We start from the raw sequence: 72,089 nt of genomic DNA on the forward strand, positions 1-72,089 counted from the left end.
AAACCCTTCAGTACTTCTGGATCACTTCCAATAGTATACATTAGACCATAATTGAGACTACCCTGTATGTATCTGATTATCTGCTTTACTGCCTTCAGATGCATAACTGTTGGCTTCTCCATAAATCTACTTGCTATTCCCACTGAAAAAGCAAGATCTGGTCTTGAGTGCAATAGGTATCTCAGGCAACCAACAACACTCCTGTACTCAGTTGCATCAACTTTCTGACCACCTTTGTCTTCATGCAACTTGACACCTGGATTCATAGGAATCTTTGTTGGATTACAATCCTCCATGCCAAACTTGGCTAGCACTTTCTTGGCATATCCCGATTGCTTGAGTGTGATGAAGTCTTCATGCTGTTCCACTTCTATTCCCAGGTAGTAGGACAGCAAGCCAAGATCACTCATCTCAAACTCATTCTTCATTTGTTCCTTAAACTTCTCAATTTCCTGTGTTTCACTCCCAGTGATCAGCAAATCATCTACATAAACTCCCAAGATAAGAGTGGCTTTCCCAGCACCTCTCTTGTACACTGCCTGCTCACTTGCACATTTCACAAACCCCAACTTCCTCAGACTTTTGTCCAGTCTGATGTTCCATGCTCTGGGTGCCTGTTTGAGCCCATACAGTGCCTTGGATAGCTTCAGTGCATACTGTTCTTTGCCCTTAACAACATACCCTTCAGGTTGAGTAACAAACACCTGTTCTTCCAACTCACCATTCAGAAAGGTTGTTTTTACATCCAGATGGTGTACTTCCATCCTCTATTTGCTGCCAGTGCAATGATCAACTTGACTGTGTCAATTTTGGCAACTGGGGCAAAGACTTCTTCATAGTCCACACCATGCTTTTGCACATAGCCTTTTGCCACTAGTATGGCTTTGTGCTTGACAATTTCCCCTTCTGCATTTCTTTTCAGTTTGAATACCCACTTGAGACCTATTGCTCTCTAACCAGCAGGCAATCTTACTAGCTTCCAGGTCTAATTCTTCTCAATAGACCTTATCTCACTATTCATTGCCTCCACCCAATCTGGTTTTTCTGCTGCTTCACAATATGATGTTGGTTCATCAGATTCTGCTAACAAAGCATCAATTTCCTCTGAATCTTCCAACTCAACTTCTTCTGTGTTCTGATAGATCTCATTCAAACTCTTGAAATACTGTGGTTCCTCATCAGACAGATCATCATAACCCACCTCAGACTCTGACTGATTTCCACTAGCATGTGTACCTGAATTCTGCAGTAGTGTGTTGTCTGCATTTTCACCAACACCTAAATGAGTGTCCTGTAGCTCATCTGGCACACTGCCATTTCTTGAGTTATTTGCAGACTGGGCTCCCCCTGGCATAGATTGTGGTACTGTGTTTTCATCATCAACTGTAACTGTCTCCCAATTACCTTGATTCACCAAACCCTCATCCTCTACTTGAAATTCCATCAAAGTTTCAGATGAGTTACCACACCACTTCCACTCTACTGCTTCTTCAAACACCACATCTCTGCTAATGACAATTTTCTTCTGAACTGGGTCATACAATCTGTGAGCTTTGCTTCCTTCTTCCACTCCAAAATAAACCATCTTGTGACTCCTATCATCAAGCTTCTTTGGATGTGGTGATGTATGTTTCACATGTGACAGACACCCAAACACCTTCAAATGACCAAGGTGAGGTTTTTTCCCATTCCATGCTTCAAAAGGGGTTTGCTCCCCCATAGGCTTAGATGGTAGTCTATTCAACAAGTAGACAGCATGCCTGACAGCTTCTCCCTAGAATCTCCCTGGAATTTTCATGCATTTCAGCATTGACCTTGACATTTCCATAACTGTTCTGTTTCTCCTTTCCACCACACCATTCTGTTGAGGTGAATAAGGTGCTGTCAACTGTCTCTTGATGCCAGCTTCTTCACATATACTTGCAAAGATGCTTGACAGAAATTCTCCACCTCTGTCAGACCTGAGAATTTTGATCTTGTGTCCTGTCTGGTTTTCAGTTTCAGACTTATATTTGACAAAAGCATCACAAGCCTGATCTTTGCTCCTCAACATAAACACATTCATCCATCTACTGTAGTCATCCACTAGAAGCATGAAATATTTGTTTCCTGCTGGTGTTGCTGGAGTGATGGGCCCACATAAATCCACATACACCAGCTCCAAAGGTTTGCTTGCTCTGAAACTTGTTGCATTTGGAAAAGGTCTTCTTGACTGCTTCCCTGCCAAACAACCATGACACAACTGCTCTGGATGTGATGTCATAGGTACACCTGCAGCCATCCCCTTCTCAACTAACAACCTCATTGCCCTGAAGTTGACATGACCCAGCCTAGCATGCCACAACCATGCTGGCTCTTCCAAGCTCCCCATCAAGCAAACAGGGTCAGCTAACTTTAGATGTATTTTGTACATTCTATTGACAGATCTCTGAACTTTCATTAACAATCTCCCTGACATCTTGTCTAAAACTTCTAGACAATCCTCATCTAGTGTCACCTTGTAGCCAATCTCAGTGAGCTGACCCAGACTCACCAAGTTACTTTTCAGTTTAGGAATGTAATAAACATCACGAAGCAGCCACTGATCATTACTGGTTTTGCACTGAAAAAGTACTGAACCCTTCCCCATGATCTCTACTGCTGATCCATCCCCAAATCTGACTCTCCCTACTACACCATGATCTAACTCCTTAAATTTGTTCAAGTCACCAGTCATATGATTACTAGCACCATTATCTAAATACCAGAGATTACCAGTGCTGGTACCACCACCAATGAGGTGTAGCTCCAGGAACACGCGATGTTCATTTAGATTCACAGCTTCCCGCTTCTCTGAAACTTGAGCCTGAACTGGCACTTGCTCGATCGGCTTCTGCAACTCTGCAACCGTGAGCATCAACGCCGGCTCCACGTCGTTCACCCTCGAGTGATGAGCTTCCTCGCCCTTCTTCTCCTTCGGACACCGATTGGCGTAGTGTCCATACTCCTTGCAATTGAAACACTGAATGTGCTCCTTGTTCTTCTTGACAGCACCGTCGCAGCCTGGCGCTTCCCCACGCCCGCCACGGCCACGGCCTCTCCCTCGGCCTCGACCTCGACCACGTGCTCCCCCTTCTAGTGATCTCCCTCTTCCCGAGACTTCACCTCCAGATCTCTTTTGTTTTGCTTCCCACTCGGCTTGGGTGAGCAGCAGTTGACCACTCCTGTCAGTTTTGGTGCCTGATCCTCCAGCTCCCCGCTGACATCTCTCCTCATACGCCTTCAACCTCCCGATCGCCTCCTCAAAAAGCAAAGTCTTCAGATCATAAAACTGTTTGATACCAGCCACCACACTGACGAACTTGTCCGGCACCGTATCGAATAGTTTCTTGACCATGGCTGAATCGTCCAAAGTTCCCCCAAAGTTGCTGTATCTCACCGACATGGATGTCAGTTTCCCAGCATACTCATCGATGGATTCATCCTCCCTCATCTTCAGTGCATCGAACTCGGCCTTCAGAGTCTGCAGACGCGCATCACGAACTCGATCCGCGCCTACAAACCTCGCCTTCAGGCAGTCCCAAATCTCCTTTCCAGTCTTCTTCTTCGCCACTTGCATGAGTAGATCATCGGGCAGAAACTGTAGGAGATGCGCCTTCGCCTTCTTGTCCTTGGCGGTTGCTTTCTCCTTCTCCGCCGCTGTCCGCGCCGTTGACGACTCCGCCTCCTCCGGCTCAACAACCTCCCATACTCCTTGATCTTCCACGATGGCCTGCACCCGGATGCTCCAACTCACATAGTTGGTCGTCGTGAGAGGCGGGTACACCACCCTCCCCCCATCTCCTGCGCCGCCGGTTCCCCCGCCGCCGCTCCGAGAGCTCTCGTTCATCTTGGATCAAACTGAGTATGTGGAACTGTGTGATCATCGACTCCGATACCAAATATTGATTCCAAGACCTCAATCACACAGGGATTACAGTGGCTAACCTAACAAATCAAGAGATCAAGCATATGATGCAAGAACAAGAACACAGTAATGACGAACGGCAGCTATCGACAGGGATGACAGTGCCCCTTTTCACTTTGAACACCACAATGTTCAGTACACGATTACAATGGACTCAGCAACTGCTATCTAGTGCTATACCCCGGCTTTATACCCAAGCCATCACACAGCACACTCACACATAGAAAAAACTGCTAAAACGTGGATACAAGACGCGCTCAATGCAACTGCTGCAGCACCGCGACGTCATGGGCGCGCTCACCGCGCACGCCAGTTTCTGCTGGATTTGAATCCTGCTTTTCCCACTCTCTGCTGACATGGCTTCACCAGCTGACTCAGCAGACATGTGCACAAGCTAGATTAAACCAACAACAGCACCCTAGTGTTTGTAAATACTGTAGCTCTCTAGTTTCTTCAGGAAGCTCGTCTAACGTAAGCTCAAGTATCTCAATGCAAATAACCTATCCAGATGTGCCATATAGTGGGGCTTGTAGTCTCGTGTGGTTTTCTAAGTCCAAAACACAGAAATGCCTGAATCTTAGTAGAGAAGGCATGATAGATAGAAGACTATGAGAGAACACGGAATGACGGAAACAACGTAACACAGGCATGATAATATATTATTTTCTCCTGTGATGGACACCCTCCTCATCCTCGGTGCTGAAGAACAGGACACTTTCAGGCTGAAACAGATCCTGGATGGGTTTGCCTTGGCCACCGACCTGAAAATAAATTTCAACAAGAGATGTCCAAGGGCTGGCTCGGCCTCGCCCGATGTCTGAGGGATGGGTCCGCCTCGCCCGACCCTCGAGGGATGGCTCCGCCTTGCCTGACGTCTGAGGGCTGGCTCCGCCTCGCCCGACGTCTGCGCGCGACTCCTTTATAACGACACGCGCAGATAAGGTAGGGCACTCAAGTCAACCGCAATACCGAGGACCGTACCCTGCACGCCTGCAGGAAAGTACCATCAGTCCATGCCAGACGGGTGCTTTGCGACCTTCCAGGCATGTCAGAGCCCAAACAATATTGTAGGCGCCGACATTTGCCTTACAGTGTTGTGGGCGCCGTCATTTGCCCTCGGGCACGGATCCTTACGGAAGCTCACGACAATCACTATGGTCCAGAAGGAAACTCGCATCATCCACAGTAACGGACGTGCGGTCACTGTGCTGCCTGCTCCCTGTATGGCCGTTGATCAACACCCTGATCCGCCGCGCCATCCGCCAGGGCGGGATGGGACGTGACAACTCACTAACAATGCTAGGATATGGCGTCATCAGCGCACAGACGCCCAACGCGGCCCTGTCAGGGTCAGCGGACATGCGCCCGGCGTGGGGCTATTCCTGTCACCGCCTACCATATCAGCGGGGGCCCCACAGAGGAAAAGGAAGACCCGGCGTCCTTGAAGGACTCTATTTGCCTCTGGTTTTCCTCTTTTCTCCCATCTGTAATCCCTGCTCTCCCTTGGCCTATAAAAGAAAAAGCAGGGCACCCCACTAAGGGGATGGACTCATCACAATATATCACAGCAGAACCACTAGCGCTGAACCTCGAACACATAGCTGAGCAGCCGACCCAGCTCTCGGCGCCTATTCGATCTTTCCATCAGAGACTTGGGATATATCCCTCTCTCGCCTGTTTGTAACCCCTGCTACGAACTTTTCAGTGCTAATAACACAAGCAGCAGCCATAAATTGGACGTAGGGACATTCTGCCCGAACCAGTATAAACCTTGTGTCTTTTCAGCACACCGTCCTGACCAGACGTGCAATAACACAAATTTACTCGTTGGTGTTTACTCGAAACACCGATAGGCAGCTAAGGGCTAACTTGTACATAGGAAAACTTAGCTAAATCCTTCTCAAACAGCTATAGCCGAAGATTTAAAACCTTAGATAGAAGATTATGAGAGACCACTGAAACAACGTAACACAGGCATGATAATATATTATTTTCTCCTGTGATGGACACCCTCCTCATCCTCGGTGCTGAAGAACAGGACACTTTCAGGCTGAAACAGATCCTGGATGGGTTTGCCTTGGCCACCGGCCTGAAAATAAATTTCAACAAGAGCACCATGTCCGACGAATGTTGGCAATAACCTGCTGGTGTCCAGCAGACTGGTTAAGACACTCCAATGCAGGCAAGAATCCTTCCCACAGGTGACAGGTGCACCTTGGCCTCCCGCTGTCCAACACTAAGCTCCTCCTATCTGCCTTCGCACCTCTAGTTCCTTGAGCGAATCGATCTCTCTCAGGATGGTGTGCAATACTTCTCAGCAGAGCTGGCCAATTGACAGTAGACATTCTCTTAGCTATGAATACCATTAAGACTGAACGACGAACAAAATGGCCCCGTTCGCTTGTCTGAAAAAAGAAGCAAAAACACTGTAGCGACTGGTTGTGTGAGAGAGAAATACTGTAGCGGCTGATTGATGAATAGTGCTGCTGTGAGGAGGAACAAGCCGGCTGGTTTGAAAACCAGCCAGCCGAACGGCACCAATGAATGATCATGGGATGAATAGTGGCATGATATACTGTATTAAGTGGGATTTATCTACACCAGTTGAAAATGGAAAAATTCAGAAGCGCTTTCGTCAAGGTTTAAGAGACCGCGTGATAAATTTACCATGCAAGGGCCCAAAGAATGAATAGTGCATATTGTATTCGTTTATTTTCAATCCTCAGTGTTATCTTGATTTGTGAACAACTAGTCCATCTGATTTGTCTCGTACTACTCCTTTAATCTACTTATCCGGCAATAAATTCCACCACAACTTGTTGGTCGGCCTTGTCGACTTGCAAGTCCGCCTCGTCGTTTAGGCATCCCATCACTGCATATCTAGGCCGCTTGTGGCATATATGGCAATTTAGCCCCTATATATGTGCTGGCCAAATGTAGAATCAACACTATCTTGCCGAGCATGCTACATGGTCCCTCCGTAACAAATTATAAGTCGCTTTGACTTTGTTGGCACATCTATTTTGCTATGCATCTAGATAATAAATAATAGAGTTAAATGCACCAGAGTTCTATTAACTTGTGAGAGGTTTCGGTTAGGTCCATCAACTTCCAAACTGGCTTTTTGGGTCCATAAACTTTGTACGCCGTATCACCTAGGTCCATACCTCTCCACGTTGGCTTCTTGTGCGGATGTGGCATGATGCCGTGGCCATGCAGGCCAGCCACAGCACCGCGGGCGCGCGCACCTCCTTGCTTGGGTGACACCCCAGGATCGAGAACTGAGCCTGAGCGCCGGCCCCGACGTCGAGCACCTCATCCACCGCCCGGAGGCGAAGCACCCGTCGCCCACGTCACCACTGCCAACTTCCTCGGCGTCCTCGTCGGAGAACCAGACACTCTTGCCTCGGCCTCCACCTCTCCCTTCTCCAGTGGCGAGCGGAACGTAGTTGGACGGTGCGTGATGAAGCAGGTCCAACATGCGCGCGTGCACAGCGAGGTCCTTGTCGTGCGTCAGCGTCCGCTCTAGCTGTCCACTGCCATCCGCCGATTCTTGCAGCGCCCACACCTTCACGCGGAACGCGTCGGCGCTCGTGTACCGCAGCAGCACCCCATCGTCGGTGCTCGCGAAGATGGAGTCCACGGGGAGGCCCGACGAGACGTGGAGTTCTGCCTCGTCGGCCGGGAGCTTGACCATGTCGTACGTGCCCTCCGAGAAGTCGAGCACCACCAGGATGCGCTTCTCGCAGTGCGCATACGACGTTGGACGCCGGCGGGGGCAGGAAACCGGGGTGAGGGTGAGGCCTCCACGGTTTGGTGAGCATGGTGCCGTTGAGGCTGTTGCCGGCGAGGTCGAGCTGCTGCAGCTTGGTGAGCATGGTGAGGGACTCCGGGATGGGCCCGTCAAGGGCGTTGTGCGCCAGGCTGAGGAACACGAGCTGGTAGCTCCCGGTGATGGCCTCCTTGCTGTCACTGCTGCTGTCGTCGTCGTCGTCGTCGAGGGTGAGCTTGGAGGTCGAAGACGGCGACTTGTCGGAGCCAGCGAAGGTGTCGGGGATGGGGCCGGAGAGGTGGCTGTATGAGACGTCAAGGAACATGAGCGACGCCGACGCGACGACCTCGACCGAGACCGCATCAGACAGCGCGTTCCGGCTGAGGTTGAGCCGGACGAGCCTGGTGGAGTTGGCGACGGCGGCGGGGATCGCAGCGGTCAGGCGCAAGCATACCCTGCTCCATGGCCGGTCGCCGGCGCGAGCTCCTCTCCAGTGGCTTCGTCCGGCGGCGTTTCGTCCCCTCCTCCATGGCCGGCCGCCGGCACAACTCCAACAGCTTCCTCCGGCGCTCCTGTGCTCTGCCGCGTGCAAGGGCTCCGCCGCGCGCGGGCACCGTAACGGGCCCGAGCTCGACCGCGTGCACGCTCCGGCGCGGGCGCGAGCACCGCCCGGGCGGCCTCCAGGCCCCTTGCTACCGCGAGCTCCTCTCTAGCGAGCGCGCAGGCCATCCTCAGCGGCGCGAGCTCCATCCCCGGCGGGCGCGCTGCACGACGAAGACAGGGAGGCCCCGCGCTGGCCGGTACGACGCCAGCAGACTGCCCGTCGTGGTCCTTCTGCGGCACGACCGTGGACTGCTCTCTCTCGCCGACCTCGCCGCCGCCACTGGGGGCTTCTCCCCAGACAACATCATCGGCGACGGCAGCCTCGGGTTCATCTACCGCGCCGTGCTCCCCGACGGCGCAGCGGTGGCCGTGAAGCGCCTCTCCTGCGACGGCGACGCGGGCGCCGGCAACCACGAGTTCCGCGCCGAGCTGGAGGTGCTGGGCAGCCTGAGCCACCCGAACCTCACGCGCCTACTGAGCTACTGCGCCACCGACCGCGACCGCATCCTCGTCTACGAGCTCCTCGAGCGCGGCAGCCACGACGCCTGGCTCCATGGTGGCGACGTCGAGGATGGTGGCGGCACCGAGACGCTGCCCTGGCCTGCGCGGCTCGCCGATCCGAAGCAGCACGGCAAACGCAGCCACAGCCACGGCCAAGGCCGAAATCGGCAGAGCCCGTGGCTGGCGACTCCGCGGCCGGCTGCCTCCTGTGCGGCCTCCCATGAGGGAGAAGAGGCGGTGGAGCTTCCGCCGGCCGGGCGCAGGGGCGGGCGCGGGCGCGTCCAGTGGCTCACAGGGACAGGGCCCGCTCGCGTCCTCGTCGTCACACTGCTTCTCCGAGGCAGCAATGAGTGATCACAGAGCCTCTGCTTCTCCATTCTGCATCCCTCTGCATCTGCAGCGGCTGCCGGTGGCCGGTGCAAATGCGTAATGGCGGGGGAGGAGTAGCACCAGAAACGCCGGCTGCAGGGTTGAGTAGCGCGTCTTGCGCAGATGGGCAAGGCGGGCCGGTGGCTCGGGAGCTTGTTCCTGCCCGGCAGGAAGGGGAGGAATGCCAAGGACAGGGCTGTTGATGCTGACTGCCAGTCGGTGCTGTCGGCGACGCTGCCCTCACAAGCGGCGACAGCAACACCGTCAGGGAGGGAGAAGAGGCGGTGGAGCTTCCGCCGGCCGGGCGCAGGGGCGGGCGCGGGCGCGTCCGGTGGCGCACAGGGACAGGGCCCGCTCGCGTCCTCGTCGTCGCACTGCTTCTCCGAGGCTGAGGTGCATGTCGTCGCACTGCTTCTCCGGTGGCGCACAGGGACACCGGCTTTTGCTCGCGCACCCGCGGGGTTGCGGCTGGCCTGCATGGCCACGGCATCATGCCACATCAGCACGAGAAGCCAACGTGGATAGGTATGGACCTAGGTGATACGGCGTACAAAGTTTATGGACCCAAAAGCCACTTTGGAAGTTGATGGACCTAACCGAAATCTCCTCACAAGTTAATGGACCTCAGGTGTATTTAACTCTAAATAATATGTCTAGATACATGGTAAAATGGATGAACTAAAAAAGTCAAAGCGGCTTATAATTTGAAACAGAGCAAATACGTTGAACTCCGCTGCACCATTGGCTTGTACACAACGCCTAGGCAATATCATGACCATGCGTGTGAACGCACATGGCAAGTCGACCCTCAACGCACACGGCTTCAATCCTTCATCTTGCTCGGCAGGGCAGGCCTTTGGTTTAGCAGATTTTTCATCATTATTATTAGTACATCTCCTTGCGCGTGCACATGTTTCATATTCTTGAACTCATCAGCTAGCAAAGTTGCCAGCTTCACGGCACGGTGACGACGGCCTTCAGTGCCCCCGTACGTCGCTGCGCTCACCAAACAACCTTCCATTTCTTTTCTCGGTGCTCCCTGTTGTTTTGAACAGCATCAGCGTGGTGGTTAGAAGTCGCACGATGCTACGAAAGAGCCATTGCACCGGCCAAATTTTGAGGTCGCACTTCCTGCTCCCCCTTGCCAGATATTTTATTCTTGTAGATTTACCGCCACACGTTCATCAAGAAAGCCCCGCACCTGTCATGCAAGGATCGTGCCCAGCATCCGTGCTCGTTCGACCCTTGTACGTCAACTCGTCAAGGCTACGAAATGTGCACGGGGCATTTTCTTGTGTTCATCAACACTACGATAAAAATCATGTCTAGCACCAGAAACTTCACAACACGCTCGCTCGTCAATGCCAGACGGACGGGGTGAATGCTTATGCAATATATATATAAATCTGCTACACACTGGGCATCATATCCGTTTCGTAACAAATACTGTAAAAAAAGAGAAAGAATAGTTCGGGTTGGTTCATAAAGCACAAATTAACAATAACATGAACCGCATATATTAACAACATTACGAATAAATTAGTTAGCAATAATATCGTGGTAGCCAGTGGGACGCCTAACGACACAGCCTGGGATGAGAGCTGACCGCTTTCTTAAGGGCACTACTAGAGAACAGACTTTAGAACGATGTCCTAATTTGGCATTAGTCTCGGCATTTTTTTGCCCCCGGGACTAGAGAGGCTTTAGTCCCGGTTGGTATCTTCAACCGAGACTAAAGGTCCCTGCTCAACGGCTAAACCGGGACAAAAAATCATCCAACCTTTAGTCCCGGTTGGTAATATCAATCCAGACTAAAGGTCCCCGGATGGGTTAGTTCAAAAGAAAAGTATCCCATCCATTGTTAGATGCGTTGTGTAGGTGGGGTGGTAAGCTACGCGCGAGACAGTGCATGAGGTCTTGGGTTCAAATCTCACAGGGCGCAGCGGTGGGAGGCATTATTTTTTTTAAAGCTGGGAGGATCTTTAGTCCCGGTTGTGGCAAACCGGGACTAAAGAACCACACATTTAGCCCCGGTTTGCTAGTCCCGGGACTAAAGAACCACACCTTTAGCCCCGGATTGCTAGTCCCGGTTGGAAAACCGGGAGTAAAGCTAGTTCCCAACCGGGACTAAATCTCATTTGTGTAGTAGTGGGGCATCCCACGCGGGTCCTCGGGCTTATACTCCTCTCTGCCACCCTTGAAGTAACCAGTGAAAAATCGTACATTTACGAGAGCAAGGCTACGGAGATGCTGGATGACAAAATCAAATTCTCCATCTGTGAGAGAACATGTTTTGTCTCCACCAAACTCGAAATGTAGCTCTTGTAACTTTGGCATGGCCCCAGCTTCAAATAGCAATCCAAACGCAGAGTCTCCCAAACCGACTTGGAACCTTCTCAAGTTTGGGAATCCATGTGTGCCGTTTAGGGATGAAAACGGATCGGATACGGACGGATATCACCGATATTATATTTGTTTTCATATTTCTGTCCGGATTCGGATTCGAATACGGATAGTGTCAACTATGTCGGATATGATACGATTGGATATCGACATCATAAATATGCGATTTGAGTATTTGGATACGGATATGGTATCGGATGTTGGATATCCGGACTCGGATACGGACAGATCTCAACCCCTCTAAACGGATTCGGTTTCGAATACGGTCTGAAAATATCCGTACCGTTTTCATCCCTAGTGCCGTTGATCTTGACCCGTTGTGTTCCTTGAGAGGAGGACCATCTGTCAGCAACTTTGATCTTTACTGAGAGACAGAGACTGGAAAGAGCGTTTAAACTCCCGAGCAAACCAACGTCTGCCACCCCGAGTTGCTCAACATAGAGATCCAAATCCTGGAGGTTATCAAGTGAACGGATCCATCTAGGGACCCTTGGGACCACAATCATCCAAATTCGAAGTATCTTGAGGCTGAGGCGCATCACCAATTTCATCTGAGCTTTGTCACCGCATATATCCAAAGATTTTAGGCATCCCATACCAAGTGTACACAGAGATGATGCTAGACCTTTGCTAACCTCACCATCAATCGTTAACTCCAGTATACGTAGATTTTTTAGCTGACGAAGCTCCTGTGCAAAGCTAGGTGACTGAATGGAGACACCGATACACCCCAACCACTGCAATGCTTGCATGTTATTCCCAAATCCATCTGGCAGCCGAACATCATAATCACATAATAGAGTGACCAACCCTACAAGGCGACCAACGCTGGACGGCAGCTCTTTTATGTCGGTACCCATTACAGTGTATGCAAATACTGCAGCTCTCCAATTTCTTCAGGAAGCTCGCCTATCCTTGTGTCATGTAGGCTCAAGTACCTCAGAGAAAATAACCCACCCAAATGTACCAGATGGTGAGCCTGTAGTCCATCACAGTCTTGTAATTGTCCAAAACACGTACATGTCTGAGCTTTAGCAGAGAAGGGAGGATATCAAGACAACCAGAGAGCACCGAAACTGCACAGGCATAATAATATTTTATTTTCTCCCTGCCCAGTAGAGAGAGCCGCCGAATCTTCCTATGTGGATCAACTGTTATGTTAGGAGCACAAAACAAAGTTACGAAATTCTCTTCCACGGCCTTGGACAGAATGAACTCGAGAATTGTGTCATGGACTCGACAGGACAGGCCACACTAAAAAAAATGAATTTGATGGTTGAAGCTTCTGTTTACGAGCTCGTTGAAACACCTCTCCCCTAACTCATATTGGGTGAACCCATGCTCTTCATGAATAAATCCCTCAGTAATCCATCTTAGTATCAATCGATCCTTTTCAATTTTGTAATCTTCTGGGAATATACTCAAATACAGAAGACAACTTCTTAGGCGAAGAGGAAGGTCAAAATAACTCAGTGACAATATTTGTATCATTCTGTTGACATCCGAGTGCCTTTTCAAGTGCATGACCAAACGAGCGTTTAACTTTGTTCCATTCATCTATATTTGGTGCTTTCCCCGCCAACAAACCAGCTATTGCTATAATTGCCAAAGGCAAACCATCACATTTTTTCAAGATGTCATAACAAACTTCAAAGAGGTCTGATGGGCTTCTCTCTTCCGAACCAAATATTCTCTTCAGGAATAGCTTTCTTGAGCTCTTGGGATTAAGAGGACGTAATTTATAGACGTGACCCCAACGTAAACAACAACAAGTTGAGCTACTTCAATTTTTCGTGTGGTTGCGATGATTCTACTGGCACAACTATTTTTTATAAGAGCATTCTGAATTGTTTCCCATGATTCTGAATCCCATAAATCATCCACAACAACTAGATACCTGCCAAATTAGTTAGTGATGTCTTTTAGTAAGGACTAAACTAAAAACAATTAATATAAATCAAATAATTAAAAATGTGATTTTTGTAAGACCTAATATTTAATTCGTGAATGTTTAGTTAAAACCTATGTTTTCTTTTATTCAGGGACAAATAAATAATAAATTTATTTTTGCATAAATTCTTTATGTTGTATAGGACACCCTAATTGTATAGGTAACGTATCTTATCTTACTACTGGTAATGCTAACTTAGGTTTCTTTTAAGGTCATCATGTTACTTCTCACAAAGCGTGCTAGAAAAAAACTTGACTGTAGGGAACAACCTCAATAAAGTATTATAATGGAGAAGTTTCAACTACTACATGGCCGAGAAAACCTCCAAACTCCAGGTTCCACACTAACCTAACTTGGACCGACCATGACCTCATGGTTAGTGACCACTGCAACTATCACCTAGCAGAAGGGCCAAAACTAGATGCACCATAGGCTGGTGCCATGCCACATGATAGAAATAGATGACATGCCAATCACTACCGGAGACTGTGTATTTACCGAGTGCCCCGAAAATTACCGAGTGTCAAAAGTCGGGGCACTCGGAAAAAAGTATTTACCGAGTGCCAACACTCGGAAAACATAAACACCCAGTAGTCAACCGCTTTACCGAGTCAGCACACTCGGTATATTCAGACACTCGGTAAAACTACAAGTTTACCGACGGGGTGCACTCGGTAAAAACGGTCACTCGGTATTAACGTGCCACGTCACCTAGGACAGCAACCGTGCCCAGACGGCGTCAAGGCATGACATGTTTACCGAGTGTTATGATCATACACTCGGCAAACATGAAAATTTTACCGAGTGTTGGGAAAATACACTCGGTAAACACTATCTTTTACCGAGTGTATTGGCCCAACACTCGGTAAAATTCAACCAAATTTCTTGTTTTTCCCTTCATTCTTTTTCCTCTATCCACATATGATATTTAGTACTCCATTCCAAAATATGGTGTTTATTTCGATTTATTTACTATATTTCACAAAATTTTCATTCTTTATGAAAATTAGGAACATATTGTGTGAATTTAATTGTAATAATTAAAATCGAACTCGATAAATCACAAGATTGGAAGAATTAACATTGAAGCATACATCTATGTTATAGAAAAAATTTCATAACGTTTTGGAAGTATTTTTACATTCGTCGCTGCCGAACCGGTACATCTCCCAAAGAGACGCTAAACATTCACAATGACGAGTAGGATTTCTATTAAGAGTGAAATTCAACATTATGATTTGAACTTGGAATTTTTTAGATAGTAAATAGATGACATGAAATAGTTCATGTGAAAGTTTGGTGAATTTTAGGATTAAATTGGCATTTTTTCTTTTTTGTTTTGCATGAAATAATGGATATTTTTACCGAGTGTGACCTCAAACACTCGGTAAAAGGTTAGCCACGGCCCACCTGTCTGCCACAGTGGGCTGCCATGCTTATGTTTACCGAGTGCCGTAGATCTGGGCACTCGGTAAACAGAAGCATTCAACAAGCCGTTTCTCCCTCAAATCGTTCACAGACACACACACACCGCACATGCCTCCCCACCGCCGCGGCCGACTCCTCCCCTCCACCACCGCCGCCACCGGGCGGTCCCCCACAGCCGCCGCCACCGGAGAGACAGAGAGAGAGAGAGACGGAGAGAGAGACAGCGGCACCGGCGCACCGGACGACGATCCCCTCCGCCGACGCCGCCCCGTGCTCCCTCCTTCGCTCCCGTTCCCGCGAGGTGGGGTGGGGTGGGCCCCAGCAGCAGCGGCGACGGCGAGCACTCTCTCCCCTCCCCTGACCGCGGCCTCCCCTTCCGTACGTGCTACCGCCGCACCGGTGGCGACAAGGGACCCCTGCCTGCTCCCGTCGACGCCAGGTACCTGCCCTGTTGCCCACCTCTCCCCTCCGTCTGGTGGCGCCGTGATGCGATGGAATGGAAATGGATGGATTAACCCTAAACCATTTTGAAGTGATGTATTGACGTAAACTGATTTAAGTTCAGTCATCTAGCAACTCCTAAAAGAAGAGATAAACCCTACCATACCTTACGAAAGCCAACTGAAATTGCACCATCACTTTCTGAAGCAGCTAGCTCCTGCTCCACCTTCTCAAGACCTTTGTTTATTGCTTGCATTTCTTCCGCAAGCAATTTCAGCTGGATCTGTGGGGATTAACAAATTCAATTGTTTCGTAACATACTTGATGAGTAGAAAGCTCATTATTCACCCAGAAGTGCAAAAGATAAGTTGATTGAAATACCTTGGAAGCTGCTTCCAAATAAATTAGGTCTTTGTCAAAATCAAGAAGTTCAGGCATTTTCTCAGCAAGAAGCTAGCGTGTATAGAAATGGAAAGAAGTTAGCTAAATTATGAATGAAAAAAATGACAGACTAACAGCCACAAAGCAGACGAATAAATCTGGCATGCAAGGAGCAAAGTGGAGTTGCCATGAAACTGGGTTAAAGGTAGATAATATTCATTGATTGGCATTATACAGTGTGGAACATTAGCATGCCAGGCCACTTTTACAAGCATGTGTGGTTATGATGTAAAACAAAAGTAGCACAGTGGCCAGTTGCCCACCTATATAGCACGTGTTTGGATAACTAGAACAAGACTAGTACCTGGACACAATCAGTTTACTGGGAAGCACCCATATTTCTGACTAAAACCATACTTTGCAGTTAACCAGGTAAAGTTAGTCAGGACCAGATAACTCGTTTGAAAGCAGGGAAAATCAATCTAGCTCACCGACAACTCGTTTGAAAGCTGGGAAAAGCAGTCTAACTCACAATATCTTAACGATAACTCTAAACATAAACCCGCCCAGCAAGCTTTAGCCAAAACCTTGGTCAGATTTTCAGACATTTGCCATTGACTTTCTGAAACCTTTGAAGTACACAAGCAAACCCTTGACCACCACCTCCCCAGGACTGTAACTTGCATGTGAGATATTCTCAAAAGAAAATGGTTCAAGGTCAACAAATACATGCCTGAATCTGGTTGGACTGCTATAACTGTAATTCTGTAAACTTAAAGCAAGCTTTGTATAGGCACACATTTAATACAAGCTGATATGGTAAGATCTTAGTATCTAACTGTTACAAAGCGAATCCATTGACCGCTTAAGGCAATTGACATATCAATATGGACATATGGTGACAATTGACCTTTGGGGTATTTGTAAGAAAAAAAATATTTGGCCTAAGGAAATGGTCATTTGGACTTTCATGAGTGCTACTGAGGGGATATATCTGGTTATTCGTGAGAGGAGATTCAGAGTTGGGGTGTTCTCTGTATTTTTGTCATTGCTTCAGATCATGTACATGAAAAAGTTGTAGGCTTGTATGTTCATGCCAAACAGTATGTTGTATACACAATGATTGCAGGTTACTGCAAGACTTGTTTTTGGTACAGTAATATTTTTTTAGTAGAAAAAACTGGATTGTAAGATGAAACTAGGAAAGGTGAAGTTGTGGTTTTCAAGCATGCTGGAGAACTGCAATGTAATAAGTTGCTGATGTCTATGCTCCGTTGGAGCTGTACTAGCTTGCCACCCTCTTCTTTTTCCGCTTTTTTTGGGTGGGAAAGACTAACAGTTCGTTATAGGTTTGATCAAGTATGGTGGGCAAACGTTGTTGGATAGTTTTCTTGATTTTCATGATTTATTACACTTCCTGATTGGAACTTGAACTGTACAGGCAATAAATAGGGAGGAAAAAAACCTTGCGTGTCCTGTTCTAATTCATAGATTTCGTTGTTTCATTAGCTGTTGTATGACACTATCAGAAGCTTTAACTTTAGCTTGTAAAGGAGGTCATGTCTGGAGAAGTGAAGTCCCAGCTGTGCATCCAAGAAAGTTTCCAAAAAAAAAAGTGCATCCAAGAGCCAGTTTAGTTCACTTCATTTTGCCAAAATTTTCAAAGATTCTCCGTCACATCGAATCTTTGGACGCATGCATGAAGCATTAAATATAAATAAAAAATAAAACTAATTACACAGTTTAGACGAAATCCACGAGACGAATCTTTTAAGCCTAATTAGACTATGATTGGACACTAATTACCAAATAACAACGAAAATACTACAGTAGCATTTCACCAAAAAATTTGCCAACCTCATAGCACAATGAAGTACATTTCGCTGTCATTTCTTCAATTTTCTCAGAAGAAAACGTGAAAATAAGTCCAACTGTGTGTATGCAAGTTGCTTTTGTGGTGGTCCGATCCATTGCTTGCATGGGTTTCTTATACGTAGCATGCATCTCCTGCGAAAAGTTGTTATCTGTTGCTTTCGCCAAAGAAATAAAGCGCTGTTGCAACTGAACCGTACGTATTGTGCATATATATGGAAAAGACTGTTTAGTCGGTGGAGTATATATGGAATATATTCCGCCAACAATGCAATGCCGTCCAAGAATAAGTTCCGTCCATTCAGTCTTATGTTAAGCTTAATAATTTATTGTATGTTTGGACCATTTCATTTGTACTTGTGATTGAATTATTACGTACGGATTCCCAGCTTATAGTTTTCTCCCTAGCAAGCTACTCTCTCTGAAGCGTGCTTAATTTGTTATAAGAGTTTGAGACTAGAAAAAATGGCTTGCCACCTTAATTTGTAGAAGGGCTAGTGGCCACTGGAGTACAATCTTGTGTGCTCTGCCATATTAGGGAAGAGAGGCTAGGGGCACACTAATGTTCATATCTAACAAAAGCTGATCATGAAGTATGTAACATGTGTTCAGTAGTAAAGACCTGTAAGGTTTAACTGATTAAGCATGTGGCAACAGTACATTTATAACAAATCTCTTGCATAAAATACCTTCCTAGGGGAACTCCCAGGGGGTGAAGCATAGAAGCACCTTCCTAAAATACCTCGTGCTGTCCCTTGATCTTATTTCCAGTTTTATTGCTCTAAACTGCAATATCGTCTATATGTTAGGATGGATGACCGTCAGTGGATGTACACGGGCTATCAGAAGAGGGGTCAATACACAAATGAATGGATTGAGAAGGCCAATGATTTCATGACGAAGGCATTTGCAAACGGACGGCGACATGTCTGGTGTCCCTGTAGGAAGTGTAAGAACAAGGCAATGAAAACATATAAGGAGATGAGTAAAGATCTTGTCAACAATGGATTTGTAGAGAACTATACCCGGTGGACCATGCATGGTGAACGCCATCGTGCGAGAGAAGAGGTCGTGAGACAACGGATCGAGGAGTTTGATTCTGAAGCCGGGGTGGCAGAAATGTTAAATGACCATGACATGGCTTTCGATGAAGGAAGTGCAGAGCAGGAGCCAGAGCAAACTGCAAAGGCGTTTTACGCCATGTTGGATGCGGCACAACAACCCCTTCATGGGCGCACCAATGTTTCTAAACTGGATGCCATTGCACGTCTAATGGCTGTGAAGTCCCAGTTTAGCTGGAGTAGAGAATCCTTCGATCAACTGTTGACAGTAGTTGGCACCCTACTTCCGGATGATCACGTTCTGCCAAAGAACACATATGAGTCAAATAAAATCCTTCGTGCACTCAAGATGTCGTACGAGCAGATACATGCTTGTCCGAACGGATGCATCTTATTCAGGGGAGAACATGCTGACGATAAGTACTGTCCGAAGTGTAAGGCATCTAGGTACATTGAGTTAGAATCTAGTGATGGTCGGAAGACGCAAACAAAAGTCGGCGCAAAGATCCTGAGGTACCTTCCTTTCATACCGAGGATCCAACGGCTTTTCATGAGCGAGGAATCCGCAAAACAGATGACGTGGCACAAAACTGGACGCCGATACACTGACAAGATGATACATCCGTCCGATGGTGAATCATGGAAAAGCTTCGATCGGAAGCATACCGACAAAGCTGATGAGGCTCGTAATGTACGCATTGCACTGGCAACTGATGGGTTCAATCCTTATGGAATGGGTTCTTCACCATACACATGTTGGCCCGTATTCGTCATCCCTCTCAACCTCCCACCTGGCGTCGCCTTTCAACGGCAAAATATTTTCTTGTCACTTATAATTCCAGGACACCCGGGGGCTAATATGAGTGTGTACATGGAGCCTTTGATAGACGATTTGGTCCGTGCATGGGACGAAGGGGTAGTGACATACGACCGATTCACAAAGACAAACTTCAGAATGCATATTTGGTACCATTATTCCATGCATGACTTCCTGGCTTATGGGTTATTTTGTGGCTGGTGTGTTCACACGAAGATGCCATGCCCGATATGCAAGTCAGCTGTGGAGTTCTTTCGGTTGGAGAAGGGGGGCAAGTTTTCTTCGTTTGACAAACATCGACAATTCCTCCCTCTTGACCACCCATTCAGGAGAGACAAGAAGAACTTTCGAAAAGGTGTCACAGTGGAAGACTCTGCACCGGAAATGATGACAGGTGCCCAGGTTCTTGAGATGTTAGATGGTCTTGTGGTCGACAATGAAAAGGGGGGCTTCGTGGGATATGGAAAAGAGCATGCCTGGACACACAAGTCGTGCTTGTGGAAGCTTCCTTACTTTAAGGACCTCCTTCTTCCACATAACATTGATGTAATGCACACTGAAAAGAATTTCGCCGAGGCGGTCCTTCACACAATCATGGACTGGGAAAAGTCAAAGGACAATGTCAAGGCTAGATTGGATCAAGCAACGCTGTGCGATAGACCAAAGCTAAACATGTTGCCTCCCTTACGCGGGAAGTCATGGAAGAAGCCTAAGGCCGACTTCGTCCTAACGAGGGCCCAAAAGAAAGAAGTTCTTCAATGGTTCCAATCGTTGATGTTCCCTGATGGGTATGCAGCGAATTGGAGGAGGGGTGTGAACTTAAGTACCATGCGAATCACAGGGCTGAAGAGTCACGATTACCACATATGGATTGAGCGCCTTCTTCCGGTGATGGTTCGTGGCTATTTCCCTGATCACATCTGGCGAGTGATGGCAGAGTTGAGCATGTTCTTCCGCAAGCTATGTGCTAAGGAGATATCTCGGACCGAGATTGAAGAAATGGAAAGAATGGCCCCGGTGTTGCTCTGCAAGTTGGAGAAGATCTTTCCCCCCGGCTTCTTCAATCCGATGCAACATTTGCTCTTGCACCTACCATATGAGGCAAAAATGGGGGGCCCTGTGCATGCCCGTTGGTGCTATCCAATTGAGCGATGCCTAAAGGTTCTTAGAACAAAATGCAAAAATAAATGCAAAATTGAAGCTTCCTGTGCAGAGGCATCCATTGTGGAGGAGGTGTCATACTTCACAACAAGATACTATGCCGACAACCTTCCTAACGTGCATAATCCACCCCCTCGTTACAATGCTGCCGACAATCAGTCGACCCTCAGCCTTTTTCGAGGGCAACTCGGAAGTGCAAGTGAACCTACCTTGAAGATGTTGAGCCTAGAAGAGTGGCGCTCTATCCAGCTGTATGTGTTGCGGAACCTTGAAGAGGTTGGCCCGTACATTGCGTAAGTTTTACACAAACTTGTTTCTTTTCTTGTCAGTATTTCGCATGCACCCATCCAACCCTCTTGTTAACGGCCGTTACAGCAAATTTGTTCTCCTCTACCATCGTCCATCACGGAGGGAACCCACCGAAGCGGAAGTTGAAACCCTTCTAAGACATGGCGCGGGAGAACGAAATCCCACTTTTATTTGTTGGTTCAAGGAGGAGGTAGAGTTCAATTTCATTTGTTGTTTGTACTTAACTCTCAACTTGACAAATATATAACGAATCATCCTACTTGAACTAGCAGGCCAAAACTGACGTGTCTATGAGTGCCGAGTTGAGGCAAGTTGCCAATGGATTTGAATTTAGGGTCAAGTCATTCTCTGTGTACGATGTCAATGGATATCGCTTTCACACAACTCGGCATGAGCAGCGTCGGCCGAATCGAAGAACCACAAATACCGGTGTTTTCACGCCAGGCACAGATGGGTTGGACTACTATGGAATAATTGAAGAAATATACAAACTCAAGTTTCCTGGTTGTGTACCTCTTCATCCTGTCATATTCAAATGCCATTGGTTTGATCCCAAAGAAGTGATAAAGACCCCTGAGCTTGGGTTAGTCGAAGTTCTAAAGTCATCCATCTTGTTAGGAGACGACGTGTACATTGTGGCCCAACAGGCCACGCAAGTTTATTATCTCTCATACCCGTGCCAAACCAAAGACCGTCTTAAGGCGTATGATGTTGTGTACAAGATATCGCCGCATGGTAAAGTACCCGTCCCAAACGATGATGATTATAACATCGATGCAAACACATATGACGGAGAGTTCTTTCAAGAAGAAGGATTAGAAGGGAGTTTTGAGATTGTCTTAGATGTAGATCTCGCAATGGAAGTAGACAATGATACGATCATTGTTGACGGGGATGATGGAGAGGAGGTTCACAACGCGAAGGACTTGTTATTACTTGAGCAACACCATTCAGGCAGTGTCGCTAGTGATGAGACTTTGAGAGACGATCATAATTACGTCGACAATAGCGATGATGAGATTTTTGGCCCACCTATCGATGATCTTGATGATTATTTCTAGTACATGTAAGATCTGTAGTACTTATGGCAATTTTATACATGTATGATACATTTACTTATTTTGCATCTCTTTTATACATGTATGATATATTTACTTATTTTGCATCTCTTTTATACATGTATGATACATTTACTTATTTTGCATCTCTTTTATACATGTATGATACATTTACTTTTGTATATGCGTACTGATAGTTTATTCCTTTTGTTGCAGGTGATTGATGGTGGGCGGTGGAATCAGGAAGCTTAGGTCGGTTATGACCTTACTGGCTGGTGGCGAGGGGTCCAGCCAGGGTGGAGGAGGAGGGCGTGCACAGACTGAGGGTGGAGGGCGTGCCTAGGGAGGAGGAGGAGGAGGACGACGAGGGCGTGCCCAGGGAGGTGGAGCCCAGGATGGAGGAGGAGCCCAGGGTGGAGGAGGAGGACGGCGACGACGAGGGCGTCGAGAGCCGACACCTCCTCCACAGGACGACGACCATGAGTTCGTAGCGGCCACGGAGGAGGATGAGGAGGAGGAGGAGACCAGGGAGGAGATAGCGGAGGCGGTGGAGGAGGCACGGAAGGAGGATGCTTCCGAGCGGGTTGAGCGCGAGGAGGATGCCGACTTGGTGGCAGAGGAAAATGGGGTGCCTACGGTTTGGATGCGAGGGTCGTCGCGCCTCCCAGACTTACCCATACAGAGACGGCCAGTGATTCGACCATCCGGAACTAAGTAAGTAATTTTTGCATGTTAACACTAATTCACAGGTTTTTAAGTTATAACAGAAACTAATATTCAATCTCAATAACTTTGTGCAGGGATTGGGAAATGGTGATCCCAGGGAGTCACTCTCGCCGAGTAAACGGGATCCTGGGTCTTCTGTGCAGGGCAAACTACCCCGGGATGGTGAGGATCGATGGTGTTGTGCAGCCCGCCATGAAGTGGTCCCACTGGCACGCCGCCAGCGATCAGACTGATCGAGCTGGCAGGTGTTATAATAGCAAGGCCGACCGGGTGATGAAAGAGCTGTGGGTACGTGTTCATCGGACTATGCTGATAATAACATCACATTAATTGTATATTACTGACTGTATTTGCTTGTAGGATTACTACACCTTGGCGGAGGGAGTACGTAGGGAGGACGCGGATGACGTGGTGAACAGAGTCTGTGTTCACCGAGTGCAGGACCTCTTCTACGAGACAAAGCTCCTGTGCAGAAGAATTTACCATGCCCGTAGAGGAAACAGAGTCACCAGAGCGCAGGCAGTGCACCTGCCCCTAACTAAGGAGCAATACTTGATGGTAAACATAAGATTACATCGTCTGTGATTAATTGCACTGAAATTGATTTATGATTTGTCATGTGCTCGTGTACGTGCAGGTGCCTCCTGCTTGGTGTGTGGGGATGGACAACTGCTGGGAGGCCATTGTGGACACGTGGTTGAGTGAGGAGTACGAGCAATATCACGCCGTACGCTCACGTTGCCGTGCGATGATGCAGGGTTCCTCGCACAAACAAGGGCCCACTACCCTCAAGGAATATGCAGCCAGATATGTACGCGGATTTCATTTCGTTGTTGCTACGCTAACTTCTGAATGCATAATATCTTATTGTTGTGCTTCTTCCTGCAGACGCGGTTCCACCCCGGCCAGGAGTGCGCCTCGTTCAAGGCATATGCCTTGGCACACAAGGGCAAGGCAAAGGACCCCGACCTCGTCTACAACCCGGAGGACCCGCCCGAGGCATACAGTAACCTGAGCGTGCACAGTCGCCTCAGCGAGTACACGGCGATGGCGAGAGAGATCCATGGGCCAGAATTTGATCCGAGCACCGCTGACCTCGAGGGTGACATCGTCATGAGGTTGGGACCAGGTAAGCCACACGGGAGGTACTATATGGGCAACAGCACCATAGACACGGCCAACACTCAGACACTCGCCCAGATTAGAGCCCGGAGCACGAGTTCGAGCCCGGCCATACGCCCACGCTCACAGCCCCAGGTGGTAGCACTCCAGGTTAGTTCTGTTGCATTCGTTGTCCATTCATTTTCTACCCGTTCTTTATTTGCATTCTAACTATGTGATAAATAATTGTAGGCCCAGATTGAAGCCCTGCAAGAGTCACAGCAGGCCTCACAGAGCCAGTTTCAGGCCCTCCAGCTATCGCACCAGGCCGAGTTGGCACAGGAGAGGGCGCGAGTGCAGGCCCAGCTTGAGGCCTTCCAGCAGTCGCAGAAGGCCTGGTACGAGTACATGGCCAGCTTTTCTCAGAGCATGGGCCAGCCTCCACCTCCTCCGCCGCCGCCGATGATACCGTTGGTGCCTCCACCTCCGCGCGACGGCACTCCTGTGAGTCACTCTTCATCTTGAAAGGCTTTTTCAGTTCAGATTGTGCTACAGTCAACACTATCATGTTAGAACCTAGAAGAGAGTAGGATACATACATGTATAAGTTAGATTATTAGTAATATTGTTCAGACCTTGAAAGGCATCATGTTAGGTTCTACATGAGTACATAGGTGTTTGCCCAATTCATGTTCAGTCTACTCGACCATGTGTGACGATATCTTGCACATAGAGGAGACCTAAACAACAACTAACTTGATATGTGTTATCTATTATATGCCTATATATTGATGTCACTGTTAACTGGTCTTTCGAAGGAATATTTGAATTTGGCATACTACCTTATGATTAATTGACAAATATGTTTATTTTCTTTTGCTCCCTCATTCCAGGGACCTTCTACAGCTGGATCGAACAACGATCAAGACTTGGACTTGTCTCCGTTTCTCGGTAGGGCTCCGACCATGTGACAGGACCATGTTTCACTTGTTTGTATGTTGAACTTAGAAGTGGGTTGAACTTTGTGGACTTTGGACATGTTGATGGTGTTTGTGGACTTTGCATTGTGCTTGTGACATTTGTTGTAGCTATATGTTGGTTATAATGAGTGGATGTGACATTTGTGGACATATATGTGATATATATTGTCTATCTGTTGGTAACTGTGATATTCTGTTATAATTGTTGTTAATTGTGGCTGGATATGCACTGAAACAAACAAAAAAAAATACTGTGGACAAGTTTTACCGAGTGTTACACTCGGTAATGGTAATGTTTACCGAGTGTTACACTCGGTAAAACAGAGAACAGAACCAAATTGGTTCTGATTCTGTTAATTTTGCCGAGTGGTGCCATTTTTTACCGAGTGCCACGACCCCACTCGGATATATGTGCCATTTTTTACCGAGTGGAACACTCGGTTAACGAGTTACATGTTTACCGAGTGTTACTGGTACACTCGGTAAACTATATTAGGGAAAAATATTTGCGGAATTGTTTTAATCATGAAAATGGTTATCTGTTTACCGAGTGCTATGTCTAACACTCGGTAAACGACGCCGTTAACGGCGAGCTTGGGGACTGACGACCGTCACGTCGTAGTTGTTTACCGAGTGCCGGCGTAGCACTCGGTAAGATTTATTCTCCGAGTGCCCCGTTAGTTGACACTCGGTAAACTAACTTTACCGAGTCGTTGTTTACCGAGTCATGTTTACCGAGTGTGGCACTCGGTAAACAATTTACCGAGTGTTTCTCCATATTTGCCGAGTGTTTATCACACTCGGTAATTAATCAGTATCCCGTAGTGAATACTTACTCCTAAGTCTGAAAATTAGTAATGCAGGAGCTCTGAAATTTAAAACTAAAAAACATGCTTAATCAGTGTTTGGTTCTGAATTGTAGTACTGTTCTATAAGTTTTCAGCGAAACATCAGTTTTATATTCAGAGCTCTCTAAATAATAAAGTTCAAACAAAAGTTCAAAAGAAAAAAACACTGTGCTATCATAAGCATAAGGAAAACTAACAAAATTAACTTTGCTTAAGAATTTGATTCCATAGTGAACTATATTAAGGAAGCATGGGGCACACATGCATATCATTTCAGGCAACTATAAATCTTAAATTAGAACAATCATCACTTATAAAGTTATACTTTTTATGTACTTTCTAAAATTGCAATCCTATGCGTGCAGGCACACTTCAGGGTAATGAGCTAGTTATCCCTAGGGGATATGTTCCATATATCAATATTCAAAGTTTGTAATCTTTGACCAATGATTTTGTTAACCATCTGTAACTTTAATAATACAAAATTGATAACATTATTAGCTTTATCAAACATATTTACTATGATTAGAGTTTATATTAGAAAAACAACATAATATAAGATAAGATAAACGAATGGTACGTATAACTTATGAGACCATGTAAGTCAAACCATGCCTTATAAACTGGGACAGGGGAGGAATAACTTCTATGATCAATAGGGGCCGGGAGGTCAAAACATTGTATATGTAAAACTTGCAGGATAGGATAGATGACATGCTAATACTTACTCCTAAGTCTGAAAATTAGTAGTTCTCGAGCTCTCAAAAATTAAAATAAATTAAAAACATGCTTAATCACATAGTAAACATTAGGTCTATCAGATGAGCTGTTTTCTAGCGTACCTTTTATTTTGAAGGAAATCAGATATCTTTTTGATAAGATGTTGCATATCTCCGGAGTATTCCTGCCCGCTAATGTCACGAAGAATAGTTCTCAACACTTCCACTATGTGAGGAGTTCGTGACACTGTTACAAAAAGCATAACAGTCAAATTTATCCTTAGGTGACTCGTACACTTGATTCTTAAGGGTTTGTTTTGCCTAGTCCTCCAAATCCAACAATGGAGACCACCTTCGCCTGATGTTGAGATGAAGATCCATCTTCTGTCAACAAGTCGATTAACTCATTCTTTTGTTCATCAATGCCCACAAGCTCCGACGCATCCTTAAAGATAGCCAGAGCCCGAATATCAACTATCTCATGTGAATCCTTGGTGCTCGTCACACCAATCCTGTATCTGTGGTTCCTGTCCCCCACCTCCTTGATCTGTGTTTTGAATTCTTGTATCGCCTCGGAGATCCATCGGTGTGCCTTCATCTTGTCTAGTAGCTCCTTGCACTTCTTTATTAGACTCTTCTTCTTAGGAGATTTATTATCAACAATACAAATCATAAATTCATCGAGGCTGTCTTCAATGTCGTATGACATCTCGCGTACATCTGTCATCCAAATCTTGTCTTGGTTGTTAGGATTCTCTTCCTCTGATGTCTTCTCGAGGAAGGCATGCATGTAATTAAGCTCATCAGCGAGGGACTTGATCTCCTTGCGCACGTCTTTCATGTTCTTGAACTCGTCACCAAGTAATGTTGCGAGCTTTACAGTGACAGCCTTCAGTGCACCTGTTGCTGCGCTCATCAAAAACCCTTCCATTCCTTTATTGCACTCTCCCTCACAGCCTCCGCCCTGGTGTTTTGAACAACAAGGTTGTTAGAATCGCACGATACTACAGGATCGAACCGAAGCCCAACGACACAAAATCGCAGTTCTCGTCGGGTTTTGGTAGAATCGCACACGGAACAGATCCTAGCTAGCATGGTCAAAGTCGCACTCGTACTCGCACCTGGATCGCGGTTTTGTAGGATGCTGAGACCTTCGACACCGAAGGCGTTCACGAGCGCGCACGATGGCCTCCCGCAGTCGGTGCGGGCGGATGGATGGCTGTGGCACGGACGAGCACCGGCGAGACCTCGGCAAGCGCCGCGCGGAGGAGGGGAGATGGGCAAGCAAGTGCGACTGTGCGAACTGGATGTGCGTCTGAGGGAGGGGAAAGGCAAACGCGTGTTTGACGCGGCGTCGTATGCGAGTCTTCTTCACTCTCCATCGCGGAGAGGGGTGTTTCCAAAGAGCCGTGTCAGGACTGAGGAGCTGTACTCGGAAATCTCGTGCCGCCCGCGGAAGGGGACAAGGCCGGCAGCGATGGCATCGAGGCTTGTTGCTTCGACAAGCGATGGCATCGAGGCCTGCTCCTGCAGCCCTAAATATCGAGGACTGAACCCAAGATGAAGGGCACAGAAGCGCACGGCGTCGGATTCAGGAGCCTGCACCGCACGACGGCGTCTGGCTCCCTCACATACAATCGGTGAGCGTAGATGGATATGGTAGCTGTGCCACCGACCTCGGGTCCTCGGCAAGCGCCACGCGGGGCAGAGGAGATGGCCGCAAGTGCTAGGAAAGCCATGAAATCATCATGGTACAAATTATTATTACACGCCGAGTTCAATCAAATCAATTTTTCTTCCAAGAACACGACTTATTATGATTAAGAAGAAGTGAGAGTGCCAAAAGAATGACTTACATGACGCACTGTGGGAGAACCCATAGCACAACACATGAACCACACAGAGATAGTGGTTAAGAACAAAGTACACAAAAGAAAGAAATGCAGTAGCGAGAGGACCCTCCGCCACAACCTAACCCATTGGACCTGCAAGGAAACAACAACGCAAAAGATTGCCAGCAGGGGAGATGAAGCCACGGTGGCAAAGCATCCCACCGAGAAGAGACGACTACTGCAGCGAAGTATTCGCCCGAACAAGATCAACCTGCAGCACAACGGCAAAGCATCCGCCAGAGACCACGCGACAAAGTATCCACAAGAGGGGAGCGACTTCAGCGACAAAGTATAGGCCCGGGTGAAAGCTCTAGTTTGGTTTTGGTAAATTGATAAAACCCTAAGTGCTAACCTAGTTTATCAAGTGATCATGAGATAGGTAGCACATTCCAAGTGGTGAAGCAAATGAAGATCATGACATGATGATGGTGATGACATGGTGATGATCAAGTGCTTGGACTTGAAAAGAAGAAAGAGAAAAACAAAAGGCTCAATGCAAAGATATAAATGGTAGGAGCCATTTTGTTTTGGTGATCAAGACACTTAGCGAGTGTGATCACATTTAGGATCGATAGCCGTACTATTAAGAGAGGTGAAACTCGTATCGGAATGTGGTTATCAAAGTGCCACTAGATGCTCTAACTCATTGCATATGCATTTAGGATCTAGTGGAGTGCTAACACCCTTGAAAATATTTGTGAAAATATGCTAACACATATGCACAAGGTGATACACTTGGTGGTTGGCACATTTGAGCAAGGGTTAGGAAATTCACTGGCAGAGTGTCCGCCCATAGAGTGTGGACAATCCGACGGTGCCACCAACGCCCTATACAGAAAAGACGGAGGTCACTGTAAGTGACCGGACGCTGGCCTCGCTTGGACCAGCGCGTCCGGTCAGTAGAAGCTGCAAAGACACTTGCGTCGGTCTCTGACCGGACACTGGGTCACTTAGTGACCGGACGCTGGAGGGGTGCGTCCGGTCCTACTGATGTGGCAGCGCACAGGGAAGACGCCGTGTGACCGGACGCTGGGTGTGTCCGGTCGAGCATGACCGGACGCGTCTGGTCGTGATTTCTCTCTTCTGGATGCTTACTGGAAACGACAGGACGCTGAGGTCCAGCGTCCGGTCACTTCGCAGCAGCGCATCCGGTCATCACTTAACCGTTGGGATCAGGCGCTCAGTATTTGAAGAGAGGTGACACGTGGCGTGCATCGCGCGACCGGACGCTGAGGTCCAGCGTCCAGTCAATCTGACCGGTGCGTCCGGTCGACCCGTGTTCAGTGTAGTGAGGAGCCCAACGGCTCTATTTCGTGGGGGGCTTCTATTTAAGCCCCATGGCCGGCTCAAGCTCACTCTCTTGGCCAGTTGCATTGACATAGCAACCTTGTGAGCTTAGCCAAAGCCCTCCCATTTATCTCCATTATTGATTCATCATCTTTGTGAGATTGGGAGAGAATCCAAGTGCATTGCTTGAGTGTTTGCATCTAGAGGCACTTGGTGTTCATGTTTCGCTGCGGGATTCGCTTGTTATTCTTGGTGGTTGCCGCCACCTAGACGGCTTGGAGCAACGAGGATCGTCGAGCGGAGGTTGGTGATTGTCTCTGGCTCCGATCGTGGTGATTGTGAGGGGTTCTTGACATTTCCCCAGCGGAGAGACAAAAGGTACTCTAGTGGATTGCTCGTGGCTTGTGTGATCCTCATCTTGTGTTGGTTGTGCGGCACCCTATTGAGGGTTTGGCGTGTGATGCCAATTAACGCGTGAACCTCCAAGTGAGTGAATCGCCACAACGAGGACTAGCTTGCCGACAAGCAAGTGAACCTCGGTAAAAAATCATTGTGTTCATCATTTGATTCCGAGGTGATTGGTCTTCATTGATATTGATTCTTGTGATTGATTGGTTCACTCCTCGACACAGCGGTATAATTATCTTGCTCTCTCTCTCTTTACATTACCGCAAACTAGTTATCAAGCTCTTTAGTGTAGCTAGTTGTGAGAGCTTGTTAGTTTGGTTAGTGTGGCTCTTTAGTTAGTCTCTGAGAGCACACTAACTTAGTGTAGTGCCATAGCTATTGTGTGGTTAGAGACAATAGAAAATAAAATTATGGTAGGTGGCTTGCATTTTTAGTAGGCTAGCGTAACACTTGCTTCGCCTCATAATTGTCTAACCGTTTTCTTAAGTGTTGTTGTAGAATTTTTTAATAGGCTATTCACCCCCCCCTCTAGCCATTAGGACCTTTCACCTGGCCAATGGCGGCAAAGCATCCGCCAAAGAGAGCACAAGCAGACAAGTATCCACTACGAAGAACCAGACGACTGAGCCAACACCAAACATACGACCTGGACAAACCAAAGCGAAGATAAAGTTGAAGCACACGCAGTCACAACTCGATTAGGAGCAACTTTGGCTAGAGGAGTGAGACGGCGGCAGAAGTGCTCCAACGAAGTCTATAAGAAGGGTATGACATCCATAGATGCCAACAACGTTGAGCGAAGAGCATGAGGACTTTCGTCCTAGAACTGCTCCCAACGACTCGCGCGATGAACAGAAATTTGATGACGCCTTCAAGAAGGTAAATGACATATGTTGTACCACCACCAGCGGCCCGAAGCAAGAATTCGGGCAGAGTTTTCACCCAAAATCTGTCCGAGTATAGCTGCTGGGGCATCCCGCACTGCGGAGGCAGGGGCAGATCCTCCAACGCCCGTAGGTCCTGCCCACCATGCACGCCAACTATGGCCAGCGCTGGTAGGCTAGGATCTGGCCATGGCCTGACCGCCAACCACCTGTAGGCGCCGCCTCCCAGGCCACCCCTAGGGTGCAGATGAGGCCCATCCCAGCCAGGATAGGCCACCGGCCGCCTAGACATGGCCGCTGTGGACACCCTGGCCGTGGCCGCTGCTGGCACCTCGGCCACCAAATCCAGCTGTCGCTGGCACCAATGCAGCCCCACGAGCGAGGCTGGCCAGCCGCAGGCACAACCGTCCGCCTAGTGCACTGGGCACCGTGGGCTAGCACCATCCACGCCAGGGCTAGGCAGGCGATGGCCCTGGCCGACAAACCGGTCGGCGTGGGCAGCACACAGCCAATCCAGGCTACCGCCGCCCTTGGCCCCAGGCAGCCATGGGTGACCCCAAAAAGGCATAGGCCGCCGGCTCTAGTCCGGATCTAGTCGTCCACCGCGTGAAGCCCAGGGGATGTTGGAAGAAGGGCCGGACGAAGCTGCATCACCACGCGGGACAAAGAAGGGCTGCAGGAAGGTGCAGGCGCTAGATCCGCCTCGAGGGTGCCCGGATCCACCCGGCAGGTCGCACTTCCTCGCCGAAGATGAAATTGGGGGGCCAGAGTTGAAGGGGGGTGAAGGAATGAGGGGGAGGGAGGAAGGCTGTGGCCACACCCTTTTTTCGGGGCCACCACGGGCAGGCGCTGCCACACGCCGTATGATAGTGACGGCGGCCAGAGGGAAGCTAGGGTCTAGGACCCTAGGGTGCCGGTGATGTCGCCCCCGAGTCGCTTGTTGGCGGCGCTCGGGGCAAGGGAGTGTGTGATTTCACTAATAGGAATATCCACTTCTATGACAAACATCTTTCTTTATTGGGAAAATTTGTTAATCAAATCAAATTCAAATTGCAAGTGTCGATTTTCTAGCCGATGAAAACTTGTCCTTTCTTTATTGGAATGGAAATCCTTGTCATTTATTTTGCTGGCGCTATTGTTGTGTCTAGGGCAATTTGCTTAGCACGCCAAGCCTTTACGTACTTCACATCATACTTAACGAATCCATATATGGACTGTTGTAAAGAAGACACCGAAATGTCGTTATTGCCATCAACGAGCCCCAATATACTACGGACAAGGTAACGTGCAGTGAGCTGCTGATGATTTTCCTTCCCCCTATTTGTTAGGCAAGTGTGGGGTTCGATAACTTTAATTATCCTCCACTTGCCATCACTCTGTCTCTTTCATGCATTTAACCTTCACATACAACCGTTTTTGCATATCACGTGGTACCTCAACTCCTGGTCCGAATGAGTGACGATGTACGGCCTATGGTGATACACAACATAGTCCTGAAGGAAGAGCTTCATCTCTGACATTGTATTGAATATCATCCCCTTCCTAAGGATTTCTTTCTCATGGTCATACAATGATTTTCTACACATCTGGAGACCAGTGTCACAAACTGCCATATCTATCATGCTGACATCCCTATAGTTCGGAACGCCCCTGAAAGGTACGTTCATCGACCTTAGTTGCTCAAGCTTAGTTGCTGTGTAAGGTGGTGGTGGAACATACTGCTGCGCTTCGCTAATTCTACCCCATAAATCATAGGGGGTATCATCTGTTGGCAAATCTGTGACTAGTCTACCCTTAGCCTAGATAGCATGCAAAACCTAAGTTGGTACTGGTAATGGCATACCATGAATAGGTACTGGCATGGCATCAACCGGTGTGGGCATAGCATTTCTATCTCCCTGTTCATCATCTGAATCGTTCGAATCACAGCTAACTACATCACTGATCCTGTCCTCCTCCTCCTGCTCATCCTCTTCCTGTTCGAACTCGTTCACATCGAAGTCATTGCTTATATAGCCTAGTTGACTTGAATGAAACTGCTCCTGCGTCAACTGACCGTCCAAATCCTTGTTACCCTGAGTTGCTTCCCCTTCGACCCCAAAATCTTGCTCATTGCCTCCAACATCGTCAATGGACGGCCCGTCCAGGACACCCTGCGTCCTATACCCATTCTCCACCACCACCTCAGTCATGGGCACGTTGGAACCTTGGAGCACCCTAGTGTAGCGGGACCAGTGAGCAGGGTCGCTCAAGGGCATCAGGACATAGTATGCCCTAGTCTTCCCAGTATTAAACCTCCCCTTCAGTATGAAATCACCGCCAAACTTTGCATTCAATCGGACACAAAGGTTGTTGAAATTAGAAGGTTCATCAAACCATTCCAATTCTTCTTCCATATCCTCAAACATACCATCTTCTCTCCTAACACTTCAAACGTAAAAAACTCTAACACAACAATCCATCTACAAAAGCATTTCCAGAAACTTCATCAAGTTGTCGAAATCGTCGTACGTACTATCCATAGTAATATTAATACCTATTCTAACTATAACTATACTAACTAATCTAATATTAACATCTATAGAAGACTAACTACAATAACTAATTATACTAAATACAATGTATAACTAGACTCACTAACTGTACTAACTAAACTAACTAACTTTACTAATTATACTAACTTACTATATTGCCTATACTAACTAACTTTACTAACTATACTAACTTTACTTATTGTACTAACTTACTATACTAACAATGTCGATTCAATCAACAAATACACTAGGAGAGTAGTTCGCGGCAGCGGCACTAGTCCTCGCGGCGGCGGCGGCGCTCGTCCTCGCGGCAACAGCGTGCCCTCGACCTCGCGGCGGTGGCACGCTAGACCGGGCCGGGAGGCGCGGGCGCTGGCCTCGGCGGTGGCGGCGGCAGTCGCGGACGAAGCAATGATGGCGGTGGTGGGCGTGGCGGGTAGCCGCCGTGCGTGGCCGGAGGGCACGGCGGGCGGCCGGCGGGCGTGGGCGGGGGGCGCGGGCGGGCGCGGTGGCTGTGTGCGGGCAGGCGGCAGGGCGCGGCAGGCGGCAGGGCGGTGACGTGGCGCGGCGGGACTGAGCCACGGGCCTATATTAGGCTCTACCGCGCCCTGGACGGTGGCGCGCCACTGCTGTGCCTTGATGCGTGGCGCGGCAGAGCTGGCCACGTCACCGGTCAGGGGCCCTGGTCGCTGCCATGTACGCAGCCTCGCCGCGCCCCCATGCTTGGCGCGGTAGCGTTAAATCGCCGCGCCGTGCGAATAGGCGCGGCCAAAAGTGTTAGATTTGAAGAAAAAAATAGTGTTAGTTTTAAAATTAGTTTTAAAAATGTGTTAAAAATAAAAAAATCTCCTCGGACAAGAAGGTGTTGACTGTTGAGGAGGTTGCACGGTGCACCGCACGACAGCCTCCCGCACAATCCGTGAGCGCGGATGGATGATGGCTGTGGCCTGTGGCACGGAGCAACGGACAATCGCCGCGCGGGGCCGAGGAGATGGGGGCCAAGTGGCAGGAAAGCCATGAAATCATCGTGGTACAAATTACACGCCGAGGTCAATCTAATTCAAAATGCAAGTGTCGATTTTGCCGGATTAAATAATCTTGTGCTTTCTTTATTGGAATGGAAATCCTTGTCAATTTATTTGGCTGCCGCTATTGTTGTGGGTCTCTACTAGGCGGCCCGTTCTCGATGATATGATGAATTTGACCGCCGCGTCCGTCCGGTGCTCATCAAGGGAGCCCCGCATGCACCTGCCGAGGATAGTGACCAACATCCGTGCTCGTTGGACGTGCGTGGCAGCAGACGGCGTGATCGAGATGGTGGACTACAACAAGTGCACACAGCATTTTGTTGTGTTCATCGACACTTCATAAATCTGGCATCAGAAACTTCGATCACAACACGTACACTCGTCAATGCTGGACGGACGGGGTGCATGCTTACACAAAATATATAAATCTGCCACTCTAGGTGTCATATCCGCTCCGTGACAAATTACTATAAAAAATAATACTTATGTCGACAATCATTCGGGTTGGCTGATAAAACATAAATTAAATAACAATAACATGAACCACGTATAAACAACATTACCAATAAATCAGTTATTATGCAGAAGAGTGCGAAACGCCTTGTCCGTCCTGGCGTTTCGTAGCACGCATTTCTGCTTTGTTGTCCTTACCACCAGGGTAAATTAGTTATGATGTAGCTTGGGATGGTTGGGATGGGAGCTGGCCGCTTTCTCCAGGGCAACCCACGCGGGGTCGTCGGGATCATGATATTTCCTGAAGTAATAACGTCCTACGAGAGCAAGACAAGGTAGATGCTGGATGCCAAAATCAAACTCTCCATTGGTGAGAGACCCTGTTATGTCACTGTTGAATGAGAGAAACAATTGTTGTAGCTTTGGCATGGCTCCACCTTCGAACAACAACCCAAATGCACAGGAGTTTGAACCGACTAGGAACCTTCTCAAGGATGGGAATCCATGTGTGCCGCTGATCTTGACCCGTTGTGTTCCTTGAGAGGAGGACGATCTGTCAGCAACTTCGATCATTACCGTGAGATAGAGGATGGAAAGAGCGTTCAAACTCCCGAGCAAACCAAAGTCTGCCATCCCGAGTTGCTCAACACAGAGAGTCAAATCCTGGAGGTTATCAAGTGAACAGATCCATCTAGGAACCCTTGGGACCATAATCGGACAGATTTGAAGTATCTTGAGGCCATGCGGAGTGGGGCTCCATGGCTCCATCACCAATTTCATATGGTCTTCGTGGCAGCAGTCTATAACCAAAGAATTTAGGCATCCCATACCAAGTGTACACAGAGATGACACCAAATCTTCGCTCACCTCATCATCAAACCATATCTCTAGTATCCGTAGATTTCTTAACTGACGAAGCTCCTGTGCAAAGCTAGGTGACTGATAGCGGACACTGATGTACCCCACCAACTGCTGCATTGCTTGCATGTTCTTCCCAAATCCATCTGGCAGCCGCACATAAGAATCACATAATAGAGTGACCAACCGTGAAAGGCGGCCAACACTGGATGGCAGCTCTTTTATAGAATTACCCCTTATATCTAGTGTTTGTAAATATTGTAGCTGTCCAGTTTCTTCAGGAAGCTCGACTATCTTTGTTCGACGTAGGCTCAAGTACCTCAGAGCAAATAATCCACCCAGATGTGCCAAATGGTGGGCTTGAAGTCCCATACAGTCTTCTAAATCCAAAACACGCAAATGCTTGAACTTCTGCAGAGAAGGGAGGCTATCAAGACTTCCAGGGAACACCACAACTGAACGGACATGATAATATATTATTTTCTCCCGTGAGCCTACTATGGCATCACTGACCTCATTCCTGTCCTGTAGAGAGAGCCGTCGAATCTTCCTATGTGGATCAACTCTTATGTTAGGAAGGCCAAACAGAGTTACAAAATTCTCTTCCACAGCCTTGGACAGAATGAACTCAAGAATTGTGTCATGGACCTGACAGCAAATCACATCAAAAGAACCTGAATCCACTGGCTGAATCAAGCTTCTGTTTATGAGCTCGTTGAAACACCTATCCCCAATCTCATATTGGGTGAACCCATGCTCTTCATTAACGAATCCCTCAGCAATCCATCGCAGTATCAATCGATCTTTTCCAATCATAAAATCTTCTGGGAATATACTTAGATACAGAAGACAACTTCTTAGGTGGGGAGGAAGGTCAAAATAACTCAGTGACAATATTTGTATCATTCTATTGACATCCGAGTGCCTTTCAAGTGCATGACCAAATGAACATTGAACTTTGTTCCATTCATCTACAGTTGGTGCTTTCCCTGCCAACAAGCCAGCTATTGCTATAATTGCCAAAGGCAAACCATCACATTTTTTCAAGATGTCATCACAAACTTCAGAGAGGTCTGATGGGCATCCCTCTTCTGAACCAAATATTCTCTTCAGGAACAACTCTCTCGAGTTCTCGGGATTAAGAGGACATAATTTATATATGTGACCCCGACGTAAAGTGCAGCAAGATTGAGCTACTTCAATTTTACGTGTGGTTATGATGATTCTGCTGGCACAACTATTTTTTATAAAAGCATTCTGAATGGCTTCCCATGATTCGGAATCCCATAAATCATCCACAACAATGAGGTACCTGCCAAATTAGTTAGTGAAGTCTTTTAGTAAGGACTAAAATAATTTTTTTAATACAAATCAAATAATAGAAATGTGTTTTTTTGAGTTGGACCAAATCTCAAATTCATAGCGTAAGGTGAATGTTTAGTTAAAACCTAGGTTTTCTTCCATTCAGGGACAAATACTAATAAAAATGAAATCATATACTGGTTAGTCACCACTACAACTATCCCCTAGTAGTAGGGCCAAAACCAACCACATGCACCACAGGCTGGTGCCACATGCCACATGATAGAAAATTAGAAATAGATGGCATGCCCATACTTACTCCTAAGTCTAAAAATTAGTAGTTCTGGAGCTCCAAAAATATAAAACAAATTAAAAATATGCTTAATCATATAGTGAACGAAGGGTCTATCGGAGGAGCTGTTTTCTATCATACCTTTTATCTTGAAGGAAATCCGATATCTTTCTGATAAGATGCTGCATATCTCCGGTGTACTCCAGCCCGCTAATGTCACGGAGAATAGTTTTCAACACTTCCATCATGTTAGGAGCTCGTGATACTGTCACAAAAGCCTTACAGTCAAATTTATGCTTAACTGACTCATACACTTGATTGGCAAGTGTTGTCTTCCCTAGTCCACCAAGTCCAACAATGGCGACCACCTTCACCTGATGCTGAGATAAAGATCCATCTTCTATCAACAAGTTGATCAACTCATTCTTTTGTTCATCAATGGCCACAAGCTCTGATGCATCCTTAAAAAGATAGCCTGAGCCCGAATATCAATCATCTCATGTGAATCCTTGGTGGTCGTCACACCAGTCCTATATCTGTGATTCCTATCTCCCACCTCCTTGATCTGTGTCTTGAAATCTTGTATCGCCTTGGAGATCCGTTTATGTGCCTTAATCTTATCCCGCAACTTCATACACTTCTTCATTAGGCTCTTCTTCTTAGCAGATTTGTCATCATCAATACAAATCATAAAGTCATCGAGACTGTCCTCGATGTCGTATGACATCTCCCGCACATCTGTCATCCAAATCTTGTCTTGGTTGTCAGGATTCTCCTCCTCTGACATCTTCTCGAGGAAGGCATGCATGTAATTAAGTTCATCAGAGAGAGAGTTGATCACCTTGTGCACGTCTTTCATGTTCTTCAACTCATCACCAAGCAAAGTTGCCAGCTTCACAGTGACAACCTTCAGTGCCCCCGTTGCTGCGCTCACCAGAAAACCTTCCATCTTTGATTTTGATTGCTCTATCCCTCCCGGGCCCTAGTGTGTTGAACAACAGCATGGTTGTCAAAATCGCACAATACTAATATGATCGAACCGAAGCCGAACGATACAGAATCACACTACTGATTGAGTTTTGGTAGAATCACACATGGAATAGATCCTAGCTAGAATGATCAGAGTCGCATATGGAACAGATCGCGGCTGAGACTTGTTGACCTAAATCAAATATTAGAATTACATACTTTTATGGGTCCTCAAAGTTAGTCACAGAACTCGATAATTAACTATAATAACATATGGATAGTTTGAAAATTAAGATTATAATGTATTTACGAGTAAATATTTTTGTGCTTTACATAGGAGAAAAAAATATATCAAAGGTCTATTTTAATTTGATACAGGCTTAATAGAACATTATCGTATTATTAGTGACATTAACTTTTGTCATGAATGTCATGATCATAATAAGTTATGGTTTTAAAATTTTATAAAAAGATAAAACATAAACAGATAAGTAACATTCACGTTCTCATTTCCTATGAATACTCGTATCTTATTTTCTCCGGTTGCAATACACGAGCATATTTATTATATTATAAAAGAGAAGTGATCCTTTGGTTTGTCTTTTTTCTTTTTTCTTTCTATAAAGTGTCCCCTGCCCTTTGTGAACCGTATATATGTGACCTGAATTAACAATTCGTGCTTATATGTGTGTTAGAACAACTCGCGTTCAGCAACGATATGAAGTCCGATTCTAATAGGTATTGGCTTTCGTTGCAACGTACATACACGTTTGCTAGTACATATAAAGTTGGTTATATAATGTCTCCTATGATTAGAGCCTGCGTAAAAGCATGGCTTAACACTTAACAGACTTGTTATGCACATGGTATATACTACATCGGATCGATTTTTGATAGAATCATATCAAACTTGGATCGCAAAACAGATCCTAGCTACCAAATAAACGTCGATCAGAATCGCACCTGGATCGTGAGCTCGTAGGATCCTGAAAGAAACCTCGGCCACCGAAGGCGTTGACGACGTCTGCCTAGCAGTCAATGAAGGAACAAGCGCTGCCGACCTCTCAGCGGACAGGGCAGCAGGGGATGATGATATGGGCGAACGTGGGAGCGCAAGGACGGACGGGCGGCTGGGTCCTGGTGAGCGCAAGGGCAGGGGATGATGCAGGTCTGGGAGAGCACGGACGAGCGCAATGCTGCTGGTCGCCTGGGCTGCTGGCCGACCTCGGGCTGCTGGGCGTGCGCGTTGCTCTGCATCTGAGAGAGTGGGGAAAGGGAAAGGCAAAACGCGTCGACGCGGAGTCGTCGCCAAGTCTTCTCGTTCTTGATTTTTCCCCCTTTTTTTGACGGGAGCGCGGCGGCCTGTAGCACCGAGAAACTTCGGGGTGAAGTGGGAACAGATGGGGGTGGGTGGAGTACGTTAGTAGCAGTTTTTTTTTTTTTTTGCGCTCTTTTTTTTTTTGACAAAATTAAGGTCTTCTTGGACGAAGTGAGTGCCTGCACGGCCGGGCCCAACGTTTGTTCTGTGGAAACATGGCGTTGCTAGCCACTACTCACTCCGTTCGTTAAAAAAAAAAGTTTAGTAGAGTTCTAACTCCAGTCAAAAACAACTTTAATTATATCTTCTTCGAAGAAACGGTTTTTTCTGGCTCCAACTTCACTGTTTAAAAAACGTTTACAAAACATTTTCTCCGGGTGGTTGAAACAGATGAAATATCTAATATACCCACATATTTTTTCTTTTTTCTTCCTTCATTTTTTTTCTCTTTATTTTTCTCCCCCCCCCCCCCCCCCTCTCTCTTCTCTCTACACCCTATCCTAATTTCGCTCTTCCTCACGACACGAACCGCAAACACGTCCTCTCTTTGGCCCTTCTTCACGCACTCACATGCATCCTCTCTTCCTCGCTGCCACCTGTCCTCCGGCCCAACCCAACGGCTCAGGCCCGGCCTGGCCCTTGATGGCGGCGCCCGTCCGCAACCGGCCCGTGCCACCCCTCCCCTCGCGCACCCCCTCCATGCCCCTCCCAAGCCATGCCACCTGCCTCCCTTCCCCACCGTCGCCACCACTGGTGGCCCCTCGCCATCCGCGCCACATGGATCCTGTGCAAGTTGCGAGAGAGCCGTAGCGTGGGAGGAGAAGGGCACCATGTGGGCCAGCGGCTTCGGCATCCATCAAGCGAATGAGTTGGTTGAAGCTGTATTTTTCAGCTCCACCACCTCGCGCGGGCCTCTTCAACGTGATTTCAAGGGATTCCTCAGTGAACCTCTTTTGTGCTGCCCGTTTGGTAGATGGAGTCAAAAAATTGCTTTGGGCACTAGTAGAGAACAGACATTTGATCCTCGGCCAAAATGGGCTCTAGTCCCGGCATTTTTTGTGCCCGGGACTAGAGATACCTTTAGTCCCGGTTGGTGGCTATAACCGGGACTAAAGGTCCCTCCCAACGGCTACTGCGCCAGACAGAGGTGGCAGGGACCTTTAGTCCCGGTTGGAGCCACCAACCGGGACTAAAGATAGACTTTTACTCCCGGTTGGTGGCTCCAACCGGGACTAAAGGTCCCTGCCACCTCTGTCTGGCGCAATAGCTGTTGGGAGGGACCTTTAGTCCCGGTTGGAGCCACCAACCGGGACTAAAGGTCCCCCCTTTATATCCCGGCCGTCTCCTTCTTCCTCCCCGAGCCCGAGCTCAGCACATTTTGAAGCTCACTGCACTAGTGTTCTTGCTTCCTCCCTCTATTGTTCATCCATCCATTCTTCGATTCCTCCATCGATTTCTTCGATTCCTCCGTCGATTCTTCAGTTGTAAAGGTTACCAATCTCATACTCTCATTTTTCACCATTGTCTTATCTCATTTTGTTCACTATATATATATGGTTCTTTATTGTGTTTTTTTTATTTGTAAGCAATTTGAGCTCAAAATCACTTCAAGCTTGCATATTTACATGAACGAAGGTTAAAGTAGCTAGTTGAACTTGCAGACCGTGTTCATCTCGGCGAGCATGTTCTCTGCCGAGCGGTAACGGACGTCAAGGAGGAGCCTTGATTCTACGAGGGAGAGCGGCAATGGTCGTGGAAGATCATGTTCCCTTCCTCGTAGAATCGGAGCTCTTCCGTGGCCAAGTACGGTGCCGTCCGGTGGAGAAATGCTCGCCGAGATGATCACGTAAGCAAGGTCAACTAGTACGGATGGTTATTTATTCACACGTCCCGATATCGTCGTAGTAGTCTGTCAATCACCATACCCAAACGTAGTATATATATAAATATAAACGATAATCGATTGGTATGTGTGTACACTCCCATTCTTCTGTTAATTTGCGGAAATATCATGTGAATTACTTACCTGCCGCATTAAAAGACGAGAACACAATGACCATGGCCACGGCCATGAAAAATGCCAACGACACAACACTAGCAACTTTCTCGGCAAGCAGAGTAGTGTTAAACGCTCTGGAAACCTTTAAACTTCAAGCTTGCATATTTACATGAAGGAAGGTTAAAGTAGCTATTAAAAACTAGTATTCACTGTTCATTTGTAGCATGCATAGCACACTTCATTGTTTAGAGATATAGAGAATTTTAGAGTTTTTTTAATTTTATTTGTTTATAAAATGAGAAATTTATAGTGTATTAAAAAATGAGTATAGAGAGTAGATGGCAACTGCTTCCGGGTCCTCGGCCTCTTATGGGTTTCCAAAGCGACTTAGGCCGGGCCTCCCACTCATTGCATGCGACAAGTGTTGTGATGAGACGAAGATTGTGATGGAGTACCGAGTGAAGAAGGAGGGTCCCAACAAGGGTCGCATTTTCTACAAGTGTCCGGATCGTAATGTGAGTTATTTTATCGTATTTAATGACTATGGTTAGTTTATACCTATTTCCATGATGGTTGTGATTAAAGTTCTAATTTTCTGTTTTAATTTCAGTGGGATGGCACTAGATGTTCATGCTTCTACTGGGAGGAAGAGTATGTTGAACTCGTGCAAAAATATCTTGCACAACAGGCAGATATGGCAGCTAATGAGGCAGTGATCCAGCCGAAGAAGCCCAAAGATGTTGAACAAACGGAGGATCTGTCTGTTTTAGTTGGGATTGATCGCGAAATCCTTGTGCTGCTGAAGTGCATTTTAGCTTTAGTGTTTTTAGTGGTAGTTGGGATTGTCTACATTGTAGCGATGATTTCTTAAATTTATAGCTTTTGTGGTGGTATGCATGTTGTATAATTAACTAATTATGTACTAGGTTTTAATACGGTATTTATGTCATGTAATGCAGATGAGTCGGCATTGGATGTACAATGCTGATCGTCGCTCCCAAGAGTTCATGGATGGCGTGCATTCTTTGTTACGTGCGGCCGAGGCAAACAAACGCGATGGTTTCATGTGCTGCCCATGTGCCGTATGTAAGAATATGGTGGAATATCCTTGCTCAAGGACTCTTCATTCACACTTGTTCAAGTCGGGTTTCATGCTAAACTATATTTGTTGGACGAAGCACGGAGAAACCGGCGTTGTAATGGAAGAAGGTGAAGAAGAACAATGGGACGACAATGATATTATTCCCGATGGTGCGTGCTTCAATGATACTGCAATGGGAGAAGCTGAAGAAGAGGTAGCTGCAGAAGATGAGTCTGCTGATGATCTTTGTCAGGTCATTCGTGACGCACAAAGAGAATGTGAAAGTGAAAAGGAGAAGATCAAGTTCGAGTGGATGCTAGAAGATCACAAGAAATTGTTGTACCCAACTTGTGATGCAGGGCAGAAAAAGTTGGAACCACACTAGAATTGCTGCAATGGAAGGCAAAGAATGGTGTATCTGACAAGGGATTTAGAGAGTTACTAAAAATCCAAAAGAAGATGCTTCCGAAGGACAATGAATTGCCCGCCACTACCTATGAAGCAAAACAAGTTGTCTGACCTATGGGGCTAGAAATCGAGAAGATACATGCATGTCCTAATGACTGCATCCTCTACCGTGGCAAAGAGTACGAGAAATTAGATGCATGCCTGGTATGCCATGCATCGCGGTATAAGATCAGGCGAGATGACCCTGGTGATGTTGAGGGCGAACGTCCGCGGAAGAAAATCCCTGCCAAGGTTATGTGGTATGCTCCTATAATACCACGCTTGAAACGTCTGTTCAGAAACAAAGAACATGCAAAATTGTTGCGATGGCACAAAGAAGACCGTAAGGTAGACAATATGTTGAGACACCCTACTGATGGGTCCTAGTGGAGAGCAATCGACAGAGAATTCCCGGAGTTTGCAAATGACGCAAGAAACTTAAGGTTTGCTTTAAGTACAGATGGTATTAATCCTTTTGGAGAGCAGAACAGTAGTCATAGCACTTGGCCTGTTACTCTTAGTATCTACAACCTTCCTCCTTGGTTATGCATGAAGCGGAAGTTCATTACGATGCCTGTGCTCATCCAAGGCCCGAAGCAACCTGGCAATGGCATCGATGTGTACCTGAGACCACTTATTGACGAACTTCTCATTTTGTGGAATAAAGAAGGTGTACGTGTGTGGGATGAGTACAAACAGGAACACTTTGATCTGCGAGCATTGTTGTTCGTAACAATCAATGATTGGCCTGCTCTAAGTAATCTTTTAGGACAGTCAAACAAGGGATATAATGCATGCACACACTGCTTCAGTGATATTAGAGGTGTATTCTTGAAAAAATGTCGAAAGGTCATGTACCTTGGCCATCGTCGATTTCTTCCTGCAAATCACCCCGTAAGAAAGAAAGGCAAGCATTTTAAAGGGAAGGCAGACCACCTAACCAAGCCTCGCAACCGAACCGGTGAGGATGTACTCGATATGGTCAACGATGTGAAAGTCGTCTTTGGAAAAGGACATGGCAGCCAACCTGTTCCGAACGACGCTAACGGTCACGCACCCATGTGGAAGAAGAAGTCCATATTTTGGGAGCTACCCTATTGGCAAGTCCTAGAGGTCCGTAGCTCGATCGACGTGATGCACCTGACGAAGAATCTTTGTGTGAACCTGCTAGGCTTCATAGGTGTGTATGGAAAGCCTAAGGACACATTTGAAGCACGATAGGACCTACGTTGTTTGAGAGAAAGAGACAACCTGCATCCAGAGAAGACAGATGATGGACGCCATTACTTACGTCCTGCCAGCTACACTCTAAGCAAAGAGGAGAAGGAAATCATGTTTGAATGCTTAAACAACATCAAGGTACCATCTGGATTCTCCTCGAATATAAAGGGTATTATAAATGTGCCAGAGAAGAAATTCTGTAACTTAAAGTCCCATGACTGTCATGTTCTCATGACGCAATTACTTCCAGTTGCATTAAGAGGAATTCTACCTCCAAATGTACGTCTAGCCACCGTGAAGCTATGTGCATTCCTCAATGCAATTTCTCAGAAGGCAATTGATCCAACTGATCTAGCTAAACTACAGAATAATGTGGTTCAATGTCTCATCAGCTTTGAGTTGGTGTTCCCTCCTTCCTTCTTTGATATCATGACACACCTCCTAGTTCACCTAGTCAAGGAGATTTTCATTCTCGGTCCTGTGTTCCTACACAACATGTTCCCCTTAGAGAGATTCATGGGAGTCCTAAAGAAATATGTTCACAACTGTGCTCGCCCAGAAGGAAGCATCGCTAAGGGCTATGGAACAGAAGAGGTCATTGAGGTATGTGTTGACTTTATTCCCGACCTTGACTCGATTGGTGTTCCTGAATCGAGACATGAGGGGAAACTAAGCAGAAAGGGGACACTAGAGAGGAAAACATATATTGGTACGGAGGATGATTATTTCAATAAAGCGCACTACACAGTTCTATAGAACTCCTCTTTGGTAGATCCGTATATTGAGACACACAAGGATCTCTTACGATCCGAGTTTCCAGGGAAGACTGAAGCTTGGATTACGCGTAAGCGCATGGAAACTTTCGGCGGTTGGTTGCGAAAAAAATGTCAAGGTGATGAGAGCATCCATGAGCAACTGTATTTATTGGCTATGCAACCATCATGGCATATCGTCACATACAAAGGGTACGAGATAAATGGGAACATATTCTACATAGTAGCCCAAGATAAAAGGAGTACCAACCAGAACAGTGGTGTCCACATAGATGCCACAGACCCGAATGGGAATAAGCAGACATATTATAGCCACATAGATAAAATATGGGAACTAGAATATGCACCTACTTTGAAGATCCCATTGTTCAAGTGCCAATGGGTCAAGGTGACCGGAGGCGGGGTAACAGTAGACAACGAGTATGGAATGACAACAGTAGAGCTTAGTAATATTGGGTACAAAGACGAACCATTCGTCCTTGCCAAGGATGTGAATCAGGTGTTCTATGCCAATGATATGTCTACCAAACCAAAAAGAGGGAAAAACGATAATGACTCAACCAAAGAGCCAAAGCGCCACATAGTTCTTTCAGAGAAAAGAGTCATCGTGGGAATTGAGGACAAGTCGGACATGTCAGAAGATTATGAAAAGGATGACCGAATTCCGCCCTTCAAAGTGAACAAAGATCCTAGCATCTTGGTAAATGATGAAGACACTCTATGGTTACGACGCGATCATAACCAAGGGACATACATAAAGAAGAAGTTCACTACTGTGCCCACTTGATGATATAGTGATTTAATGTAGTGTGTGTTTGAGATATTATGTAATAATTATGAATTCAGATGTTTATTATGTCGCGTTTCAAATTAAATCAATGTTTGATTTGGTGGGATTTCTCTCTCGAAAAGTTAAATTAGGATATTGAGTGATGAAAAATTAAAATATTAACGTTAAAATGATGTGAAAACAAATTTCCTGTCCAAAACCAATAGTTTTAATAATTTTAATTAAACACTACATTTTTGCATTAACGAAATAATAAATATTAGTTATATTATGTTTTATAATTATAACAAAAAATAAAAAAAGTTAGGTTATAGATATTTCCTATGTGCAATAAAGAAAAAGAAAATCCATATTTTTAACAAAATAATTTTATGCCTTTTATTTAATTTACTATGTATTTAACAAGACTATTGCATTTCTGTTAAAAAATTTTGCTCAAAACAGGCGGGAAACGAAACTGTAGCCCACCTTTACTCCCGGGTGGGAAGCCCACCCGGGAGTAAAGGTGGGCTGCAGTTTCGTGGCCCGCCAAAAAAAACCTTTGCTCCCGGTGCGTGTTACCAACCGGGAGTATACCTTTACTCCCGGTTGGTAACACGCACCGGGAGCAAAGGATCTTTACTCCCGGCTGGTGGCTGGCACCGGGAGTAAATCTCCCTGGTATATAACCGCCAGTGCCTGGCGCAGATCGATCCCCTCCTCTTCTTCCTCGTCGAACACCGCCACCCTTTCTCTCTTCTTCCTCGCGCCGCCGCCGATTCGTCTTCGCCTGCGCATCAGCCCGCCGCCGTGACACCAGAGCCCGCTCCTCGCCTCGTGCGGCCCTCCACCGCGCGCGCCCATGCGGCCCTCCACCGCCGATGACCTCGCGCCGACGACCTCGTGCGGCCCTCCACCACGCCCGCCCGAGGTGAGTTATCTTGACTTTCTCTCTCCTGCTTCTTGATGTGGAACGCGATGTCCGATTTCAGCTGCTTCACCCGTCCGCCATAATCGCTCTGCACCCACGGTACGAGCGCCAGCATCCCCTGCGAAGGATGAGGAGGGTGCACCACCATGGCTGCGCAGCGGCAGCAACCAGCGGCTAGTGCCGCCCATACGCCTGTCGGTCGCATGCCGCCAGTGCGCTTGCAGGCCGCGGGCCGCCCCTATGCTTGCCGACACCCCTGTCGTTGTGGAACGCACGCCGCTCGCTCGCCCTTGCCGTCCCAATTTGCTGGCCGTGCGCAGGCCCTCTCCCTGCCCTCACAAAGCGAGAGGACAACAATGCAGCCACGACGTCCTCAGTCTCCTTGGCCTCTTCCTCCTCGCCTCTCCTACCGGCCACTGCATCCGTTGTGCGCGTCAACAAGTGGAAGGAGCGGCGGCTGTGGTAGGAGCGTGAGCGGTGGTGGCTGCAGGCGTGGTATGAGCGTGAGCAGCGGTGGTGGCAGGAGCGTAGGAGCTGCGTGTGCGGTGGTGAAGCATGTTGTCCTCGCGGTCGTGGCTATGGAGTTTCACAAAAAAATTATTTTTTTGCCGGTTTGCAATGCTATATTGACGTTTGTACTGTGTTTTGCAAAAAGAAAAAAAAACATGTGGACATGCATGCATGATATATAATATACTCCTTCTGATCACAGCCCCGGCCCGACGCGCGGGCCACACGCTCCAGCGCATTGACCGCAGCCCCGGCCCGGGCCGCTCCGCGCCGACGATGCCCTCCACCGCACCGACACCGCCCCGGCCCGCCTCACGTCGTCGTCGTCAGCACACCGGCCCGCCTCACGTCGTCATCGTCAGCACACCGGCCACCGCGCCGACACGTATATATACGTCATTTGTATTCATATGCATGGATATATACGTCGTGGAGCACCGCCGCCCTCGTTCGCCCATGCGTTTCTATGTATACGGCGGAGCACCGCCGCCCTCGTTCACCCATGTGTACAAACATATATACGGCGGAGTGGAGCACCACCACTCTCGTCACACCACCCTCTCTCGCGGCCTAGTCGATCAACATTCGTATTATCATTATCGTTAACGCTAAACAATCACACTAGGGCGAATTGCGTCGGTGACTAGGGCGAACCTTGTTGTTGATGTCACCGACGTGGTTCGCCCTAGTCACCGACGCAATTCGCCCTCGGCCATTTATGTATAGCCCTAATTTGCCCTAGTACCGACGCAGTTCGCCCTAGTGTGGCGAATTGCGTCCGTGACCAAGGGGCAAGATTTAATAATGCATATTGTTCGTAGATTTTACGCATATAAGCAAAGATTTGGCGTACTATATATTGGTTTTGTTTTTTGAAGCTAGATGGCCGACCCAAGAAACATGGATGAGGAGGAGTTGATGATGAATTTGATCAATACTGGCACTCAAGTTGCCGGCGATGATGGTGCTAAAAATAACGTGCAAGAGGATGCAGATGACGGGAGTCAGTACTTAGCTCTTGAACAAAATGAGCAACAACATATTGGCCAAGTATATATTTTTTATTATTAGCTATTTATATTATCATATGTCTTATGTGTGCTCATGACATTAAAAATAATGTTTATGTTTTGTAGCCCTCTGGATCGACATCAACAACTACAACGAAGAGTAAAAATGTTCGAGGTCCCAAAAAGCCAATGGAGGGCCGCTTCATCATCTCGGAGTTCAATGTGGATACAGGCGAACTGGGGGGCAAATAAAACAAAATTCGTGCACCACTGTGGTTACCTTGTACGGGACCGGCTCCCGATCAGTACCCGCAAATGGAAGAAGAAGACCAATGCTCCTCATATCAGTTTTGTCTCCGATCGTGACAAGACGTTAATTTGGAATGATGTCTTGGAACATTTCACGCTCCAAACAGATGATTATGATGATATAATAGATGGTGATGAATTGAAGGAGCGAGTTAGGGATTGGGCAATGAAGAAGATGGCCACCCAGTTTCAGACTTGGAAGAAACACCTATACACGACGTATGTCAAGAAGAACATAGCACCAGATTTTACTGTCCCAGGCCCGATCTCAAAGCAGAGGCCCTATTGGGATGAGTTTGTACAGTTCAAGACTTCGGAAGAGGGTGTGAGTCGGGTGATAAAGAACCAACGTAATGCCCAACAGAAGACATACCACCATACCTTGGGATCAGGTGGCTACCCGACTGCCATTAAGAAGTGGAACAAAATGGAAGCAGACCTTCTTGCCAAGGGTATCAGACCAGAATCACTCGAGTGGGGAGAACGTGCAAAGAATTGGTTTTTCGCTCATGGGAGAACACTAGACCAGGAGACAGGGAAGTGCGTTTATGGCGCAAGACTGCAAGAAGCAGCAGAAAGATTGTTTTATGCTCAGAGAGCTACTGCTAGTGGTGCGTTCAGGCCCAACAGAGAGAAGGATGAACTGACATACGCCATCGGGACTATTGAACACAGTGGCCGAACTAGAGGCAAATGAAGTGTCTCGTGGGAGCATGGATTCCCTCAGGACAGACCTTCCTACAGAAGCTACCAAAGAAAGAAGGAAGAAGAGGCACAGCGGCTCCAGAGGTTGGAGGAAGCGATGCGTGAAGCACAGGAGCGGGAAAAAACCTTGAAGCGAGAATGCAGGAGAAAATTAGAAGGTAAGTGCAAATAGCAGTGAGTACAAGCAAGCAGGCATCAGAGCCAGGAATCAACATTAGCCAATCTGTTCAGTTGAAAAGCAGCTGCGCTTCCACGGAGATACCAAATCAAGGGGACACAGGATTGTGCTTTCTGTGGATGACGTCACTGAACCTTGTACATCGTGTGAGCTACACATTCCGAAGAGGAATTCCACAATCAAGGTGGCTATCAGTCTTGTTAATCCTATCGACCGAACCAAGACACCAAGGATTCATGGGAATATAATCCAAGAAGGATATGCTACCATCTCGGTAGATAAAGCTGAAAAATGTTTTAGTGATTTGCCTCTTGACATTCCTAGAGGTGATGACGAGAAGACTCTAGGAGAAGCAGAGAAGACATTCATTCTATGGCACAAGCGCTACATCATCATTCCCGGGATGTCGCCTCCACCTCCTCCTGAACTACCTCACCATAGGTGCGGATGAAAACACTACATCATTAATTTATATTGGCTTAAATAATTAACAATCTGCGCATAATAATATGTTATTGCTTTTTTTATAGCAGATCCTCCCCCAACCTAAATCCAATTGTTCAATCACCAGATCATCATAGTGCTCTGTACGATGACAATGTGCTGGAAGGCGAGGCTGCATCCACACTATCTCCAAGGAGGTCTCCAACGCCGCAGCCGCCACCTCCAAGGAGGTCTCCAACGCCGCTGCCACCACCTCCAAGGAGGTCTCCAACGCCTCCCCCGCCCCCGCCTACCAAGAAGCCAAGTACTAGCAAGAGGCTAGCCCCGCAAACGAAGAACCGGCCCCCGCCGGCAAAGAAAGCCACTATGAAACCAAGGGCTATTCCCAAAATAATATCTGAAGAGAAGGAAGAAGTAACTGATGCATATAAAAAAGATATGTCCAGATTCTATGACAAACTTAAAAAGGATCAAGAAGTAAGGAGAAACCCAGAGAAACCGTACTTCTTCGTAGCTCTAGATATTCTAAGAAAAAAGGTGGCTTCTTACCAGCAACAACAGCGGGAATCTCGTAAGCCGTCCAAAGCAACGTTAACGGACTATGACCGCACTCTCACCAAGTCAATTGGGGCGGCACAGAAAAAGAAGCGGGCAGGCAAAGGAGTTGCACAACTCGAACAATAATCGCACCAATCAGTCCCCCCGCTAGTTGTTGGTAATGAATTTGGTTCGAATTTAGGATTAATGCATCAGGCAAACATACCTCCGGATGTCGATTTGGATCACCTTGGTGAATTTATTGAAGAGACTGGTCTCAACCTTTACCAGATGTTTGGTGATGGAAACATTGAGAGTGCGGCAGAGGTTGATATTTGGAAGAAAAAATTTGTACTAGGCCAGAGTCTATACAACCCTCAAGCCTTAGGTGATCTGGGGACGCAAATGTACCTGCTAAACAAGTGGTACATGCAGGCGTCTACCGGTGGAGACTTCTGTGTTGGTGTCAGAATTAGAGACGAACATTGGTTCCGTGGCGATGATGTTATGTATGTTGACTTTGCAGAATTTCATCAACTATGCCACCTGACCTCTCTGGACAAAGTTATCATTAGCTGCTATTGCCTCTAAGTAATAATTCTTTCGATCTATTATTAAACTCATCATATGTGTGTATATGCATATAAATTATCCTAACAAGTACTATATATGCAGATTTACAATGACAGAGCGTAGAAAGGAAGGCTGCAATGAAATTGGTTTTGTTGATCCCCATATAGTATTCAAAGACCCAGTTACTCTAAAGCCTAATTGGAAGTCTGAGTCAAAGAGTAACCTCATGAACTTCTTAGTGAACCAACGCCACAAGAAGGATATACTCTTTTCCTACAACTTCAAGTGAGTGTTAATAATGTCGATCATCCTTAATGACTCATATGTTGATTCTAGTTAATTAATGAGTGTTATGCGTTATATCCTATAAACACATGCAGCAATCACTGGATATTGATGGACATCGATCTAGTGAAAAGTCACTTGATAATCTATGACTCGATGAGAAAACCACAACAAGACTACCAAGATATGATAGATATTATCCAGAGGTAATTTTGGTATCTCTAGCAACTATATATACACACAAACATGATGATTAACTATATCTGATGACGTGGAAAATTTTTTATTGGGCAGTGTTTGGAAAACCTTTATTGACAAGCAACACATGGGAAAATGCAAAGCGCCACTGAATGTAATCCCTTTGAAAGTAAGTCATCTAAATCGCATCATCTTTATTAATTAAACTTATAGCTTTCACCGGATCACCAGATTGGATGACAAATCTTTTTCTCGTAAAGTGGTGTCTGAGGCAGGAACAGGGGAACAACTACTGTGGTTACTATGTTTACAAGTTTATCAAGGAGGTCTTCCAAAGAACTCCTACAGAGACTCAAAGTACGTTAAAAATACACTATATATTCATTTAATTATTATTATTGATTGTGTTACTATGTCTTTATATATATATATATATGTATGTACATATATTAATTTATTTTCCTTTAATTCAAACCTGTAGGCTCGATGGTTGGAGGAAAAGGTCATACGACAAGGCCAAATCAAAGCAATTCAAGAGTCTATAGCCGGATTTTTTAATGACCAGGTCATCGATTCCAAGGGCGAGTTCTACTTCGACCCAACACTGTCATGGAAGCCAAGCTAGAGGATGAGAGGAAACTTGTTATATCACAACAACTGTAATGCAATCTTTTGTAATATATGCACATAAAATAATATAATGTAAAATACACATATGCATGCATGCATGTAAATATATATATATATATATATATATATATATATATATATATATATATATATATTTCTATGCTTGAATTGTGTGATTTAATACGTTCATTGTGCTTGAACCGAAACATACTATACGCGTGTATAAATGTATTATTAGCAGCGTACAATATGACTTCGAAAACCTATTTTGAAAAGAAAACAAAAAAATAAAAAGAAAAAAAAGAAAAAAAAACTTTAGTCCCGGTTCGTATTACCAACCGGGACTAAAGGGTGCCGGCCTCATGGCATGTCAGGAGGCACCTTTAGTCCCGGTTGGTGTTACCCACCGGGACTAAAGGTCCCCCTTTAGTCCCGGTTCCTGATCCGGGACTAAAGGACCCCCTTTAGTCCCGGATGCTTGCTCCTGGGTGGGGAACCGGGACTAGAGGGGGTTCCCCGCCGAGAGTAAAGGCCGTCTCTGTACCAGTGGGGAGCGGCTGTAGAAGCGCTACTAAATGCCCCTAAGTATCAATTCTAGCTTGTTAAGTTTGTCCTAAACTAAAAACATCTTTAGGAGTTTTGTAAAACAGCTCTCTATTTTAATATTTTAGCGAAACGAGAAAAAGTGTCATCTGTAAAAGAGCTTCTTATTAAAACTAAAAAATTGTGAAATATTCTCTCCAACTCGTAAGTTTCCGCAGTCGAGGGAAACTCCATATCCTCAACCCTTCGGTGTTTTCCTCGAGAGATTGGAGTAAATTGGATGCACGAGTAAATTTAGAAAATAAACGATTTTATATGTATTAAATTAAAAATGGTTTGGACCGACCAGCGTCTCCGGGCCGCTCGTCCCGGCCCGTTTTTGTGCTGCGCGCGGAAAAGGCGCTGCCATGGCCGGGGAAACCCGACGAGCGCAACGCAGCAAAGAAGATGCTGCCCCCGGGCGCGCGACACCTCACTCTGGAGACATCGCCCTCTTCTGCTTATTGCATACCATCATCTTGGACCTACCACTGCGGTCATTTTGGACGAAGTGAGTGCCTGCACGGTCGGCCCAAATGTTTATTCTCCGGAGAATGAGGCGTTGCTAGCCACTACTCACTCCGTTCTTTAGCTCCGGTCAACGTAACTTAAACTATATCTTCTATGAGGAAACAGTTTTTTTTCTGGCTCCAACTTCACTATTTAAAAAATGTTTACAAAACAACTTCTCTGGGTGGTTAAAACAGAGGAAATGTCAAAAATACCATTTTTTCTTTTGTTCTCTTCCTTCGTATTTTTCTCCCCTCCCTGTTTTGTCTCCACCCTATCCTAATTCCCGTCTAACTCACGACACGAACAGCACACGCACCCTCTCTTCGGCTCTTCTTCACGCACACACACGCATCCTCTCTTCCTTGCCATCGCCATCCTCCGGCCCACCCCAATGGCTCCTCCACGGCCCGGCTCTTGATGGCGGCGGTCGTCCGGCGTCCGCAGCCGGCCCGTGCCGCCCCTCCCCTCCATGCGCCTCCTGAGACGCACCCGGCCTCCCTCCCACCGCCGCCGCCGCCGTCGGCGACAGCCCTCGCCATCCGTGCCGCATGGAGCTTGAGCAAGCTGTGAGAGAGTCGTAGCGCGGGAGGAGAAGGGCACCATGTGGGCCAGTGGCTTCGTCATCCATCAAGCGAAGGAGCCGGTAGAAGTTATATTTTTTTTGAACTGTCAACGGTGGAGAAATCCTCACCTGAATATATATTGATATGAAATCAACAGCCTCATTTTTTGGGAAAACGAAGCAAAACCCTGTGGCGTCCGATTAATTTTGAAAAATCAGACTAAAACCATATAACAGCCCTAGCACAGAGGCGAGGTTGTGGCATATCCACGAGTAAGAAAAACAGCAGCAACAACAATGAGCCTACACAAGTTTATCTTTGTTCTATGGATAATGATGTGTACATTAATGGGTATCTGTTAGAATTCTATAGCAATATTGATGTTTGTGCTTTGTCATCGGTATTCAGATCTGACTCTGACATTAGGGGTGCACTTGGTCTAAAAAAGTGTTTATGCAATTTGAGTACCCAATGTGTATGTGCCTGGCTGTTGGTGTTGTAACCTAGGACTGTTCGAGGCGGACCAAATGAAGAGCTTGTTTGGTTGGGTACAGGTTCCAAAACCAGCTTAGCAAAAACCATGGCATGCTAAAATCATGGCTAGCCAAAATTAGGGCTGACCAAAATGAGGGCAAAAAATCGAGGCATATCTTTTTCTCTCTTGAGCTTTAAAAAGTTTTAGAAACTTACCGTGTGTTTTTTGGTACTAAATCAATTGATAGCCAAATTTCTAGGTATGCTCTGATTTTGGCGCAATTTTAGGTGAGCAAATTTTGGAACCCAACCAGGCAGCCCAAAATGTGTAGGAAGTTTTCGCCGCTGTATAATTGAATTGTGGACACCAATTGATAGCCAAAAATTCTAGGCATGCTCTGTTTGGCTTGGTAAATTATGGAACCCAACCAAGCAGCCCAAAATGTGTAGGAAGTTTTCGACACATGTATAATTGAATTGTGGACATTCACCTATGACTTGGTCCAGACATATCAGTTAAACACAAATTTGCTCCTCTTTTTTAGATGCACGTACACCAAACCATTCACATGGAAATTTCTTATCACACTGAACATTCTGATCAGAGGAGCACGTCCGTAATCCAACACCAGAAGGATGGAGATCAGGCTTTGCGCTAGATCTAAACACAGAATGTACACTTTGAAGAACAACCATAGAACTCATAATAATAGAACAAATCAATCTTATTATGTGAAGATCTGAAGAATCTGTATGGAATCAAATGTTCTCATTTAGCAGACTTTGTACCATAGCTAGGATTTCCAAAAGAAGATGGCATTGATTTAATGACAAATAAAAGGAATACGGCGAGAATTCAGTTTGGCTGAAGCATGTAAAACATAAAGTAACAATAATATAAAACATATAAAATCAGCATAAGTAAGTTCTATGAAGTGTAATACAAACAAATAAATTAGAATGCGGTGGAGAGGAAAAAGTCTTTTGTCCAAGATGGTTGTTGGTGCTTGTAGCTAGTAATTCTGCTCTGTTGTCACTACAACCCATGATACAACCTGGGATGGTTAGGATTGGAACTGACTGCATTCTTAACACATCCCATGCGGGGTGCTCGGGCTCATAGTTTGCATTTATAAAGTAACCAAGGTCACATCTTACGATAGCAAGACAAGGGAGATGCTGGATGCCGAAATCAAATTCTCCATTGGTGAGAGACCCGGTTTTATCTCTACTGAACTCGAGATTGAGCTCTTGTAGCTTCGAACAACCACCCAAACCCACAGTTAATCGAACCAACTCGGAACATTCTCAAGCTAGAAAATCCATGTGCGCCACTGATCTTAACCCGTTGTGCTTCTTGAGAAGAGGATAATCTGTCGGCTACTCCAATCATTACCCAGAGACAGAGGCTCGACAGAGCGCTTAAGCGCCTGAGTAAACCAACATCTGCAGGCCCAAATTGGTCAACATTGAGCCCCAAATGCTGCAGATTATCAAGTGAGCCGATCCATCTAGGGATCCTCGGTAGCTGAATACCCAATATTTCAAGTCGTTTGAGGCTGATGGGGGTGGGGTTCCATGGCTCCATCACGAAGTTCATGGACTCTTCGTTGGTTCCTGCAGCCAAAGAATTTAGGCTTCCTGTACCAAGTATACACAGAGATGAGGCCAAATCTTTGGTAAACACATCTGTCCACACCCTCAGTATCCGTAAATTTCTTAGCTGATAGAGCTCCTGCATGAAGTTAGGTATCTGACTCCATACTGTGATGTCTTGCAACCTCTGCAAGGCTTGAAAGTTCCTGAATCCATCTGGCAAATGCACACCAAAACTAGAAAAATAGATTGACCAACCATGCAAGGCGAAGAATACTTGATGGAAGCTTCTTTATATGAGTAACTCTTAAATCCAGTGTTTGTAAATACTCAGCTCTCCAATTTCTTCAGGAAGCTCATTTATCCATGTTTGACGCAAGCTCAAGTACCTCAGTGCAAATAAACCGCATAGGTGTGCCAGACGGTGGGGCTTGTAGTCCCTCACAGCCTTCTAAATCCAAAGCACGCAAATGCTTCAACTTCTGCAAAGATGGGAGGCTATTAAGACTGTCTGAAAACACTGAAACTGCACGGGCATGAGAATATATATCAGATTCACCCGGATCGGTTTTTGGTAGAGTAGTCCCACTTCCTAGAATATAATCGACACCTGGATCCAGGTTTATTTGCACTGAGGTACAAGTGCCAGGAAAGCCATGAAATCATCGTGGTACAAATTACACGCCGAGGTCAATCTAATTCAAAACGCAAGTGTCGATTTTGCCGGATGAAATAATCTTGTGCTTTTCTTTATTGGAATGGAAATCCTTGTCAATTTATTTGGCTGCCGCTATTGTTGTGGGTGTCTACTTATTAGGCGGCCCGTTCTCGATGATACGATGAATTTGACCGCTGCGTCCGTCCGGTGCTCATCAAGGGATGTGGCAGCAGACGGCGTGATCGAGATGGTGGACTACAACAAGTGCACGCAACATTTTGTTGTGTTCATCGACACTTTATAAATCTGGCATCAGAAACTTCATTCACAACATGTACACTCGTCAATGCTGGACGGACGGGGTGCATGCTTACACAAAATAAATAAATCTGCCACTCTGGGCGTCATATTCGCTCCGTGACAAATTACTATAAAAAAATAATACTTACGTCGATAATCATTCGGGTTTGCTGATAAAACATAAATTAAATAACAATAACATGAACCACATATAAACAACATTACCAATAAATTAGTTATTAATGCAGTGGAGTGCGAAACGCCTTGTCCGTCCTGGCGTTTCGTAGCACGCATTTCTGCTTTGTTGTCCTTACCAACAGGGTAAATTAGTTAATATGTAGCTTGGGATGGTTGGGATGGGAGCTGACCGCTTTCTTAAGGGCTTCCCACGCGGGGGCGTCGGGATCAAAATATTTCCTGAAGTAATAATGTCCTACGAGAGCAAGACAGGGTAGATGATGGATGCCAAAATCAAACTCTCCATTGGTGAGAGACCCCGTTTTGCCTCCATCAAACTCGAGATAGAGCACTTGTAGCTTTGGCATGGCTCCACCTTCGAACAACAACCCAAATGCACAGTATTCTGAACCGACTAGGAATCTTCTCAAGGATGGGAATCCATGTGTGCCGCTGATCTTGACCCATTGTGTTCCTTGAGAGGAGGACGATCTGTCAGCAACTTCGACCTTTACCGACAAATAGAGGCTGGAAAGAGCGTTCAAACTCCCGAGCAAACCAAAGTCTGCCATCCCGAGTTGCTCAACACAGAGAGTCAAATCCTGAAGGTTATCAAGTGAACCGATCCATCTAGGGACCCTTGGGACCACAATCGGACCGATTTGAAGTATCTTGAGGCCGTGCGGGGTGGGGCTCCATGGCTCCATCACCAATTTCATATGCTCTTTGTGGCATTCTATATCCAAAGAATTTAGGCATCCCGTACCAAGTGTACACAGAGATGACACCAAATCTTCGCTCACCTCATCATCAAACAATATCTCTAGTATCCGTACATTTCTTAACTGACGAAGCTCCTGTGCAAAGCTAGGTGACTGATAGCGGACACTGATGGACCCCACCAACTGCTGCAATGCTTGCATGTTCTTCCCAAATCTGGCAGCCGCACATCTGGCCAACACTGGATGGCAGCTCTTTTATAGAAGTACCCCTTATATCTAGTGTTTGTAAATACTGTAGCTCTCCAGTTCTTCAGGAAGCTCGTCTATCCTTGTGTCATGTAGGCTCAAGTACCTCAGAGCAAATAATCCAGCCAGATGTGCCAAATGGTGGGCTTGAAGTCCCTTACAGTCTTCTAAATCCAAAACACGCAAATGCTTGAACTTCTGCAGAGAAGGGAGGCTATCAAGACTTCCAGGGAACACCACAACTGCACGGACATGATAATATATTATTTTCTCCCGTGAGCCTACTATGGCACCACTGACCTCATTCCTGTCCTGTAGAGAGTTAGGAAGGCCAAACAGAGTTACAAAATTCTCTTCCACAGCCTTGGACAGAATGAACTCAAGAATTGTGTCATGGACCCGACAGCAAATCACATCAAAAAAACCTAAATCCACTGGCTGAATCAAGCTTCTGTTTATGAGCTCGTTGAAACACCTATCCCCAATCTCATATTGGGTGAACCCATGCTCTTCATGAACGAATCCCTCGGCAATCCATCTCAGTATCAATCGATCCTTTCTAATCACATAATCTTCTGGGAATATACTTAGATATAGAAGACAACTTCTTAGGTGGGGAGGAAGGTCAAAATAACTCAGTGACAATATCTGTATCATTCTATTGACATCCGAGTGCCTTTCAAGTGCATGACCAAATGAACATTGAACTTTGTTCCGTTCATCTACAGTTGGTGCTTTCCCTGCCAACAAGCCAGCTATTGCTATAATTGCCAAACGCAAACCATCACATTTTTTCAAGATGTCATCACAAACTTCAGAGAGGTCTGATGGGCATCCCTCTTCTGAACCAAATATTCTCTTCAGGAACAACTCTCTCGAGTTCTTGGGATTAAGAGGACATAATTTATATATGTGACCCCGACGTAAAGTGCAGCAAGATTGAGCTACTTCAATTTTACGTGTGGTTGTGATTATTCTGCTGGCACAACTATTTTTTATAAGAGCATTCTGAATGGTTTCCCATGATTCGGAATCCCATAAATCATCCACAACAATGAGGTACCTGCCAAATTAGTTAGTGAAGTCTATTAGTAAGGACTAAAATAAAAAAATTAATACAAATCAAATAATAGAAATGTGTTTTTTTGAGTTGGACCAAATCTCAAATTCATAGCGTAAGGTGAATGTTTAGTTAAAACCTAGGTTTTCTTCCATTCAGGGACAAATACTAATAAAAATAAAATTATATACTTTCCATCAATGCTTTATTATTATATAGGAGACACTGATTTTTATTACTAATCTTATCTTAATGCTAGTAACTTGAGTTTCTTTTAAGACCTTCATGTTAGGCCTCACAAAGTGTGCTACAAATAAATAAAAACTTGACCCTAGACATCCACAAGGTATTATAATAAAAAAGAAGCTTCAACTACATGGCCTCAGAAAACCTTCAAACCCTAGGTTCGATACTAACCTAACTTGGACCGACCATGACATCCTGGTTAGTCACCACTACAACTATCCCCTAGTAGTAGGGCAAAAACCAGCCACATGCACCACAGGCTGGTGCCACATGCCACATGCCACATGATAGAAAATTAGAAATAGATGGCATGCCCATACTTACTCCTAAGTCTAAAAATTAGTAGTTCTGGAGCTCAAAAAATATAAAACAAATTAAAAATATGCTTAATCATATAGTGAACGAAGGGTCTATCGGAGGAGCTGTTTTCTATCATACCTTTTATCTTGAAGGAAATCGGATATCTTTCTGATAAGATGCTGCATATCTCCGGTGTACTCCTGCTCGCTAATGTCAAGGAGAATAGTTCTCAACACTTCCAACATGTGAGGAGTTCGTGATACTGTTACAAAAGCCTTACAGTCAAATTTATCCTTAAGTGACTCATACACTTGATTCGCAAGTGTTGTCTTCCCTAGTCCACCAAGTCCAACAATGGCGACCACCTTCACCTGATGCCGAGATAAAGATCCATCTTCTATCAACAAGTTGATCAACTCATTCTTTTGTTCATCAATGGCCACAAGCTCTGATGCATCCTTAAAGATAGCCTGAGCCCGAATATCAATCATCTCATGTGAATCCTTGGTGGCCGTCACACCGGTCCTATATCTGTGATTCCTGTCTCTCACCTCCCTAATCTGTGTCTTGAATTCCTGTATCGCCTTGGAGATCCGTTTATGTGCCTTCATCTTATCCAGCAACTTCGTACACTTCTTCATTAGGCTCTTCTTCTTAGCAGATTTGTCATCATCAATACAAATCATAAAGTCATCGAGACTGTCCTCGATGTCGTATGACATCTCCCGCACATCTGTCATCCATATCTTGTCTTGGTTGTCAGGATTCTCCTCCTCTGACATCTTCTCGAGGAAGGCATGCATGTAATTAAGTTCATCAGAGAGAGACTTGATCTCCTTGTGCACGTCTTTCATGTTCTTCAACTCATCACCAAGCAAAGTTGCCAGCTTCACAGTGACAGCCTTCAGTGCCCCCGTTGCTGCGCTCACCAGAAAACCTTCCATCTTTGATTTTGATTGCTCTATCCCTCCCGGGCCCTGGTGTGTTGAACAACAGCATGGTTGTCAGAACCGCACAATACTAATATGATCGAACCGAAGCCGAACGATACAGAATCACACTACTGATTGAGTTTTGGTAGAATCGCACATGGAATAGATCCTAGCTAGAATGATCAGAGTCGCACATGGAACAGATCGTGGCTGAGACTTGTTGACCTAAATCAAATATTAGACTTACAGACTTTTATGGGTCCTCAAAGTTAGTCACAGAACTCGATAATTAACTATAATAACGTACGGATAGTTTGAAAATTAAGATTATAATGTATTTACGAGTAAATATTTTTGTGCTTTATATAGGAGAAAAAATATATCAAAGGTCTATTTTAATTTGATACAGGCTTAATAGAACATTATCGTATTATTAGTGACATTAACTTTTGTCATGAATGTCATGATCATAATAAGTTATGGTTTTAAAATTTTATAAAAAAGATAAAACATAAACAGATAAGTAACATTCACGTTCTCATTTCCTATGAATTCTCGTATCTTATTTTCTCCAGTTGCAATACACGAGCATATTTGTTATATTATAAAAGAGAAGTGATCCTTTGGTTTGTCTTTTTTCTTTTTACTTTCTATAAAGTGTCCCCTGCCCTTTGTGAACCGTATATATGTGACCTGAATTAACAATTCGTGCTTATATGTGTGTTAGAACAACTCGCGTTCAGCAACGATATGAAGTCCGATTCTAATAGGTGTCGGCTTTCGTTGCAACGTACATACACATTTGCTAGTTGGAAAAAGTCTACTTAACCCCCCACCTTTCATACATGGTCTACTTCACCCCCAACTATGAAACCGTCTATTTTACCCCCTGAATTTTCCAAAACCGTCTATTTTACCCCCGGGCGGTTTTTGACCGCTGTTTGCTACAGTAACATCAGGGTTGCTATAGTACCATTGGTTTGAATTTTTTATTTTCAATGAATCTTTGAAAAATCACAATAAATCATAGAAAAATCATAAAATAAAAAATCTTATTTTGTTGGACTCCACATGAGTAGATCTACATAGTGAATATATAATACGGTATGCTTTAGTACAAATTTTTTTACTGTAGCATTAGATTAATTGGAAAATCTAATTTTATCTGTAATTAATTGGAATAATTCATAACTGCAGCTTCTATGGTCCAATTGTGGTGAAATTTTTATGGTACGCTAATTATTGTATGCTTGAACTATAGTAAAAATTTTGTACTCATTGGACTATGTATAACTTAGTTATAGATAAATTATAATTAATTACAGACAAAATTGGATTTTCCAATTAATCTAAAGCTACAAAAAAAATTTGTACTAAAGCATACCGTATTATATATTCACTGTGTAGATTTACTTACGTGGAGTCCAATAAAATTAGATTTTTCATTTTATGATTTTTCTGTGATTTACTATGATTTTTCAAAAATTCACCGAAAATAAAAAAAAATCAAAACCACCGGCACTTTAGCAAACCCACGTCTGCTGTAGCAGATCCTAGCTACCAAATAAAGTTGGTTATATAAGTTAGGGGGTGAAGTAGACCAAGTATGAAAGGTGGGGGGTTAAGTAGACTTTTTCCTTTGCTAGTACATATAAAGTTGGTTATATAATGTCTCCTATGATTAGAGCCTGCGTAAAAGCATGGCTTAACACTTAACAGACTTGTTATGCACATGGTATATACTACATCGGATCAGTTTTAAACGTCGATCAGAATCGCACCTGGATCGCAAAACAGATCCTAGCTACCAAATAAACGTCGATCAGAATCGCACCTGGATCGTGAGCTCGTAGGATCCTGAAAGAAACCTCGGCCACCGAAGGCGTTGACGACGTCCGCTTAGCAGTCAATGAAGGAACAAGCGCTGCCGACCTCTCAGCGGACAGGGCAGCAGGGGATGACGATGATATGGGCGAACGAGGGAGCGCAATGAACGTTGTTAAATGATGCAGGGCTCACTGCTGAGTGCTCCAATCAACAGGAGTCAACAACATTTAGATTGCGGTGTAGTGTAGGTAGGGGTTTGGAGGCTATAATATACCCAGCACCATCCCTCCGCCACACGCGCGTGCGCACACACAAAAAAAAAACATCAAGCCTCCCTGCTGTCTGCGAAGGTTCTAGCTTGCTTCATTCAGCAGGTATATGCTTTTGTTTTTATTTCTTCCAGATTTGTGCACCTTGCTTAATTTACCCATAAATATATCATTTGCTTTTGCCAGACAGATAAGTAAGGTACTGTAGCAAAAGGGTCTATAGGGTAGTGGTTACAACAGTCTTAGTAGCACCTCATGTTCTAGGTTCGACTCTCCGTGAAAGCGAATATTTCAAAATTTAACAACGTTGTGCTTTTAATGGTAGGCGACATTCTTGTCCACAACGAGACGCCTGTGGTGACTTCTGTCAATCTCGAAGATTTGTCGGCCCGATCTTTGAAGATACTCATAGCGGTAGGGTTTACGTGCATGCGTTAGTAGAGATGAGTGTGCGTGTATTGTGAGTGTCCGCGTTCTCAGTGGTGTGTAAAAATAATCTAAAATCCTGCCATTCGCTAAGCTTAAGGGTTTGAAATTTCATCATCCACCGAAAAACAAAAGCATCTGAAATTTCATCGAGTAGGAGTACGTAGGTAGATAGATGCTACCTAGATAACGCCAGACGGAGAAGAGTATCAGCCTGTTCGCTGGTTGATTTCTGGGCTGGTTTGAGCTGGCTGGTGCTAATTTATTGTGAGAGAAAAACACTGTTGTCTGGCTGGTTTGGGCTGGCTGAAACCAACAAGCGAACAGGCTGTATATGTGAAAGCGCCCATATGACGCGTGCCTAAGCCAAAACTATTCTTTAGAGAGACTTGGTCAGTCCATAGCATCTCGGTCTTTGATAGATGACAACGCACCATCCCACAATAGTTAAGAGCAACCACAACGTGTCCATCAACTAATCCTTTGGGACTAAAATATTCTCAATGGGCAAGCTGAAATACGATGAGAACAGTCCATTTTACAATCTATGTTCCAGTTACCCATAAGCATATAGATACCCATATAAGGAATAAAAAAATATAAAATTATCTCTCCTCTACCCCTCTAGCAGCTTTCTCCTTCTCTATCGATTCCAGCAAAGAACAACGACGATGTTGTCCGAGGCCGCCGCCCGAGCTTCCACGTGCGGCCTGCGAGAGGCTGTCGCCCGAGCTCAACGTACCGGTGAGGCCCCAGCCGTTCGTGCGGCTCGCGGGGTTACTCCGGCCATCCGCACGGCCCGAAAGGTGAGCTTCCACGCGCGTCCGGCAAGATGCCGTCGCCCGAGCTCCACGTGCCGGCGAGGCTGTCGCAGCCGGTGTCCGCACAGTCAGCACCCCCGCCGTTTGTGTCCGCTTGGACAGGCATGAGGAACAAGAAGCTCGAATCCGATCTACGAAGAAGAAGGCCGATTCGGTGGGGATGAATCTGATTTAAGACGGTACGGTGGCAGCCCGGTATGGACGGAGGAGAGGCGAGGTGCAGACGGAGGAGCGAGCGGACATGGCGGCGGCCGGTGTGGTTGGCGGATGCGGCCTGAGCGGAATCACGAGATGGGGCGAGGAAGAAGATATTGACATTTTTTTATGCCCCAATGGGCCCTATATTTTGGTCCATATAGACCGCAACATTGTCGCAACAAAAATAACTACAAATAGTCCAAATACATTGTGACTGGCTGACTGCCCTAGGTGGAATAACGAATGAGCAATAATTACTTATTTAAAGCAGAAGACTTGACCGGCAAGCTGGGCTGCTTTCGAGTTCAGACTTGCAAGTGCTTCATGGTTAATTAGTTCGCGGCTGCGGCATTACCCGCAAATATTACGACGTTTCACTAATTAGGCCAGTCTCAGTGCGGATTTCATGTAATAGTTTTTAACATATCCATATTTTGGAGCAGAAGAGTTTCATCCCCATGAAACTAAATCTACTCCCATGAAACTTTTATCATCTCTCTTCATCAATATTGTGTCACATTAGCATATTTAATGCCCATAAAACTTTGATGAAACCCCATTGAGATTGGTCTTATAAAAACCTAGTGATGAGTCATTAGGAGGCCCCTCTCGCCTATTAATTATTATGCAGCATATTCATAAAAAGACTTTACCCTAGCTACGCAACTCTCTGGTCGGTACTCCAGACAAGCATTTGAGTCTAAAGATACATCCAACAACTTGCATCCACCATTGAATTCAGAGTCGAAGAAAGCAACCCTATGAAAAAAAATAAAACACATAGCTACTCAATAACAATAATAATAAGATTTTCCGAGACACCCACCGCAACCTTTCCGTAGACCTTTAAAAAAATTATGGGTTGCCTATGGAGATTGTTGTGGCTGTCTAAGCACCTGTTTGGTACAGCTTATAAGCTGTTTATTGTCAAAATAAGATGAAACAAACAGCCAAAAGGTATGCTATTTTATAGTTTTTTTCGGCCACGCTTCACAACTTCAATTGTATTAAATTGGAGAAATTAGACGAAACCAGTTTATTTTGACGGAGTTTTTACCTTATTGCTGTAGCGTAGGAAGGGGGCGAAGGTGGAGGCTATAAAGCCAGCATGTACTATGTGCTGTCTCAGAAAAAAAAAAGCCTTGTTGCTGTCTGCGAAGGTTCTCGCTTGCTTCATTCAGCATGTACTATGTGCTTTTGTTTTTATTAATTAATTCATCTAGATTTGTGCACCTTGTTTAGAGTAAATGTGAAAGCGCCGATATGACGCGTGCGTGAGCCAAAACAATTCTTTAGAGAGACTTGGCCGGTCCATGGCGCGTCTCGGTCATTGATAGATGGCGCACCATCTCACAATAGTTAATTAAGGTGGAAGGAATGAGCAATAATTACTTAAAGCAGAAGACTTGACCAGTTAGCTAGGCTGTTTTCGAGTTCAGACTTACAATGCTTGTGCTTCAAGGTTAAATAGTTCGCGGTTGCGGCATCACCCGCTAATATTACGACATTTCACCAATTAAAAACCTAGTGACGTTTCTCCAATTAAAAACCTAGTGACGAGTCATCAAGAGGCCCCTCTCGCTTATTAATTGTTATGCAGCATATTATTCATAAATAGACTCTACCCTAGCTAATCAACTCTCAGGTTGGTACTCCAGACTAGCATACGAGTCTAAGGGCACTCCCAACAGATAGTTTCTAGAGGTAGTTTCCAAGAGTAATTAATGTCCAGTAGAAACTATCGTTCCCAACCCATAGTTCCTATAGCAATCACCATGTTCACTTATGCGTGGAGCTACAGGACCGTCACGAAGGAGCAGAAGAGGCTCGACGACCTTCTCAAAGCCATCGCGACTCTGAAGGGCCGCGGTCTTCGTGGGACCGGCGTCATCGGAGCGTACCATATCAGGAGGCTGGCGCCGCTGATGGCGCGCGCTCTTCCGATGTACAAGATGACGCCAGATTCCGCGCCCGAAGGGACGGTGAAGGTTGCCGGTGAGGCCCTCAGTGTCGGCGAAACGGCATAACGCATCAAGGAGGCGATGGAGTGCCCGGCGGATCCGTCGGTGGATCTCGCCCCGGTGTACCCGGTCCTGGGGAATCCCGCGAAGCGACCGGACGTGGATTTCGTCGAGCTGGTAAGCCTTCTTTGAGTTTCTTTCCTTGGCCGACCCTCCTCTGTTCTTAGATTCTCAGCGTCGGGATTTGCAGCCCGGCCTCTTCACCCATGAGTCCGACCCACCACTGCCAGAGGACGCGGCCAGGAGGGCGGTGAACCGCGCCGCGGCTGAGGCGGCGAAGGCGAAGAAGGAGTGGAAGAAGGCGAAGAAGGAGCGAGCGAAGCTACAGCGTGGAAAGCGCCGGCAAGGCTTGGAGGAGAGTGACGGCGACTAGGAGGAGGAAGAGGAGGAGGATGAGTTCGACCCCAACATCCCATGGGGCGCACTTGCGCGCGAGGATGAGTAGGCCGACGCGGGGCAGGCCAACATGACCCTGATTCCGCAGCACGCCCCAGCACAAACCGAAGAGGATGCGCCTCCAAGATCGGCGGGGGACAACACACCCCTGAGGTCGGCGGGGCAAGTCCGCCCCACTCCGACCAACCCCGCCTGGGTGACCCCGATTCCGCAGCAAGCCCTAGCTCAAAGCGAAGAGGATGCGCCTCCAAGATCGGTGGGGGATGACGCGCCCCCGAGGTCGGAGGAGCAAGTCCACCCTGCTCTGATCGACCCCACCGGGGGATCGAAGCGGCCAATTGCCGACGTGGCGGAGTTGGAGTCGAGTGACCAGCACCCAAAACATTCTCAGATAATGGCGTCGAGGTGAGTTAACAACTTCTTCGCCCTTTTGTTGCGTTCTCCGATTTCATCGTGTGACGTTGGTGCTTTCCGCAGGACCGGCCCCAGCAACCTCCTAGTGTTGGCGCCGCAGAAGATCCTGTCGCGTCGGTCAATCCCCTAGGAGCCAACTGGCATAGTGTTGGGGGCGCGCCGTGATGGCGCTGAGGCAGACATGGCGCCGCCTGAGGAAGCGGGAGAGGCAGAGGCGCCAATTGTGCCAGAGGAGGCGCTCGTGGAATCGGCGCCCGTGCCTATCAACACACCTAAGGTGGGGCAGATGAGAGGAGGCGTGGTTGAGGCGTCCCTTGCGAACATGGCGACGACTCAGACTTTGAAGCCTGAGCTGCCAGCCTCCTCTGCCATCGGAGGGTCCGCTCCTGAGGGAGCGCCGATGATGGAGGAGGTACCGTCAGCTCCCGTCGGGCCGACGCCAACGGTTGCGATGGGCGACCCCTTGGTTGGGGCTAGGCCCTCCCGGTCCCTTGTTCGGCCGGGCGATGATCCGCTCACATGGGGAAGAGACCGGCTCCATTTGGGCTAGGCGGTTGGACCTGAGTGACTCGGTGTTCACCCTCGACGACCCGACGGAGGTGAAGGATTGGACGAGCGTGCGCTCAGGACTTGAGTCTGTAGCCCGCTCTCTGACCGACGCGTTGGGGGTGTTGAAGGATGACATCGCCCCGGCCGACCAGGTTTGTCGTGTCTTCATGTTTTCTACTTTCGAGCCCTGTTTATATAATTCTAACCTAATTTTTCCACAGTCCCTTGTGATGCGCAGCCGGGAGAAGTCCCTATTCCTCCGTCGTGAGAGGGAGGTCTGGGGGCTTGCTACCGAAGTGCCGTGGCTGCAGGAGGAGGTGGCGAGCCTCCAGACCAAGGAACGGGAAGCCCGTCAACATGCTGATGAGGCCGACAACAAGCTCAAGGCTATGGTCACCAAGGCCGGGGAAGATGCTGCGGAGCTTGAACGACTCTGCCCGACACTCGACATTGCCCGTCAAGAGAGCATCGACGCTCGACGCACGCTCGAAAACGAGCAGAAGTTGAAGGAAGAAGCCGAGGGCCTGGCTGCCGCCTTGGCTGGGGATGTTGGCGTGCTCCAAAGGGAGAAGACGGTCCTCGAGGAGCAAGTGAAAGGTAAGGCTCTGGTTACCTTTTTGCTTGACGTTTGTAGTCGGTTTTCTGACGCTCTTTGATGTTCGGCTTGGGCAGTCCTATAGAGGCAACTCTCTGAGGTGCGGGATCAACTCCAGTCAGAGAGCGACGACCATGACACCTTGCGCGCTGCCGTCGGGTTGGTCTTCAATGACCTCGGGAAAGATACGCCTGATCGGAATGAGTAAGATCGCTGAACTCGTCATCACGTCCTTCTGCACACGCCTGATCGGAATGAGCAAGATCGCTGAACTCATGAACTCTTGGATCACGACGGCCAGGAAAGATATGCCTCAGCATCTCAACATCAGTCTCTGTCAGCTCTCCAATAGGGCGATCATCATCAGAATCAAGAGCCCTTGCCATCTCATATGGCTCCGAATCATTCATAATTTCAACACTATTGGAGCCACGGAATCCATCTCCACACTACACTTGCGCAGCAACAGGGGGCACATCCACATTCTCAGGATTGTCTCCTACAACATAAGTAGAGAAATGAGGAAAGAATGAAAGAAATGGATGTAAGAAAGGGGGTAAGCTCCCAATAACCATGCGGTTAAGACACTTACTCAGATAATTCTATGTCAAAGGGATCTCATGAGGAGGATCTGCCACAACAACATGAGTCTAACAAGCATCTCCAACTACCTCATTGGGGGCAGATTGAGCATCCGGAACCGTAGGTGCAACCTCCACATCCATATCAGGTTCCGGGACCAGAGGGTCGAAGTGTGCCTGTTGACCCATTGGTGGGGAAACCCTATGAGGGAAGGGATCAACTAACACCCGATGCACAACCACGTCCAAACATTGCAGCTGGCTCTTCATTGCCGATCTCACATAGTTCTCCCACTGATCTGCACATCCAATTGGGATCATTCGCCTAAGGATGTTGGGAGGAGAACCTAGGTGCAGTACACCCTCAACTCCAATGCCATCATCATCATCGCCAAGGCAATGCAGCTCCTCCCGAGCCCTTGCAACTATCTCACTAAACGATGTTTTTTCATTGAATAGCACAGGCACGCTTTGCATGTCAACAAACTCAACATATCCATAGCGATCGCTTTCAACGGTGCCTCCATGATAAATGGTCACTAGGTTGTCCATCTATTTCAAACACGTAACGAAACACATGTCCTTTAGTCCAAATTAGACGATACATAGTACCTAACAAGTACTTTCTAACTACAAACTAAGTAAATAAGATAATAACTACATACATAGATATAGTGTACTCACTAAATAGCTAGATCCTATTTAGTTAACTAAATATATAACTACCTATCTAAGTAGCTATCTAACTATATCTATGTATCTATGTTTGTATCTATCTATATATCTATCTCACTAGATCACTAACTAAATCAACTACCTGAGTCATCACATTAACTAGTAGATACCAAATGCCAAAACTACTACACTATAATTAAAGCTAACTAAGTACGCACATTGCAAATTCATAATTTGTACCTGTCCGACGATGGAGTCGTGGACGCCGACGGAGTCGCGGCGAACGTCGGGCGTGGGTCAGGCCGACGAGCCGGGCCGGCGGTGGCACAGCCGGGCGCTGCAGGTGCCGGGGCCGGCGAGGGCGCGGCCGAGGACGGCGGTGGCGCGCGGCGGATGCGGGATGCCCGGCACTCTGCGCGGCGAGGCCGGCACGATGGGCGTGGTCGAGGCCGGCGGTGGTGGGCGGCACGGTAGACAAGGCCGGGCGCGGGCGGCACGGCACGGGCGCGGCGGGGCGCAGCCAATGTGGCCACGGGCGTGGGCGGCACGTCGGGTGAGGCGAGGTCGCGGGGACCGGCGCGGCCGTGGGGCGCGGTGGTCCAGCGCGGGCGTGGGGCACGGCGAGGGCGCGGTGGCGGCGCGGGCGAGGGCGGCTAGGCGGGGGCGCGGGCTGCGGCGAGGCACGGGCGCGGGCGGCCGGGGGCGGTAGAGGGCGCGGGCGGCGGCGGTGGTGCGCTGCTCGGGCGAGGCGAGGGAGGTGCGAGAGAGAGAGGGTGAGGAAGAAATAAAGGATTGGGGCGCATACGTAAGACAGGCTTGGCGCTAATAACCCTGGCGCCGGGCTCGGCACCAGGGTTACTGGCGCCGGGCTCGGCACCAGGGTTACTGGCGCCGAGCTGCCTGCCAAGTCACCGCCACGTCTGCTTCGAGCCTAAAAGCTCGGCGCCAGCAATGATGGCGCCGAGCTAAGGGTCCAAATTTTGAAATCTTACCTCCAGGGGCATATTTGTGATTTTTTTTTCAAAAAAAGGGCTAAAAATAAAAAATTCGGTGCCGTCTGTGAGTCTTCTTCACTCTCCATCGCGGAGAGGGGTGTTTCCAAAGAGCCGTGTCAGGATTGAGGAGCTGCACTCGAGATCTGGTGCCGCCCGCAGAAGGGGACAAGGCCGGCAGTGATGGCATCGAGGCTTGTTGCTTCGATAAGCGATGGCATCGAGACCTGCTCCTGCAGCCCTAAATATCGAGGACTGAACCCAAGATGAAGGGCACAGAAGTGCACGACATCGGATTCAGGAGCCTGCACCGCACGACGGCGTCTGGCTCCCTCACATACATTCGGTGAGCGTAGATGGATATGGTAGCTGTGCCAAAATGTGGAGGAAATTTTCGACACTGTATAATTGAATTGTGGACATTCACCTATGACTTGGTCCAGACATATCAGTTAAAAACAAATTTGCTCGTCAAGGCATATCTTTTTCCCTCTTGAGCTTTAAAAAGTTTTAGAAACTTACCGTGTGTTTTTTTGGTACTAAATCAATTGATAGCCAAATTTCTAGGTATGCTCTGATTTTGGCGCAATTTTAGGTGAGCAAATTTTGGAACCCAACCAGGCAGCCCAAAATGTGTAGGAAGTTTTCGCCGCTGTATAATTGAATTGTGGACACCAATTGATAGCAAAAAATTCTAGGTATGCTCTGTTTGGCTTGGTAAATTTTGGAACCCAACCAAGCAGCCCAAAATGTGTAGGAAGTTTTCGACACTGTATAATTGAATTGTGGACATTTACCTATGACTTGGTCCAGACATATCAGTTAAACACAAATTTGCTCGTCTTTTTTAGATGCACTTACACCAAACCATTCACATGGAAATTTCTTATTACACTGAACATTCTGATCAGAGGAGCACGTCCGTAATCCAACACCAGAAGGATGGAGATCAGGCTTTGCGCTAGATCTAGACACAAAATGTACACTTTGAAGAACAACCATAGAACTCATAATAATAGAACAGATCAATCTTATTATGTGAAGATCATAGTCCTAGCTGAAGAATCTGTATGGAATCAAATGTTCTCATTTAGCAGACTTTGTACCATAGCTAGGATTTCCAAAAGAAGATGGCATTGATTTCATGGCAAATAAAAGGAATGCGGCGAGAATTCAGTTTGGCTGAAGCATGTAAAACATAAAGTAACAATAATATAAAACATATAAAATCAGCATAAGTAAGTTCTATGAATGTAATACAAACAAATAAATTAGAATGCGGTGGAGAGGAAAAAGTCTTTTGTCCAAGATGGTTGTTGGTGCTTGTAGCTAGTAATTCTGCTCTGTTCTCACTACAACCCATGATACAACCTGGGATGGTTAGGATTGGAACGGACTGCATTCTTAACAGCATCCCATGCGGGGTGCTCGGGCTCATAGTTTGCATTTATAAAGTAACCAAGGTCACATCTTACGATAGCAAGACAAGGGAGATGCTTGATGCCGAAATCAAATTCTCCATTGGTGAGAGACCCGGTTTTATCTCTGCTGAACTCGAGATTGAGCTCTGGTAGCTTCGGCATGGCCCCAGCTTCGAACAACCACCCAAACCCACAGTTAATCGAACCAACTCGGAACATTCTCAAGCTAGGAAATCCATGTGCGCCACTGATCTTAACCCGTT

General features: G+C 46.6%; 3 protein-coding genes and 1 long non-coding RNA gene across 4 annotated transcripts; 1 reads left to right on the forward strand and 3 right to left on the reverse strand.

Annotated features, from left to right (window-relative positions):
• The first annotated feature begins 22,652 nt into the window (after positions 1-22,652).
• LOC136517364 (uncharacterized) lies at positions 22,653-23,290 on the forward strand. The gene is made up of 3 exons (XR_010774264.1): positions 22,653-22,787; positions 22,874-23,087; positions 23,160-23,290. It is a non-coding gene; the product is annotated as an uncharacterized lncRNA (long non-coding RNA).
• A 3,461-nt stretch (positions 23,291-26,751) lies between these two features.
• On the reverse strand, positions 26,752-27,378 carry LOC136515373 (disease resistance protein PIK6-NP-like). The gene has a single exon (XM_066508983.1). It carries the CDS (start codon positions 27,376-27,378, stop codon positions 26,752-26,754), a length of 627 nt encoding a protein of 208 aa, XP_066365080.1.
• Positions 27,379-34,823: 7,445 nt separating this feature from the next.
• LOC136515374 (disease resistance protein RGA5-like) lies at positions 34,824-37,870 on the reverse strand (the record flags this gene model as incomplete). Its single annotated transcript, XM_066508984.1, has 2 exons — positions 34,824-37,103; positions 37,527-37,870. Coding segments are annotated over 2 exons (2,304 nt in total), but the record flags the coding sequence as incomplete, so codon positions are not given.
• Positions 37,871-57,069: 19,199 nt separating this feature from the next.
• LOC136517305 (disease resistance protein RGA5-like) lies at positions 57,070-62,629 on the reverse strand. Its single transcript, XM_066510853.1, has 3 exons — positions 62,476-62,629; positions 59,848-60,686; positions 57,070-59,166 (listed from the first exon to the last, which is right to left on the reverse strand). Exons 2-3 carry the CDS (start codon positions 60,651-60,653, stop codon positions 58,134-58,136), a joined length of 1,839 nt encoding a protein of 612 aa, XP_066366950.1. The 5' UTR covers positions 60,654-60,686; positions 62,476-62,629; the 3' UTR covers positions 57,070-58,133.
• Between the last annotated feature and the right edge of the window lie 9,460 nt (positions 62,630-72,089).

The sequence above is a fragment of the Miscanthus floridulus genome, chromosome 17 (genome assembly GCF_019320115.1).
Source record: "Miscanthus floridulus cultivar M001 chromosome 17, ASM1932011v1, whole genome shotgun sequence".
NCBI classification, from domain to species: Eukaryota; Viridiplantae; Streptophyta; class Magnoliopsida; order Poales; family Poaceae; genus Miscanthus; species Miscanthus floridulus.

What these genes read in the sequence shown, in the direction of transcription:
- LOC136517305 (XM_066510853.1), bottom strand. Translation starts at nt 60,653, where the DNA reads ATGGAAGGTTTTCTGGTGAGCGCAGCAACGGGGGCACTGAAGGCTGTC. An exon ending in GATTTCCTTCAAGATAAAAG is followed by an intron (nt 59,167 to 59,847) that starts GTATGATAGAAA and finishes CTAATTTGGCAG; the next exon opens with GTACCTCATTGTTGTGGATG.
- LOC136515373 (XM_066508983.1), bottom strand. Translation starts at nt 27,378, where the DNA reads ATGGAAGGGTTTTTGATGAGCGCAGCAACAGGTGCACTGAAGGCTGTC.